The following is a 72,089-nucleotide window of genomic DNA, read 5'->3' on the forward strand; positions in this document are numbered from 1 at the left end:
TGTATCATCTGCATATCACCCAGAATCTCAAGGAGCTCTGGAGAGATTTCATTCTACTCTCAAAAATATGCTGAAGACTTATTGCTTTGAAAACACCAAGGATTGGGACGAAGGTATCCATTTACTTTTGTTTGCCGTTAGAGAATCGATCCAGGAGTCAATCGGATTTAGTCCGTTTGAGCTTGTGTTTGGACATAGGGTGAGAGGACCTTTGGAGTTGTTAAGAGAGCAATGGGTTAATGAGGAAGTTCACTTGAGTCTGTTGGACTATGTCCAAAAATTTAAAACTCGGTTGGAGAGAGTCTGCCAGCTAGCGAGAGAGAATTTGAAAACAAGCCAGATAAGAATGAAGACATATTTTGATAGACGTGCTCGGCCTAGGACATTCGCAGTGGGGCAAAAGGTGTTGGTATTTTTCCCTAGCCAAAATAATCCCTTGCAAGCTCGTTTTTCTGGACCCTATGTTATTGAATCTCGAGTGACTGATCTAACATATATAATCAAAACACCAGATAGACGCAAGAAAACACAACTCTGTCATGTAAACATGCTAAAACCTTATTATGAGAGGGATTCAGTGGTGGCCTTGGTGGATGGTGAAAAGGTTGTTTCTAGAATGCCTGATGTTGATGTTGAGGAAGGCCAATTTAGACCAAATATTGTTCCATCGAAACTGAAAAACCAAAATATCATGGAGAATCTTGAAACGAAGTTGGACCATTTACAAGTTTCACAAAAACAACAGATGAGAGAATTAATTTTAAAATTTAAAAATCTGTTCCCAGATGTTCCAAACAGAACATCGATAATTACCCATGATGTTGATGTTGGGGATGCAAAACCAATCAAACAACACCCATATCGAATGAATGTGGAAAAAAGTAAACTTGTTGATCAGGAAATCAAATACATGTTGGAAAATGATATTATTAGACATTCTACTTCAAATTGGAGTTCGCCCTGTGTTATTGTACCTAAACCTGATGGAACTGTTAGATTTTGCACAGATTACAGGAAAGTGAATGCTGTAACAAAGTCAGATGCTTACCCTATTCCTAGGGTGGATGATTGCATAGATAGAGTGGGAAAGGCAAAATTTCTTACAAAGATTGACCTATTAAAAGGGTACTGGTGTGTTCCATTAACAGATAGAGGAAGGGAGATTTCAGCCTTTGTAACCCCTTCTGGATTGTATGAATACAATGTTTTGCCATTTGGAATGAAAAATGCTCCGGCAACATTTCAAAGAATGATTAATTCAGTGATTCATGGGTTAAAACATACAGATGCCTACATTGACGACTTAGTGACTGGGAATGATACATGGGAGGATCACATCTCTGCGTTAGAAAGGTTGTTTGAAAGACTTTCCAAGGCTAACCTTACAGTTAACTTGGCTAAAAGTGAATTTGGCCATGCCACTGTGACGTATCTTGGTTATGTTGTAGGTCAAGGCAAGCAAGCTCCTGTTCAGGCAAAAGTTCAAGCAATATCTGAGTTCCCTATTCCCACAGGTACGAGGACTGTTAGAAGATTTTTGGGAATGGTTGGATATTATCGAAAATTTTGTAAAAATTTTGCTGATATTGCTCTTCCCCTAACTAATCTTCAGAAGAAGGGAGTAAAGTTTGTTTGGACAGATTCTTGTCAAGAAGCATTTGAGAAGCTGAAAGCCATTTTATGCTACCATCCTGTGCTCAGAACACCTGACTTTGAAAAGCCATTTTCATTAGCAGTAGATACCAGTGATGAAGCTGCAGGAGCTGTGTTGTTGCAGAAGGGTGACTGTGATGATATTGACCATCCTGTAGCTTACTTTTCAAAGAAATTTAATGAGCATCAAAAGAATTATTCCACCATAGAGAAAGAATTACTGTCGCTTGTTTTAGCCTTGCAACATTTCAGTGTATATGTTTGCACCGCTCAGAAACCATTGACTGTGTATACCGATCATAACCCATTGGTGTTTCTGAGCCGAGTCAAAAACAAGAACAGAAGGCTATTAAATTGGAGTTTAATTTTGCAAGAGTTTGATCTCATGATAACTCACATTAAAGGCAAAGATAATGTGATTGCTGATTGTCTTTCCCGATGTTAAATGGGAAACATGTATCTGTACTAATCTGATAGTCTGTAGTTGTGTAGCGTGATAATTATTAACATTACTAACTCTATGCGCGGTTAAAATTTTCTTGGGAAAATTTTTTTTTAGGTGGGAGGTGTTATGGACTCAGTGAAAGTCCCTTTAAGATAGAGAGTGTGTGTGTATGTGTGTGTGGGGCGTGCTTACGTCAATAGAAGATAAAGGACGTAATGACGTTGAAGAAGAAGAAGAAGAAGAAAGAGAGAGAGAGAAGGGAGAGAGACACCAGCCTGCTTGTTTTCTCTATCGATGGATGAGAAACAATAACTGTGTTTGCCACTGAAATCCATGTATGGAAGTTGGAAGTAATCCGGTGGAGTTCACTTTGTTGCTGACCTGTAGAAAGAAACAGGTATTTGTATGTGGACGACCACAGTTCGGATGCTTTTCGGGGTGAGGAAGTCACTACCGAGTAAACACTGAAGTGTCGTTTGGGTTCCATCGTGGAACATTTGGATTTCGTATGTACTCTCTCTATGTTTTTCTACATCTACATCTTATCTTCAGACAACGGTGGTTGTTGAAGAAGCCCTTGCTCATGTTTCACCTTATGGCTTGCGGAACTGAACTTTAAGAACCATTCAGGAACTGGGAGTTTTGGACTTTGTCACACACACACACGAAGAGTTTAGTTTTGGGGTTAACGTTCGAGGTTTAACATTTTTGAATTCTAACATACTAACATTTTTACTTTTATTTTACGTATTATCATAAGTAGTGATTAATAAAATAGTTTTTAACACTGAATCATGCTCAGTGTGTTTCTTTTGTTGCTGGTTTGTGACAGAACCCACAAATGCACGGTTTATAGTAGATGGTAAATGCTGAGAGGTTTCTATGCTGATGTTTGACCTGATGCTAAGAGAATGGAGACTGGAGTCAATGTTGAAGAGTCTTGGGAGTCCTGCCCCAGAACCAAACGCCTGCATCACCACTTCTGGTCCAATGGAGGAATCTCGTATGTTGTCTGTAAGATATGAGTACAACTGTCAGGTAGCTGCTGGACTAGTTTGAGGGACTTTTACCATTTCAGGTACTAGTCCCAGGTCATTCTGAGGAGGACTTTGCAAGGTCGTTGGACTGGAGGAGTCTCTCTGGGTCTGAATAGGTGGCTGAGGTTGATGCAGGGTGGTCATTCCATTTTGTTTGTCCAATGACCTAAGTGTGTTGTGATAAAGAAGGGAGCAATATGGAAGCAAGGGGACAATCCTAAATTAAGATTTGAGAAATTCTCCAAATTAAGGTCAAAATATTAATTCTGCAGTGCTTTCTTTCTGAAAGATACTGTTTGACCAAAAGTAAAGCCTAGGCTACACACAAGAAATAGTGACAAATCTGATTAGTGTTATGGGCTGGAGGATCCTCAACCAAAATATTAATATTAGATGAGGATCCTCATCAGTCCATGGCGGCTGCCTGAGGGTTTCAGCATCATCTGTTCATATTTTATATTTTTAGCCACCGTATTTTCCTCTGCTTTTCATTTGTTGTTCGCTATTGATTGACAGTCACTCTGCCCATTCGTGCTTCGAATTGGCAGAAACGGTTGGGACCAAGCTTTGATCGATGGCTAGATTGACCAATAATGAAAAGGCTTGCGCGCTCTTTGATAGGCTGGAATTTCATGCAGTCTCCACATCAACCAATAGGAATAACATCTTGTAGCAAAGAACCAATAAGAGTAAAATGAAGGTGGGCCTCGGTGTCCTATTGGTTATAAAAGGGGGTAGCTGCGGTGTTTGCTGCAGTTGACAAGATGGTGGTAACAGATGAAAGGAGGGTCATTACCCTTGTGGATTCGCCGAAGAATCAAGGCAGTAACTGTAAACTGTAAGTTCTGGAGAGAAATCAAAGGCTCGGAGTTGTCGATTTAAATTAACTTCTAATCTTTTTTGGAAGTCTCAATTTGTAAGGCAGTTTAATGCGCTGGTGTTGGGTATGACGCAGTATTTTAGTGAAGGCGGACAGGGGGGTGTCAGGCGGTCAAACTCGGTGCTTGGGTGGTTTTCCAATCAAAAATACTGGGAATGGTAAGCCAGAGAGAGCTCGTCAACGTTTCAAGCGTCACTTCATCTGAGGCTAAAATGTTGCCCCCGTCAGCGAATGCCTGACCTGTTGAGTATTTCCAGCAGTTTCTGGTCTTATTTCAATCTTCCAGCACCCGTAGTGTTTTGCTCTCTGGGTTGCGTTGTCAGGCGATAGATTCGAGGGTCAACGTCTATGGGTTGGGTTCACAGGAAGCAGATTGGATTGGGGTTAAAGTCATTGGTTTGACTTGTTGGGAGAGAGATTGGGTCGAACCCAGGTTGTTTGTTGTTGAAATGTTTTATTTTGTGAAGCTGTCTCCAGAATTGGTATTCTAACAGTACCGAATTGTTTTTAACCTCTGTCATTGACTAATAATTTGCATGATTTCGGGAAGTAGAGGTTAGATCTCTACACAGAGTTGATCTGATGACTAATCACTGAGCTTAATTTGATCGTCTTATCACTAATCGGAGAGACTGCCCCACCCTGCAACCATTTTAGTTTTGTGAACTCTCAAGCATTGAAATGTTCTAGAAAAGCTCCTAATTCACCATTGGATGGCAGTGGTGAGTCAATAAAATGTTCACTTACGGCCTTTTATAAGTCCTCTGAGACAGTGTAATTACTTATCAAGACTGTAATTTGATTAAACATCTGCAGTGTAATCACATTTTGTATTTACGTATTCCTTTTAATATGAAAAAGCAGAAGTGTCCTCACGGGTTCTCTAAAAATGTATGTAGCACCTAAAAAAAAGTATGACAGGTGATAAAGAGCAGAGTTAAATAAATAAGGGCAAAAGGATGGAGGTGATTTGGGAGTATTTCCCAATGTGTGAAGCTGAAGTGACAAAAGGTATTAGCTGTCCAGGATGCAAATCAAAGGGCAGAATGCACTGCTAAGTCAGTTGGAACAATGCCCTGGAGTTTGTGGTTGCAGTCATTACATAATGAAACTACTGGCATCTTCTGAGTACACGTGAACAGTTAAATATTGAAATCTGGAAGCTGCTTGTTTGCTGTGAACTTTAATTACAGTAAATGGAACTACAGCTGAGCCCTACATTACAGCAGTTCAGGTTATGAAAATTTGCCTTTATGGAATTCTCAACTTGCTACCAAAAAATCTGAGATACTGAATAAAAATTTGCTCACTTGGAATTGTGCATCAATTTTAGTTTTACTTTCAGCTCGCGTTTCTTGGCATATACACAGGTGGTGTAGCTTTGCATTAGGACAATCGTGATATAGATGGTTTTCTGGGAATACAGGCCTCCTGGAATGTGAGGGTTGCCTTGTACTGTATGTACAATGCTAAGTGCCTTGTGTTTTAATTTAAATTTGTTCTATGTTAACAGGTCAAATTCAGCTGATTTATCCTGGGAATTGATGAAAGAGAAATCCGGCTTTGGTAAGTTTGGGATTGAGGGTTTTTTCTTCAGTGCAAAGAAGGTTAAGGATTCATTTAATAGATACTTAAGATCATAGTGGTATTGATAGAATAAATAGGAAAATTTGTATTGTCAAATGGTCATTGACTAAAGGACATTGATTAAAATTAATTGGCACAAGAACCAAGGGAATAACAAAGATTGTTTTATGCATTGTTACTGTTTAGAATGCATTTCTTGAAAAGAAAATGCAAGCATACAGTCTGTATATAGAGGTTACCTTTAAAGGGGAATAAGATCTACCCATTCCTTGAAAAGGAAATCTGTGCAGGGGACTAGAGAAGGAAAGGGGAAGTTGAACTAATTGAAAGAAGATTTAAAGAACTAGCATAGCCATAATAAATAAGAGACTTGCTTCCTGTGCTTTAAGATTCAAAGATATGAAGGTGTATTTAATTTTTTAACTACTGAATTTGACCTCAAATGCAGTACTGGAAAATTGTAGCAGCTGAAATCTGGCTATGTTGTACCATTTACTTGGTTTAATTCTTGGGTTCAGTGTGGCTAACAAAAGGAGTTCTGTTTGTGTTATTTTATAAATACTGAATTTTTTCCCCCCCAGGTAAAATGAATTTGCATGAAGATCTGGAACCTGAACAAATGCTTGAAATTGGTATTGAAATGAAGTGGGAAACAGACGAATGCAGTACACAGAAGCAGAAGGCTGAAAAAATTGCCGTTGGTGTGGATGAATTAAGAATTGCTTCTCCTGATAAGCCTCAAAAGTGTGAGAGAGCATCACGGTCCCGAACTCCTGGTTTCCAGAAATCTAAAACCTCCAAGTCAGGTTCAGTATCATCTTTGGGAAGCTCTCGTTCATCCTCTGCCAGCTCTAGATCAGATTCGGTTTCATCCTCTGCCAGCTCACGATCTGGTTCGGTGTCATCTTCGAGTAGCTCTCGATCTGGTTCAGTATCGTCGTCCAGTAGCTCTCGATCCAATTCAGTCTCGTCTTCCGGTAGCTCTCAGTCAGGTTCAATATCCTCTTCTGGCAGTTCCAGGTCAAGTTCGGTGTCCTCTTCAGGCAGTTCCTGTTCCGGTTCAGTGTCCTCATTAGAAAGATACAGGTCAAGTTCAAGATACACCACTTTGGCTTCAAGGTCCAGATATGTATCACAAGAGAAGAGATACAGAAGATCAAGGCGAACCCATTCAAGGTCTCGGTCTCGAAGTTGGTCAAGGTCTTGTTACCGAAGATCCAGATATCAAATGTCTTATCGGTCACCGCTCAGGTACAGATCCAGATCAAGGTCCAGCTTGAGGTATGGAAGATCCCGCTCAGGATCAAGGTCAAGATATTCATCCAGATTTCCGAGGAACTATGATAGTTATATGTACAAAACCCATTCATCAGCACACAGAAGAAGTCGAAGCAGATCAAGAGGAAGATCTATTCACTTGACACAAAAAGGTAGAATATATTGAAATTGGGATAAGAACATGAATCATAAATGGGAGTGGGAGTAGCCATTTGGCCCCTTGACTCGTCATGTTTATTCAACTAGATAGTTAATCTTCTGCTTCAACAGCATTTTCCTGAAATATCCCATGATTCTTGTGTGCAAAAATCCATTGATCTGGTTTGAATGAAGTCAGTGACAGAGCCTCCACAGCCTTCTGTAGTGAAATCCAAAGGTTTACCAGAAGAAATTTCTCAATTTAGTCCTACGTGGCCAAGCCATTATTCTGAGATTTCTCAGCTGGGGGAGCATCTTCCAGTATGTACCACTGAGCTCTCTTAAGATTTTTGTCTGCTTCAGTAAGGTCACCTCTCAATTTTCTAAACTAAAGGCCTGGCCTACTTGACACTCCTGCCATTCCAGGAATCAGTCTGTTGAACCTTGGTTGCATTCCCACTGTAGCAAAAATTATACATAATATGCAAGTTGTGGTCTTGTTAAGGCCAAATATAATTGCAGTAAAACATCTTGGCGCTTGGATATACATGTCACTTTCCTATTTATTTGCTGCAGCTACATGTTGACTTTCAATGACTTGCTCAAGACTCCCAGGTCCTTTGAACATGAGCATGTTCCAACTTCTCATTTCTACTGAAGTGATTAATCTTTTATTTTCTACATTGCCATTTGCCTATGTTATTGACCACTGGCTCAGCTTGTGTATATTCTGCTAAAGCCTCTGCATCCTCATCACTACTCACATTTCTACTTGGTTTTGTGTCTTTCACAAGCTTAACCACTTTGATCTCTTCAGCCAAACTGTTGTAGATTGGGAATAGTTGTGGTCCCAGCACTAATCTCTGGTAGCCCACTAGTTTCATCCTGCCAACCTGAAGGCCCTAAATGTTCTTGCTGCTATCTGTTAATCAACTCTCACTCCACACTATTATACTACCCTCCAATCCCACATGCACTTATCTGTGTTCACCAATATCAGTGGCACCTTGTTGAAAGCCTTCTGAAAGTACAAGTACACCACATCCACCTGTCTTCCTTCCTGCAGCTCATCCATTTACTTTATTAGGTAACACCCTCAAAGAACTCCCTATTGCCCATCAACATTTGGCACTTAGTCCATTTTTATCAAAGTTTGAAGAGTAGCAAGCTAACATTTTTATAAATGCTGTTTTCTTTCAGATAAAAAGACATTGCTAGAAATAGCAAAGGCAAATGCTGATAAATTATTTGGAAAGGGCAGCGTCCAGTTGCCACCTAGCTTGAAGCCTACCAGTCCTCTTAAAGATGAGAATTTTAATTTTGAGAAGCACAACAGTGATGCGGCAAAAGAGGTGACCAGAAGGGTGAGTGATAAATTGCTGTAATATAATGAAATGTTCTTTTTGCATGTCTGAATGTAGAGGAAGGTTACTTCTATCCAAATATTTGAACACCAACTCTTGCACTATTGGTTGTGTGATCTTGGCTATTAAGTCGCTGTTATCCATTTAAATACATTTTGACTCTCTTGCAGACTGGTGTTCCTGCGGTGGGGTAGAATAAATTTTGTGAGTTGTACTCCTTTTCTAGCTCAACTGTTATAGCATTGGTTTGTTATCCAAATTACTTTGATCAAGTTCAGTTTTATTCTCTAATTTCTGATGGAGAACAAATGTAAGATACAGCTGTAGTCATCCCTAAATTACCATAGTAGAAATGTTTTGTTCTCTGCTATGCTGTGAGGAATTTCCACACATATATAGTTCTTCGCAAATTTTGGACATTCCCTAAAGTGCTTAACTCTCAATTAAGTACTTTCAAGTTATTTTCTATTCATAAATTGGAGATTGTAATGTACAGTAATGATTCAGCCAGCTTGTAGTTTTAGTCAACATGTCATTCAAACACTTTCCATATAAAAGCTATAAATTTGGTTTGTATGACTTGATTTATTTCTGTTTTATAGAAGCCTTGAAATGGACTGCACTTCTTGGAAGATATGAGGTGGTATCTTTGTATCTGCATGTGTGCAGTTATTAGGGGCAGCTTGGCCAATGTAGTAGTAATATTAAAAAAAAAATGGTTTTCAAAAAGATGTGATATAAATGAACCTATGACATTGTCTATCACTGTAAACAAAAAAATCTTTAAATGGAGGTGCATTTTTACTATTGTGAAAATGTATTAGCTTTCCATATCTGTGCGTGAGGGATGAAGCATTGTCTATTTTGTATTTTTGTTTCTGATCAGGGAGCTTGTGACCTCTATCAAGCCATCTACTTGTAGAAGTAAGGGGAGAATGGAGAAGCTTGGTGTATTTCTTCCCAGTCAAAAGTCAAGGCAGTGCTATATTTGGTACTTCATTATACTGCATTGTCTCCTAATTAGATTTGTCACGATACATCTTAATTCCAGCGCACTGAATGGTATTTAGTTTGCTTGAATCTTGATGGCAATACAGGTGGCACTTAAACCATTTATCCATATCCACTCTGTAAGGCAGTCTACAGAATACTTGATGAAATGTGCTGCCTCAATGATGTCATATATATATGTAGTATACATATATAAGCCTATTTAGCCCAGCTGAAAATTGTATATGAGCCTCTTTCCATTCATCTACCTCATTGTAGCCTTTTTGTGTATTTTCTCTTTTTCTCATTATTTCTTTTGAAAGCTATTTGACATAGCCACTTGAGTGGTGCTAAATTCCACATTTTAACCACTGGATAATGACATTTGTCCTTAGTAGCCAGTGGGTTTTATTTGTAACTGTTTTGAATTTGTGGGCTCTAACTTTTGGATTCTCCTACATGGAGACAATCTCTGCATCTCTGTCCAACTCATCCATAATTTTAAAAGGCATCTATCAGGTTTCCCCTAAGCCTTTCTATGCTGGAAAACACTATCTTCAATCTGTATAATCTTTTCCAGAAGCTATAATCTATTATTCTGGTATCATCTTTGTAAATCATCACAGACAGACAGAGATGCACGCACTTCCCTATCCTTTTTCTAAGATGGAGACCAGTACTATGCACTCAGCCCCAGCTTGTGTCCTGTATAAATCTGATTGTTCTTGAAACAAATCTGTTATTAGCATTTTAATTGCTCTGACTTGATTTTTAATGACTTTCTGTGTATTGAGATTCTTCACTCTTCTACCCATTGTTTCTTATTTTCTGAGGTGTAGGTGATGCTTCTATTCCTATCATTCCCACCAAAGTGAATTGCAGATATGCTAAATTTAATTTGCCATTTACATGTTTAGTTTCCAATATTACATTGTGTTGGATGTCACCTCTAGTATGATGTGTATTTTTTAATACTGATTTAATGTTTCCAGATACAGATCCTTGATATTAATTATGAATGTATTGTAGAACACTGCTTTCTAACATCTTTATTTGATAACTCTGCATTTACCTGCTAATTCGCCTTCCATTGTTACTTGTTTCCTTACTCCATATCGTCTAATCTTTGAGACTCCCAAATCAAACTTACTTTAGTTTACTTTTTGTGGATGGGAAAGAGGCCATTTGTTGTTTTTAAATTACTTTTAATGGAACTTATATGTTGAGGCTACTTTGAACATGGCAAATCAAGAAATGCCAGTATAATGAGAAAAGGTTTTTGCAGTGATTGATTGTACCAGTAATTGAGCAGTGTGTTGTGAGAAAGGTAGCTTCTGTTCACACTAAATATTGCTGACAACAGTTCAACACGTTTGATGGTGGCTTTGAAACATTTTTAGGCAACCCATGTTAATTAAATGGTTCATCCAGATGACCCATTAATAACTAGCTAAGTATAAATTTAAGTACAAACAAACCATTTTGTATAGGCAAGAACCAGCCTTCAATTTGTTGATATTCTGTTTTGAAATGATCTGCAATTGTAAAAAGACCTGTTTGCAAAGGGAACAGCAGCAACCACCATCTCTGTGGGATTGAGCCATGAATAAAACACATTTTGGCAACTTTTTTAAACGTTACCCTTACTTTGGCCTCTGATCTAAGAGACCTATAGTGTTTCAAACACTTTTTTCCCTTTAGCATTTAAAGTGTCTGTTTAAATTATTGGCTTGATGAGTTTAAACAGAGCTCAGACAGCCTATCTTTAATTGGAATGTGTTTGCTTCTATTTTGGCTTTGTTTCGAGCAGGATTCTGCCCACAGTAGGCATTGAATTGACTGACTAATGTTGGTTATGTAATGGTGGTGTGAGTGACATTGTATTACTTGAAGTTGAGGTATGATGCATTATTGGATGCAGTATGGAGGGAGCTTCACTCTGCATGTTAATGGTGCACTTGACCTTGGAGTGCTAGATCTGATGTTGGGTAAGAAGACCCACTTGTTACTCTAAGCAGAGGGAAAACAAAATTACCATTCCATGCTTTGTGCAGCAATGCTATATTTAACGTGGAATAGAATAATTTGCAATCTGGTCTGGAACACAGTTAAAGCATTGAGCAGTTCAAATAATGATTACTGAAGTCAGCATTACTCAAATCAGTTCTTGAAGTTTGCCATCCATGATTTCCCATTGATAAATATCACTTAATTCTTTCAAGTGCACTGAGGCATATGAAGCTGAGGTTTGACTAACTGCTGCTGTTGGATTTGGTATTGTCCATGCATAAACTTTTGTTCTAGGATTTTCTTGTCCTCATAATTTATTCACTGTGTTCCAGGAGGTTTTGAATATCAGATCTTTGCCGAAGAAGAGGCCAACGTTTTTTGAAGATAAGTTCATTGGCTTTTATAGCCTAGAATATACCTTATCAACATGGCTGCATACAGTTATACACTCAAGTATCACTTGACGCATTACAGAAAATGCTCAGAAGCATTTGTGCTCTTAAGTTAGAATTATCATTGAACTAAAATGTTCATGGTAATTCACATTGATGTAAATCGTTACAGATTTCATGAAATAATTTGTGCCCAATAATCTTGATCAGAAATTCTGGAACCTCAGCATTTCAAATCTCAATCTATATCCTTGGTTGAACATGTTAAAATAAGGTTGATGTTTTCTGAATTGTTGGCCATTCAATGCACATTTGCAGAACTAGAACTAGTATAGTGCCAAGCTGCAAGAACCAATAGCAACTTTTCTCAATATTCTACCACAAGTAGAATAATAGTGACGTATATTTCAAAATCCACTGATATAATAATGGGTTTGTCCAGCCAGTGCTAAATGTTTTATTCTGAATTGTCTGAATGTCAATTGTAATTTTCATTGGATTGGCCATTGTTTTTCTAATGCAGAAACACGTAAATGAAGCTGAAGAAGATGAACCAGTTCGGAAGTTAGAAAGTGCCCCTGCAAGATTGGAAACAAACCACTGGATAGCTTTCAGTGTTAAAGTAAGTAGACACATTTAAATACTATTGTATTATTTCCCTTTTGACCAATTAAATCTTGGATCAATATTCATTCATTTTTCCAGTCAAAATTACTAAAAGAATAGGAGCATCTCATTAAACAGTATATTTGTTTCTCCTCATCTAATGCTGTAAGTTTTGTGCTGTACTCTGGCTTTAAGCTGGTATGACAGGTTTCTTGCCCATGAGGCATTATGCTTTTTTGTATTGGGTTATGGTGTATTTGTTGTGGGCGTAAGCTCCTGCAATACTTTCTCCCTGAAGTAATTTTTAAACTTGTGCTATTCTTGCATTTCTGCATGTCACTGCAGTATAACTAGTTCAAATTGATTACATCCTGGAGTAAAATTGACATAGGCTGACAAATGTGTATTTAAATTTTTTATAGTTAATTAAATTAATTAAATTTAACTTTTAAATCCAGTTATGATAGCTTTTGGCATTTACTCACATATAGCCTCTTGTTTTTTTTTTACAGAATACAGTGGCAAAACCGTTGAATCAAAAGTCACCAAATGGCCCTGTAAAAGGGTCTCCTGAGAATAAGCAGAAAAGAAGCCCATATGGACAGTGGATACTAGTGCAGAGTGGTCACAAGAATGGTGATAAAACAAAGGCACGATGAAGTCTTAGAATGGTATATAAAACAAAAATTAAATTGCATTTGTAATCAGTTATTTTAAGCCAGCACCATAGAGCTGGACAGAAATTTGTGATAAGATTTGGCATGATTTGTGAAATGTATATCATAAATTTGAAACTTTGGAGCAGGTTATAGTTTTGTATAAATATTAAGCATTTATTTGGACTAACACTTCAGTACAACATGTTAAACAGATATGCTGAACAATGTTTAGGATGTTATAGATTCATGCCTAATGCCAATCTTCTGAAATAACATGCTATTTTGCAGGTAAGCGACAAGTAATTTACCAAGATTTCAGGTGGGACTTTATGTAACAAAATGCTGTAATTGTTTTTGTAAATGAGCAGATTTTTCAGAATTCAATAAAGATGGTTTGTAAATATGACCTTTTCTATGACTTGTTGTGTTCAAGAAATTTGGGTTAATTATAAGGAATCTACAGTGTAAGATTGCTAAGTTTGTAAGACTTATGTGACAAATATTTAGGCTGCTACCGCTTTGTCTATAATAGCTAATAATTTATCTCAATTTCATGATATAATTTGCAACATCTTAAATACACATTCTGCATTGTCTCCATGAACATTCACATTGGTTCCTGAAGTCTTTTCCTGAATTTCCCAAGGTTGATGAAATTCAGTAAAGTAATTCTGCAGTCACATTTCAAGTCTTTTGATGCTTTTCCCGTGGGTCAATTTCACTTTTGTATATTATGAACTTCCTGAAAGAGAGCAAAAACAGAATGAGCACTGTAAACTCAAATGCAATCTCTAGTTGGCCATCTGGAAACCATTATCACTAACGGTTGTCATTTCCACAGCCTTTGAACAGAGGCATCTTGGGAACATCAGGGTTTTGGGCAGTCGTCAAGGCTGAGAAGGGTGCATCAAGACGTAACCTAAGAGTACTATTTAGTGAATCTGTATGCTGAGGATGGAGTTTGAGATCAAGGTTGTATTGATTTTGTGAAGATGCTAATAGAATGTAAGATATGCACCAAGGAATTAGCCATTGAAATTGGATAGGGTGTAGTACTTGAGATGACATCTTACCTTCCTCCAAGACCATGTTAATTTGTTGGGGTAGTATTGATTAGTTGGTTTGATAGCAAGAATGGTGTAATTACTAAATAAGACTTAGTATACGTGGCATTCTTCATTTACTATGTATAGCAAAGTTGGATATTTTCTCCCAATACCTGAAAGCTTTATCTGCCCAGCAATGCTGAAGGAAGATATGTAACTGCACAGAATAACATTGTACACATATAACCATAAAGCAGCATGTTCTCTCACATCCCCCCCCACCGTCCACCAAAACACCATTCACACTCTCAGGGCATTAACCTGCACTGATCCACTGAACAGTTAACCTTGTACAAATGAATGTGATTTGTATGCATCTGTATAACTGTGCACCGTGGTTTTCAGTTTGCTGGAAGCTTGATGTTTGAAGGGGTTGGCCTGAGGATAGTGCATCACCTGTGAGTTTTGATGTAAATTTTAACACAGAAGTAATAGTCTTATACATAAATTCCATGGTGCATGTGAAGGTAAAGCATATGAATAGCTCAGTTGCCAGCTGGTCTGTGTGGCTTGCTGTGCTTAAGTTCTAGAAATGTACCCTTACAATTTGGGCAACAGTGGCTCAGCTAGTAGAGCTGCTACCTCAGTGCTAGAAACCTGGGTCAACTCTGACTTGTACTTGAACAACATATGCCAGGATTTGGTTTGTCCATTTATTGTCAGTTTTCTTTTGGGCTTCATCAAATATTTTTAACATTGAAACAATGTAAACAATTTTCTCAGTTGAAATACTTTGAATTAAAAGCTGCAACCTTCCTGCACATTCACAAAGCTTGGCATCCAGCTTGGTGCTATCTGATAATTGCCTCTGAAGCATCTGCGTTTCTAAGCAAATTTTGTGCATGTTGAGGAACCACCATCAATATCTCATTACCATTACCCCTGCTGTGTTGTCATCCTAGCTTATCTCCCCACCGCGCACCCCCCCCCCCCCCCAGGTATCGCCACCAAAAAGCCTGGAGCTTTAAAAATATGCTAGTATTTTATGGGAATGTGGCATTGAATCTAATTTGCTGGCCTCACAAGGGCCACAAGGTGGAAAATTTCCTGGCACTGTTCCCATTACCTTGCAACAGAGTTGCTTGGGTATCCTTGTGTATGAAATGGGCAATGTTCAAATCTATTTTCTCCTGTTGAAGTGATTTATGAAGGGTTCTGTACCATGCACTCCATCAGCTTTTCCAGCCTCCATGCAGATGGTTGTTAATGTAGCTGTTTGGGGTAAATGTACTAATACCACAGTGGTGGCTGTTTCACTAACTTAATTAACATGAGCTCAGCAGAGACATTTTGATTAAGATTTGACAATGCTATTTAGTTCATGGATGAACGATTCAGCAGTATTTGTGAAATTATGACTTTGGGAATGATTGCAGCCAGCAGTGCTGTTCTATTTCCCTAAATTATGATCTCTGCTTCTGCATTGGATATTTACAAATTTGAGCATTGCTTTTGGTTGACAGTTTCCTTCCTTTGCGGTTCTCTGAGCAAGAGTACATTGTATTCCAACTAGATGGCAGCAACAGAACATTTCAATATTAGAGACTCATTCACTTGACTTAGTTTTGGTCTGAAACTTAATCTATTCTTTGTAAGTCAGAGTTCTAAAAGTAAATGTGAGATTGCAGTCAACTCATTGAAAGCAATTTAAATAATTTCAGGTTGCTTCATTACATAGTCATGGAGTCGTACAGCACCAAAACAGGCCCTTTGGCCCACCATGTCTGGCGATTATTGACCATTGTAATCCCACTTACCAGCACCTGGTCCGTAGCCTACCATGCCGTGGCAATTCAAGTGTTCATCCAGATGCTGGTTGAATATTGTGAGAGTACTAGTTCTCGCCACCCTCTCAGCCAGTGCATTCCAGATTGCCACTACCCTCGGCATGAAAAAGTTCTTCCTTGTATCCCCTCTAACCCTCTTGCTGCTCACCTTAAACCTATGCCCTCTTAATCACCTCTGCCAGCAGGAAAAGATTCTAACTACCTACCTTAACTGGCTCTCAATTTTGTATATATCAGGTTTTCACCCTTCACCCTTCACCCCCACCCCTCCACTGAGTCTCAGTTGCTCCAAGGAAAATGAGGTTAGCCATCCACTCTCTTCTCAACTGAACCATTCCATCCTGGTGAATCTCCAGCGCGATCACTCCCTTCCTATAGTGTAGTGACCGAGAGTGCGCACAATATTCTAGCTGTGGTCGAGTCAATGCTTTATACAGTGTACCCTGAATTACATGCTCTTTTATTCTATGCTCTGGCCAATGACTTGTTCACCCACATCCCTCTGTCCCTCAATATTCTCCAGGGCTCTACCATTCATGGTATATGTTTTACCCTTATTTGACCCACATCTTAGTTGGCATAGATCAGTTGGGTCGATGGGCCTTTTTCTGTGCTGTATAACTGAGTCTATGACTCTAAAATACATCACCTCTTACTTATTAGGATTGAAATCCATCTGCTGTTGCCCTGCCTAACCTACCAGTTGATCAATATCAGCTAAAGACTAGCCTCATTATCAACAAGACTGCCAATTGCAAACTTAGTAATCATAACTCACATGTTGACATCTAAGTTGTTAATGTAATTAACAAACAGCAAAGGTCCCAGCACTGATCCCTGTGGTACAGCACTGGTCACAGGCTTCCCATCACCCTCTGAACACTTATCAAGCTGTTTTTGGATCCAATTTTCCTTGAATCCCATGGATTTCCTTTTGGACTTGGTTTCCATGTTACCTCTTCAAAAAATTGTATTAAGTTAGTCAGTTAGTGGGACTCTTGACCAATAATTTTGTGCTGACTTTCCCCGATTAAATCCCTGTCTTTCCAAATGTAGATTAATCCCCTCCTGGAATTTTTTTTTCCAAGAATTTCCCTCATACTGTCATTAGGCTTACTGCCCTATAATTACCTAGCTTATTCCTGCTGTCCTTGAATGAAAATATTTTTTTTGTCATCTGACACCTCACTTGTGGTGAGTGAAGATTTAAATATCTCTGTTAGGTGGTCAGCAATCTCCTGTCTTACCTCCTATAGCAGCCTGGGATACACTTATCAGAACCTGGGGATTTATCCTCCTGTATGCCCACTAAAGCATCTAATACCTCCTTTTTTATCTTTAACTTGCTCTAGAATTTCACTGCCCAAACTGAAAACCTCAACAACAATGTTTTTCTCTTTAGTGAGTACAGATGAAGAATATTTATTTAAAACTCGCCCACGTCCTCTGGTTCCTAATGTACCCTTTTCTTTCCCTAGTTACTGTCTTGCTCATAATCTATTTCGCAATGCTACTTTGACCGCTTTGCACTACAATGGACTTTATTTTTGTTCTAATTGTGTTCTTTCTTTTAAAAATTGTGTTTAATTTATGTTTTTCTTGTGAATGATGCTTATATGATGCTTTGTGCCTGTGATGTTGCTGCAAGTAAGTTTTTCATTGCACTTGTGCATATGACAATAAACTCCACTTTGACTTTGATTTTTATTTCTAAAATGTCTTGTGATATTCCTTAATCTTATTTGCCAGCGATATTTCGTGGCAGCTCCTTGCCCCTTTCTTTCTTAAACACCCCCCTACTCTCCTGAAGGACCTCCCTCATTTTCAGTCCAGTACACCTACCATATACCTTCCTTTTTTTCTTTGTTAAGCCCTCCATATCCCTTGACATCCAGAATTTCCTGCACTTGCTGTCCTTACCTTTCATCTCTGTGAACGTGTTGCTCAGAACTCTCACTATTTTACTTTTAAAAGACTCCAACTTCCTGAATGTAGAGTTCTCTGCAAGTAGCTGCTCCAAGTCTACATTTGCATGGCGCTATCTAATGATATACATGTACAGGTTGTCCCCAGGTAGCAGATGGGTTCTGCTTTTACAGATGTCCATAAGTCAATTTCGTCCATAAGTTGGAAAATACACAAAAATCACTCGCTATGGTAACCACACCTACACAGTACTGTAATGAATGGCATCAAAAACACATGAGACTGAAAAGAAAGAATTACTAAAAGCAGAGAGAGAGAGGAAACTAGTTCTGCTGTTCACAGGAATGAATATATGTACGTACATCAGACTTCTGAATTTAATAATATTGTGGGAGCTCATTCTTATGTAGGGGTCTATAAGTTGGGCATTCTTAACCCAGGGATAGCCTGATTAAGCCTATAACATCAGCACTAACAAAAACATTCCAAGTTAAATTTGATCTACTCAGGCAGCATCGGTAGAGAGAGGGGATTCAAATCAAGATAAGCAAGTAAGAAATTGAAACAGGAGTAGGCCTTACAGCTTCTTGAGCCATTTCTGACACATAACAAAATACGATTAAAGGACCCAATTGGCGTCAATGAACATCTAGAAGATCACGATTCACCAATTTAAGTCAGAGGTGAGAAGAAATTTCTTTTCTCAAAGGGTTGTGAATCTTTGAAATTGTCTACTGCAGAAAGCTGTGGAGTCTGAATCAATGCATGTATCCAAGGCTGAGACGGACAGAGTTTTGGTTTATAGGGGAGTTTAGGATTTTACGGAACAGGTAGGAATGTTGAGACCAAGTTCAGAGCGGCTATGATTTTATTAAATGTACAGCAGGTGCAAGGAGTATGATATTCTCATGCTCATATTTCTTTCGTTCATATGTTAATTTCAATCCATAGGTTAAAGAGAATCATTCTGAATTGAGTTAAACCCATTCAGAGATTGAGCACCTGGACTATGTTCTTTCACCAATTAATATGGTGACTTCGAGGGTGGATTTAGCTCCTGCTAGAATGGAGCATCTCTGTCCTTTAAGCAAGTTCTTTCTTGAACCCCTGGTAAAGAAATGTGGTGTGGAACAGCCAATCAGTTTTTATATAAGACCGTTAATCGCCTGTCTCTGAAAAACAGCTAAAGAATTCCTCCAGCATTTTTTGTGTGTTGCTATAGATTTTATGCATTTGGATTTAATCTTTTGCTTAAATGTGAATCCACTTTGCAATTCAGCAACCAAATTCTTATTACTATTTTTTTTGAGTTTTGGTTGTGAGAGGTATATTATTGATAAAAGAGAACAATGACATTCTTTCAATGGCTATAATCACTTTGTTTCTAAGATTTAACAGTATCCCTACAAATCAAACTTATAACTATAGTATTTAAAGGAGACACTGAAACATTTAGGAGTAAAGCTGTAGCGACATCCTTGAAGCATGATATGGGCTACTATTTTACTATCCTCTGCAGCTTAACCTTATCTAAAGATGTTAGCTTTTACTTTTAATGGCTTTGTCTTAATTGCTATGAACATTAAGTTTCATTTCAGATGTGTGATTTGAAAGTGTCGCATTCAATTATTTTGTATTTAGTTTTCCTTCATATTTATTGCTGACACTTTGTTGGCGAGGTTGTAAATGCAAATGCTTATGTTTGTTGCAATTACATCTATGATTGCAGTTAGTTTTCATTCCATGAGTGCAGACCAACAGAGTAATAGGATGTCCATTGAGTAAACTGTTGTTTTCCTGGATGATGTTAAGCTTCTTCAGTGTTGTTGCAGCTGTACCTGATGCTGGCATGTGGGGAAGTACCTCATCATATTTCTGGCTTGGACCTTGTGGACGTTGGAGAGATTTACAAGAAATCAGCAGAAGATCCTGATTAAGCAGTAGAGGAAGCAGACTCTGTCCTGCTTTTCCAGTCACAGTGTTGATTATGGCTAGCCTGTTAATCACTCAATTTCGGTATCACATCTACTTTACTGCAGTCTTACTGTGAACATTGATTCTGGAGGTTGTTATAATTGAGGAAACCATGACATCCAAGCCCAATAGTCTCTTGCGAGTTCTTTTCTCCCCACAGGTGCTGCTCGACCCACTGAGTTCCTCCAGCAGATTGTTTGTTGCTCCAGATTCCTGAATCTGTAGTCTCTTGTGTCTCCAATAGTTTTTAGTTGTCTATGCATCCATACTTCCAGCAGGGGTCAGAAGTTGGTTACTTTTGCTTGATTCAGTTCCACATTTTACAACAGGTCTCCCCACATCATTCATATGAAGCAGAAACAATGGAAAAAAACAAGCATGTGAATGCCAAGATGGCAAGGATTAGCAAATTGCCTAACTGCACAGGCCATTTTAGCCAAGCCCAATCTTAACTTCACCTAAGATTCACAGAAGTAGATTTCTCAGCAAATTATATGATCAGGAACAGTGCCTCTTTGATTCTTCACCTTCCCAGACCAGGGCTGCTGAAGATTCATGCAATATTTTTGTAGCATTTTGACATTTCTATTCACAGTAGTGAGACATTATAGTACATACCCATCATCGTCCAACCAACTCCTAACCCCCAACTTGCCCTCCTCCCTAATTTCTCCATTCTGTGATTCTCTCTCCAACACACTGCTGAGCTTTGACACTTCAACAGTCTACCAGTCTTCCCCAGTCCTTGAAAGCACTCTCCTGGTCCACTGTTCCATTACCCCTCATCCATACTCTACTGTTATCTGAGAACATTCTGCTGGTCCCACCAAACCTCCCTCCCTAATCTTATCTAATCTCCAAGACAGCACACTGCTGGTCTACTTCTCACTTCACTGCACCAATTGTCATCCATACTCCTACTCCAACCCCACTTCTCAAATGTCCACTGCCCTGAAAGCATCCAGTGCCTAGGCCTCAAGTGAATTGGAGGCTTTATGTGACAGGTGCATTAGAAATTCTAGGTAAAATATGCCATGAACCTTTACCATGTGGTTGCAGAGTTGAACTGCAATTCTCCAGGAAAAAACTGACAAACTCTCCTATATTGTCCTTATGCAGAAGCAGAGTGCTGGGTGGTTCTGCATTTTCTTGAGAGCCCAATTTTCAAAGCACAAACCCATAAGCAGATGTTGCCCATGTTATTCAAGGGAAAATTCTTCAAAATGGGCAGATCCCTCATACCAGTGTTGTCATTTCTTGAACCTCTCAACTTTTAGCATTACTCCCAAATTTCTTCAAAGATGGTTGAGGCTGTCCTCGTAATGTTTCTCTTGACCTCTGCAAGTCTTGGCCTTTCTCTAATCTGGGATAGAGAACTTATATGGGGTGGTGCTGATCAACATACCAGTCCCGTGCAAACTGAAATTAATAACCATGATCCCCAATACTTGTGGTGTGGCTTTGGACAGACTGAAGAATTAAAAATTAAGAAGTTTATTTTGACCACTTTTTAATGGCAAGATGTGTAAGTAGCTTATAAACAGGGAACATTTTAATATGAAGCTTATTTTATCTATACAACCTGCACAAGGTATTTACAGGGAATGTTAGAAAATTATCTGCTTTAGCAGGGTGTGGTGTCCTAATAATCATTTACTAACTGATCAAAATCTTCACAGAAACCATACATCAGATTACTAACCTGAAAAATAAATAAGCAAAGAAGATCTTGTATTTGTATATGTTTGTGAATGTTTGAATTAAAAAAAGTTTCATAGTGATAAAAATGTCAACTCTGCTCAGCGAATCTTAAATCTTTGAGAAATAAACACTTGACTGCATGTTAGCATCTAAGGAACTGACATGATATTACTAATGGCTAGTATTTGTTTCTCAAAAAAAAACTCTGCATGGAGCCATCTTAATTCACCTAATTTATAAACCTTATTAGCAATTGAAAAGCATATTACATCCAACTGACGTGACACAGGATTTATGTCAGAGATGGATCCATTATTGCATAAATGATTCTGCAGCACTAGCTGAAAACCAGATTTACACAGTACAAAGGTATAAAAATGGTCCATTTGAAGGTGTCAGGAAAACAAGTTAAACAGCTGTTCCTCTCTCCAAATTCTGCTTGATCTCTGCCGTATATTTTCCATAGAAGCGTTCTGCCTTCTTGTTGAAGTTGGCATTCCTCTCATTAATGTAGTCGATATCAGCATCGTCATTGTAACGGCGTCGTCTGCTATACTTGGCACGCTTCTCAATTCTGAAAAAGGAATTTAAACCTTATACTGCTGCCTACAGCCAAACAATATAAAAGTCTTGCATTTATACAGTGACTGTCATGTCCCCTCCAGAATATCTAAATGCACTTTACAGCCAATGAAGTACTTATTGAAGCTAATCACTGTTGAATATGGAAGAAAATCAATTCAACTCACAACTCCAGCTGCCGCCTGCAAATTTATCCTGAGGTTGCACTTGCCCGCTATGGCACAGCAGGATTGACTGAGCTAGAGGATTCCACTCTGCAGCCCATCTGCAAGGCGGAGTAGGCTGTGATAACGGCCTTCAACAGTTCACTAGTCTCAAGGGGATCGTTCATTATTTTAAATATCCCTGATATTCAGAGACTTTTAAAAGTTTAAATGGATCTTAAAAGATTAAGTTATTTTCAAAATAAGTACGGGAATAAATTTAGTTAAAATGTGTTAGAATTAATTAAAAACAAATGGAAAAATAACAATTAAAACATTTAACTAAACATAACTTTTAATGAAAATCAATGACTCCAGTTATATGCTAACCATAGCTGGTAAAGGACTGCGAGACCAGATACAAAGTGCATCTGGTCCCTCAACTTTACCTTCTGGAGCTAGTACAGGACTCAGTGGAGAAATGTGGAAGTCAAAGATACACTGAACAGCAGATGGCAGAAACATTGAATCTGGTCCAATTTTTTTTGCACTGTTGAATGAGAGATAAACAATGAGCAGAACAAAATAATCATTTTTAAACATCCAAAGAGGCTGTCAGGGTCGTGGTTTAATGTCTAACGCACAAGATGGCATCCCTGATTGTGCAACACTCATACAGTAATGGACTGAAGCATCAGCTGAGATATCATGTTCAAGTCTCTGCAGAGTGACTTCAACCCATAACCTTTTGATTCCAATTTGAGAGTGCTACCAATTTAGCCACAACTCCCAGAGTAATCTGTTCACTTCCTAATTTGAAACACATAATTGGTAATGATAAAGATCTTATTTTGCTTGATGTATTTAGTCACAATAATTACTGATCTCACTTAATACATTAGAGATACATAGGGAAAGTATGTCTGATTGCCTTATATTCTAACAGATTGCTTAGCCCTTGAAGTGTCTGTAATTAGAACTTTAAAAGGGGAAAAATTCATTGCAGCAGGAGTTCTGTCACTCTCAGAAAAAGTCCTGCTCTTATCGAGACTGTAAAAGAACAACCTTATTTGTTCCAGTTCAGTAACAGACTCAAGGAGACCCACTGTGTTGGGTTTCCTGCCCGGAAAAGACTTACTTGGATAATGTATTCAATGGATTTGTTTCCTGACAGCTGTCACCAAGGCAAGAGGGGGAATTACCTCCTTCCAGAGTTTTGGATGCCATTCCTGGCATCAGAAAACAATTCCAACATTCAGAACCAGCCAACAGCCCCATAGGGTCTGTCCAGAAATTTGATGCACATTCCTCAATGGTCACAGACCAGAATAATTTGAAAATTCAGATTCTTCCAGCAAAAGGAGACACAACAGGTATGCTACCTAATTATAACTACAGCTGTAATTAACTGCGAGCAGCATCTTAGAATGCAATTTAAAAATGTGAATTGTTACACTAAACACCTGGAATTATCTAGTAATTGTTCTAGTACAGATCTGTTTAATATCAACAGGAAGACACTGCAAAATGATTGATACAAGGTGGTAGCCGAGTAATTAAAGCAAATTTCATTGTCCGTTTCCAGCAAAGCATTATTGCAATCTTGCATGGTAACTAATAGTTTCTAGCAGTGTATGGTGAAAGGAAGGTTGAGTTCTATCCCTTCTGCACGATGAATTTCTCTGCTCCAGGAAGTACATCTTACAACTATGTAATCGGTAATGTACATTAAAAGTAACACTTACTGTTTATCGACATCTGCCACTAGTCTGTCCACTCCTTCCTTGGTAGGAACATGTGTGCCATGCAATAGACTATTTGCAGTTGCATAGAACTCCTCTCCACTGTCCACAAGAGATAAAGAAAAACCCTTAGCATGGAAGAAAGTTGCTTTATATTCCCAATATTAGTAACAGAAAAGTAAATCAGTAAATGCCCTGTGAAATGAAGGACATTCTCTTTTAAGCCAAGCAATCTAAATACAAGGTGAAAAGCTGTTACTGTTAAAGGAAAAATATATTCGAAATAGAAATTGATCGGATTTATTTGTGTGTGGTTTTTGACATTAGCATCTGCAGCATTAATGTAATGCCATCATAGTTAAATATAATGCATTTACTTTCCAATGGGCATTACGATGGTCCACTGAGAAAACAGAGGGCAACTAGCACCTATGGTCGATGCTCCAATTAAGATGAAACCGTGTAAATTTGAGGCTGAACTGTATTTCTGATACTATACAGTTCTCATCACCAAAATGACATATGTACACGTCTTACCTTTGCCCTTCTGCTGCTGAAACCCTCACTGACCCCCTTGCCGTCCTCTAGACTTGATTATTTAAATAAATGTCTCCCCTTCTTCACCTCAATAAACAAGCTTAATAAAATTAGCTCCTATTTTGCACCAAGCCACCCCTGCATCCAACAATACATTGCAAATTCTCATCCTTGTATTTTACTCACTTGTAGCCTCACCCTTTCCCATCTATGTAACTTCTTTCAGCATGGCTGTTTTGTCCACCCCTCCCATGTCTTTGACCCATTTAGCAGCCACCTAGACCACCCATCTCCAGATTTAGACACCATCTTAATATTTCCTTCTTTGTCAGATATCTATTTTTCTGAGTATGGGTTCAGTGAAGAGTCTGGGACATCTGCTGGATCTGATTCTAGGGAATGAGGTGGGTTAAGTACAACAGGGTCGCATAGAGAAATGTTTAGGAGATAGTCATCGAATAACAAAAGATTAATGTTAGCTACAGAAATGGCGAAGCAGCAAACCAAAGTAAAAATAATTAATTGGGCAAAGGTCAGTTTCAATGGAATAAAGATGGATTACCATGAGTAAATTGGAACGTTTTACCCAGGGTAATCCATCTGGGTAACAATAAGGAAAAAGATGGTTCAGGTACAGTTGACGCACATCCCCACGAGGATTAAGGGAAGAACAAATGAATCCAGAGCTCCGGTACGTTGAATGAGATACAGAGGGTGATAGAGCAAAAAAAAAAGGGCACTTAAGCCATGTCAGCTTGCAAATGCCAGGCTGATCCTGAAAGAATCAGAGGAAACATGAAATTAAATTGAGGCAAGGAGGGCAAATGAGAAAAGATTGGTTGTCAAGATAAGTGTGGATCCAAAGATATTTTATTGGCATGTAAATGGAAGAATGGGATCTATCAAGGACAAAATGGAACTTGCACATGGATTCTTAGGGCAAAGCTAAGGTAATAAATGAGTAGTTTGCATCTGTCTTCACCATCGAAGATGGCGCTTCCAAAGTAACAGTGAAGAAGGAGATAGTTGTGATGCCAAATATATTGGAAATTGATAGCATGGAGACATTAGAAAAGTTGGCTGAACTTAAAATAGGACTGAATGGGATGTATCCTAGGATCCTGAGGGAAGAACGGAAGGAAGTCGAAGGGCACTGACCAATTCTTTGGATTTGGGTGTGAGGCCAGAGGACTCGAAAATGTTTAACATTACTCCCTTGTTCGATATAAGGATAAGCCCAGAAGCTACAAGCCAGTCCGTTTAACCTCAGTGGTTCGAAAGCTTTTAGAAATATTGATCTGGGACAGGATTAAAAGTCACCTGGAGGAAAATTGATTAATTCAGGCAAGCCAGCACTGATTTGTAAAGGACAAATCACGTTTAACCAATTTGATAGAATTCTCTGATGAGTTAATGGACAGTCAATGAAGGTAATGCAGTCAGTGGTCTACATGGAGGCCATTCTTACCCAAATCTAGAACCTTAGCAGTTGTTTGCCTTTTGTCCCCTTTGAACATTATGCTGAACACAATCACGACTGTTATTAGATAAATATTCACAAAACTGTTAACTGCATTTGGCTTCATAATCAATACCAAATCCAACATGGGCAGCTACCTTCAAATGTCTAGAGACATTTTATCCTGATGCAAAGTGGTATATAAAGGCAATGCTGTATTCAAAAGTGCAGCACAGATCCCTGTGCTTGTAGCTATGAAACTTCCTATTATATGCCTGCAGACTAAGTGGTAATATTCACATGCCATTTTCACCCTTACACAGAGAACAGGATGGAGATCTGAAAGTACATTTTTATAAAGCAACTCACGTATCATCCCTCTGCTTCTCATATTGCTCCATATCTGGTTTAATCTGCTTCACCAATCTTTGATACTGCCGGAACTGAGCAGCTGCAAAATCTGAAAAAATATTTAGAAACATTTAGCAAATATCTTAACATCATAATTATAATCCCTAGTTTTGAAATGAACCATGTACCTATTATAATTAAACAAAATATGTTCCTTTTATTCCCCATGAAAATGTTTTGTCTTGGCAAAAATGCTTAAAATTTACAAATTGTAGTATTGGTTAAGGTAATCTCAGACCGTATGATGGCCTTCCAGTACCTATGCTTGGATGGGGTAAGAGGGAAGAAAAAACAGCCAGGGTTTCTACCTCTGATTCTTACCAAAAGCCTCTATTCTGTGAACACAAGTATTAGGTTAGGATGCATTCAAGTTCTGGTAGAATTCACTCCTGAAGCTCTCATTAGAAACAATGCTTCCAAAATGGCAAAACCTTTAGGAAGAAGCAATTAGTGGAATCACTTATTATCTCCTCCCCTCTTAGGTGTATCAATCAATTTTTAGAACAAAGGAACAGCTGGGAACTACTAAACTGCATTCTGGCATATATCAACACATTCCAATCTGACCTTTCTAATTATATTTGATCTTTTGGAACATGTTGTTTAGAAATGGTGGCCAAGAACATGCAGCCACAATTCCCTTACCTCATCCACATTGGTAACCACATAAATGACAGGTTAATTCAGATAAATTGAAGTTTTTTAATATCTTGGCACAACAGCCTGATGCTAAACCATCAATTATTGAATTTCTAACAGTAACTGCACATTAAATAGACTAAAATACCTGAAAATCCAGGATCGGCATTTTTCTTTTTCTTCTTTCGCTCCCACCTCTCTGCGTCATCAGCACTAACTTCTAATAGCTTAACTCGTTCATAATCTTCTCCCTTTTCCAGACACTCCTACAAGGTTAAGCAGAAAGTACAGATGGGAATCACAGCTCCAGAACTGCAATATACAGTTTGATGTTTCCAATAGTGGGAGAGTCTAGGACCAGAGGGGACAGTCTCAGAATAGAAGGACATCTCTTTAGAACAGAGATGAGGAGGAATTTCTTTAGCCAGGGGTTAGTGAATCTGTGGAATTCATTGCCACAGATGGCTGTAGAGGCCAAGTCATTGGGTACTTAAAGCGGAGGTTGATAGGTTCTTAATTAGTAAGGGCGTCAAAGGTTACAGGGAGAAAGCAGGAGAATGAGGTTGAGAGGGAAAAATAAATCAGCCATGATCGGATGGCAGAGCAGACTCAATGGGCCAAATGGCCTAATTCTGCTCCTATGTCTTATACAAAATCTTCACGCTCAGTTACACTGAGCTTCAAATACGTTGCGATAAATTATGAGAAAAATATATTTAGAATTATATATAAATTATAGGCTTGACCGTCTCTACTGAACAATTCAATGATTCTAATTTCATTCCATCTTTTTCACTGAAAGAGATGGTGCAAGGTTGGATTTCTTAAAAGATGGTATTAATCTTTGCAATCTGGCTAATACCAGGAAGGACACTATTCATTACCCATTCTTATTTGTTTGCAAGTGGGTGGATCTGAGCTGCCTTCCTGAATGCTGCAGTCTTTCTGTTGAAGGTGCTCCCACAATGCTGTTGGGAAGGGAATTCCATGACTTGGATCCAGTGACGGTGAAGGGAGGTTCATATATTCCCAATGGTTTGCAACCTGAAGGGGAAGACACAGATTGCGGTTTTCCCATATCTGTGTCCTTCTTGGATGGCAAAGGTCATGGGTTTGGAAGGTGCTGTTGGAGCAGCCGAGGTAAGAGACTGTAGTGCATTTTGCAAATGGTACAAACTGCCGCTAATGTGTGCCAGTGATGGGTGGAATAAATGTTTAGGGTGGTGCATGGGTCACTGATCAAATTAGCTGCTTTGTCTTGAATGGTCTTGAGTGCTGTTAGAGATCTACTCATCCTGGCAAGTGCAGAGTATTCCAGTGCACCAGTTATTGGTGAGTAAGTGTCACTTGACGGCATTGTTAATCACTTTGCTGGTGGCTGGACAGTAATTAAACTGATTGGATTTATCTTGCTTTTTGTGAAAAGGATGTAACTGGGAAATTTTGCATAGTACTGTGATGGAGCTGTACTAAAAGACCTTGACTAGAGACATATCTAGTTCTGGAGCACAGGTCTTCATCACTACAGCTAGAATGTTTCCCTTGACACTCATTAACTTCAGTTTTACCCAAGCTCCTTGCAGCTATACTCCATTAAATGCTGCATTGCTTTCAAGGGCAGTTGCTCTCACTTCTGCTCAGTGGAAGTTCTATTCAGTTCAATGGAAGTACATCAAGCACAATTGTTGCCTATAACCTATATACTGGATCCATTATAAACATCCTGGTGTCTCATGCTACCTGAAATGTTGAACAGAAGCATTGAAATACATATCAAGGTTTCCTATTTCTGCAAATAACAAGACAGGAAAATTCAATGGCAAAATATCCCGTGAGCTCAGAAGACAAATAGGGTATAATTAGTCCAATTCTATTCCCACAAAAGTATGATTTCTACAGGTGGAGAACCTCCAAAACTACTCTGGACCTTTGTGTTTCAAGATCCTTGTTTCCCAGATATTGCACCTGGAGCTTCACATACTATGAATTCCTTTGAACTAAAATCAAAACTAAACAAGCAAATGTAGGAGTCATTTTGTGATTGAAAACTTCACCTGTAAATCGTGGAAACCAAGCCAAACGAAGAACATTGACCAGTGGTCCAATCTTCATGGAAACTTAGTGCTCATCTGAACTGGCCAATGCAGCCTTTGTGTAATATCATATCCAAATTCTGCTAGCTCTGACAGAATAGCACCCCCTTGGTAATGCGATGAACCATCAATCTCTACTTTAATGAGCTCAGAGTGGAAGTGAAATCAAAACTTCCTTATTTAGAGGAGAGAATCCATCAACCAAGCCAAACAGATTTATTGCCGTGTCCTTACCCAGTACTATCATTATCTTGTCAACAAGCATGTTGCTAACAATGGTGATGTGCTAATTTTTTTGAATCTTTAAACTTTTAAGTAACATTTAAGATTAAAACAAGTGATTAATAAGATCTGTTTGACTGATTACTAAAATTGAAAATCTGCATCATTTAAAAATGATATATTTCAGAGATAATCATATAGTTCGATATCAGAGAAGGCAGTGTGTTTTACAGCTCAACATGGAAGGTTACTAACCATTTATGCTATTTAAGAAATCTTATTTCTGCATTTCCTATTTATGAACTACTCCAAAGTGCTTAAGAATTCTGTTTTACAGTGAGTTGTGGAATCAATTTTTATAAAATACTTCAAATACCTTTTTTTTCTCTTCCACCTTTAGCTCCCATTCCAGTCGTGCTTTTTTGGCCTCCCAGTTGGCTGGTAGTTTCAACAGCCTGTCCTCTTCTGCCACCGCCTGGTGATTCAGTTTCCGAGATTCATTCTGCACACAAAGAGTTAGTCATAAATCCAAGAATTCTGAATGAATCTGGCACTGTTTTACAACATATACACCTTTAGAATGTTTGACAGGATAAATATTTTTCACCCTCTTAAGATGGAGATCACGGAATCTCTTCAGTCTTTCTTCCCGTTTCTGTGCAGCTGAGGTCTCACCCTCTGCACTGCTGCAAGGGTCATCTTGCGCCTGTGGGTTGAAAGAAAACTAAATTCTTACATGTTCAAGTTTATTTCTAATAATGAGAATTTCTATGTGTGCTTTGATGCAGAGGAAAATATGGACGTGAACTGAATATTTACTGAAAGAAGGAGCCCATAGAACCTAGGTGCTGAACAATGGAGGAAAGTTGAGGGAACAAGGCTACAGATCAAGAGAAAGAAGATAGAATTACAGAAAGTTAAAAAAGTAGGTTTAGTGGAGACAGGATCTGTCAATAATTAGGGGAACGAACATAGAACAGTACAGCACAGTACGGGCCCTTCGGTCCATGATGTTGTGCTGACCTATGTAAACCTTATCCATATTCAATCTATCCCCCTCTCTACTTCACCTCCTATAACCCTCTATTTTTCTTTCGTCCATGTGTCTATCTAAGAGTCTCTTAAATTACCTTATCATATTGGCCCCTACCATCACCGCCGGCAGTGCATTCCAGGCACCCACCCCTCTCTCTGTAAAAAAACATACCTCTGACATCTCCCCTGAACTTTCCTCCATAGACCTTAAAAGGGAGATCTCTAGTATTGGCCATTGCCACCCCGGGGAAAAGATGCTGGCTGTCCACTCAGTCTATGCCTCTCATAATCTTATATACCTCTATCAAGTCTCCTCTCATCCTCTGTTGCTCCAAAGAGAAAAGCCCTAACTCACTCAACCTCTCCTCATAGGACATGCTCTCCAACCCAGGTAGCATCCTGGTAAATCTCCTCTGCACCCTCTCCAAAGCTTCCACATCCTTCCTATAATGTGGTGACCAGAACTGAACACAATGTTCCAAGTGTGGTCTAACTGGTGTCTTATAGAGCTGCAACATTACCTCTCGGTTCTTGAACTCAATCCCCGGCTAATGAAGGCCAGCACACAATACGACTTCTTAACCACCCTATCTACTTGTGCGGCAACTTTGAGGGATCTATGGACTTGGACCCCAAGATCTCTCTGTTCTTCCACACTGATAAGAATCCTGCCAGTAACCAAGTACTCCGCCTTCAAGTTTGTTCTTCCAAAGTGTATCACTTCACACTTCTCCGGATTGAACTCTATCTGCCACTTCTCTGCCCAGCTCTGCATCATCTAAATCCTGTTGCAACCTATGACAACCTTCTGCACTATCTACTACACCACCAACCCGTCCTTCCACTTCCTCATCCAAATCATTTATAAAAATCACAAACAACATGGGACCCTGAACAGATCCCTGCAGAATACCACTAGTCACCAACCTCCAGGTCAAATACTTCTCTTCTACAACCACCTCTGCCTTCTGTGGGCAAGCCAATTTCAAATCCACACAGACAAATTTGCATGGATCCCATACCTCATGACTTTCTGAATGAGCCTGCCATGGGGAACCTTGTCAAACGCCTTGCTAAGATCCTTATATACCACATCCATTGCACTACCTTCATCAATTTGTCTTGTCACTTCTTCAAAAAACTCTATTAGGCTCGGGAGGCATGACCTGCCCTTCACAAAGCCATGTTGACTATCCCTAGGTTGAAGGTTCATGGAACGCCACAGTTGAGGACTGAAGGCTGTTTAAGGGCCAGAAAAAGTTTCAGAGGTAGGGACGACAAGTTGCTGGGAAGTACACATTTCAAGCATATGTCACACCCAATTACTACCAATCTCTCTGGCACCAAAACATTTACAAGCATGGAGTTGCAATCCTTCAGCAGTGTGACTTTTCAAAAAATGTTTGAAACCATTTTTTCCTCTTAAACCAATCAGGTGCTTTATTTCACTTTTTGAACCTGATTTGATATAATTTAGAATATTAGTCAGATATATTAAGATCAATATATTATACTAATATACTGACACTGACTAATAATCTAACTAATAAGCAGAATCTATTAACAATTCTGCATATTGATTGGTTAAAAGAATATACTTTTTTTTGCTTGTTACAGCTCTCAGCTGCCCGAGTCAGACATTAGCCATTTTGATATTCTACTTGCAGCATTTTATTCGCTTGCCAGCTTGCACAAACTGCATTCTCTTGTCATCAATTCCATCTCCTCCCGGTCCACTCCTCTGTCTGAACAAGAATATTTGCAACCTGCCATCCTAAATGACCCCATTTTCTCTTCTTCACAAAGATTGACCACTGGAACTTTGCCCATCCTTGTCCCTACCTCGGGTTATCCACCACCAAAATCTTCACATGTCTTTTCATTACCTTTATGCAGGCCTATTCCAATATTCTTCTGGCCTCCATAAGCATGATTCTGCAAAAACTATGTAGTCTGTAGGGTAAACCATATTATTTCAATTACTTGTGTATCCACTGACTCAGTATTGAATCTAATCCATTTTCCTCATTGTGTTTAAATTCCTCCATTGTTTCATGACTCCAATTCCTGCCTTATGACCTTCTAAGAACTCTGTTCCTTCAACAGTGTTCTGGGGGGGGGGGGGGGGGGGGGTTCTGGTGCACTGTCTACTCCTTACTAACAGCTACTCCACAACAGCCCCACACTATTCCTCCCTCTATCCTGCTCCATAAACCACACCTTTCACGTTATCATTCACTGTTCCGCTTGCAAACACTGATTCCTAACTTCTGGTATTTCCCCATCCACCAAAACCTGTTTTTGTACTACTTTCTCTTTGGTTAACATTTGATTTTCAGCTAATTTTCATGGCATTTATGCCCTGTTTATGTATGCCTGTCACAATAAACTTGAACTTGACCATTGCCCTAATGTCCTTTTCTTTCGTTTCATGGCAACATTAGACAAATTACTCTACTATCCTGCCATGGGGTGTTTTACAACATTATACATATGGAAGTTGACATCGAGCAGTTACAAAGTGTGATAAGAATCACAGAAAGACCATTATAGTTTGTCAATCACCTATGATCATAACTCTACAGGCCTAGTGTTGTAAAGGTACGATTCAGCTGAGGAGTTGTTTTTCAACCAGCGCTGATACGATGAGATAACTGATCATCGTCTGTGTCAGAATTCCTTCTCTGATTTCCCATTTACGTTTAAGACCACCCACCCCCTGAACGACGCCTATTTTTATTGCAAAATGGAGCATGGCTGTAATTGGTAAATTGGTTTATTACTGTCACATGTACCGAGGTACATTCAGGCAGATTTTCTTCAGGACCTTGGCTCGGTTTACAGACCACAACAGTGTCTTTCCTCCATCACACATACACACAGGCGACCCGCACTTCCCCACTGTCCACACGTCGCCGGCCCGACAGCTGAGGGCTCATATTAATGCGACGTTAAATGTCTCCGAGCTCTGCCGGCTGAATGTGTCCGTCCCGCCGCTCACTCGACAACAAACGCCCACGAACACCATCCGCTCGGCAGTCCCCGAGAGATTCCGGGTCGCCTGCCACAACACTCACCCCACAAGCCGCCGCCATCTTCACCCCCACCTCAGCGAGCTTCCGAGTAACGCAATAGTCGGGCGTCACCGACCAGCTGCTGCCGTCTTTGGCGCAGTAGATTGACATCACTGCGCCGTTGCCATGGCACCCGGGGTAAGGTGGGTCGGCCCTCATTCTGTCCCGTCCTTGAGCAGTGGGAGGAGGGCAGTGCTGCAGCCTCGGCCCAGCCTCCGTCCGGGGCGGCTGAAAGACAAAACTCCAAATGATAAGCTGTCTGAAAAAAAAGTGCTGGAAATACGCAGCAGGTCGGGCAGCAGCTGTGGGGGAGGGAGTCAGAGTTAACGTTTTAGAACTGAAATAGTGAGCAAAGAGCCACCATAAGTTGCAGAGAAGTTGAGGAGAACGGAGGGAATGTGTGTGACGGTGGAGACCAAGGTTATCCAGGTGACATGGTGCAGTCTGGCTATTGATGAATGAGGGCAGTTAGAGAAAGAAAACAGAAGGTGAAAGGGACAGATAGTAATTCTACTGGAAAGAGGAGCAAAGCTTCTCAACCCCCTGATTATCTTAGCAGTTCCCTAGTGCACTGTTTCACCTCCACCCTTCTCACAACACTTTCTCCTTCCATGGCAGGAGATGCCACCCCTGTCTTTTCACATCTTCCCTTCCCACTACCTAGGGATCTAAACAGTCCACCCTAAGTAGCGATTCACGAGTGCAGATGAAGGGTCTGTACCTGAAACATCAACTGTTCACTTTCCTCACCAGATGCTGCTTGATCCTCTTGAGTACCTCCAGCATTTTTTTTGTTGCTAGTGATTCATTGGACTTCTTCCAATTTAATATACTGTATTTGGTAATCACAATGTGATCTCTTCGGCAGTGGAGAAACCAAATGCAGACTGGATGACTGTTTTGTAGAACGTCTCAGTTTTAAGTCCAGAAGGGCTGGTTGCTTTAATTCTCCATCTCACCCCCACTCCAACAGCTATGTCTTGGTCTCCTATGTTGTTTCAATGAAGCCCAATGTAAGCTTAAGGAAATGTTTCTCATTTTCTGTAAAAGGCACATTGCAGCCCTCAGAACTCAATATTTGATTCAACAATTTCAGATAAAGAGCCATTCCTATTTGTGTCATAACTGGCCAGTTTTTATGTAATATTAAATTAGTTTTCCTCTCTTGATGCTGCCTGATATGCTGCAAATTTCCAGATTTGCTTCTGACTTCTGGCAATTGCTGTGTTTGGCATCTCACGGTTATATCATGCTCTTTTGATTTCTTCTCCTGATCCTCACACATCTATTACTATACAGCACCAACAGCATTGTGTTAACCCAGGCAAACTTTGTCTCTACCCAATCACAGACCTTCCATTTGTTCTCTTTACCCCTCCCCTCTCTGCGACTTAAAACACACTCATTTCTTCACTTTTCCAGTATTGATGAGAACTTGACTTGAAGCATTTACAGTTTCTTTTTCCACCGATGTTGCCTGACCTGCTGGATATTTCCAGCACTTTCAGTTTTTATTTAAGCATTTAGATTAGCAGCCTCCTCAGCCATGATGTGAAAGGCTCAGTTTTTCTGCAGCCCTGTGTAATGGTTTTAAAAGCCGCATACGGAATTTCCACTTGACAGCCTGGAGAAGCCTCTATCACTTAGATGAAAATGAAAAGTAATGCAGATACTAGAAAACTTAAATAAAATCAGTAAATGCTGAAAACAATCAGCAAATCAAGCAGTATCTGTGGAAAGAGAAACAGAGTTAATGTTTTAGATCTGAGAACCTTTGTCAGAAAACTTGGAGGTTTTTCATTTTATTGTCTTTGTGGAGACCTGCATTTTTTTGCAGTTTACGGTCGGAGATGAATATCTGAACAGGACATATGATGAAGTATAGATATGAGATGGATCTCTGGTTTTTTCTCTAGACTTCAACCTAGGAAGATGCTTGGCTTTAATTTAGATAATCTGACTAGCCATTGAATAAAATAATTATTTTTTATGGATCATATTTTGGTTATACCTCACTATAAAAGTGAATCTTGTTTGATATCTTTGATTGTTAACGCTATCTGCACTCTGGATTGATGAATTCATCATTGGCCCCAGTATTAAAAGAAAGCATGGAATAAGATTCTAGTTGTTGGATAGCTTCCTACCAGAATATTCTAATTTATATCCAGATTGAGAGATGTGAATTTATATTGTTAAGTTCTGCCCTGATATTTGGAGGTATAAGCTTCTTTATAAAACATCATATCAAAGATAGCTTTGTACCAAGTCCACAGTTTTGTAAAACAATCCATTAGAAGTGATGATCTCTTTTTGAAGATAAGTTACCAGGAGAGTCTTAAAAGAACTGAAATTAGGTAGAATGAACTGTATACCATCTTCCTCTATGTGGAAGAACAATATAATAAAAAATCAAAATGATCAGATTACAAAATATGGACACCTTGGTCAGCATGGATGAGTTGGGCTGAAGGGCTTGTTTCCGAGCTGTATTACTCTCCGACTCTAATATGAAAAATGGGTAGTTATTATTAAATAACTAGTTACAGAAAAACAATTTACAAGATTGTAGGAAAGAATGAACCTGGTACTAATAGGGTAGGTCTTTTAAATGACAGACACCAAATGGCTTCTTTCTGTGCTGTATCATTCTTTCCTTCATGTTTCAACTTCCTTTCCTGGTGCATGTTAAACCATTACTGGTAGGTGGTGCTTAATTACCTAGAAAGTAATTGAAGAAATCTATGTTACCCATTAGTGTCTCTTCATACTCACCTTCCTGATATTCAACTGCGTGTTTTTGATTCTAGAAGACCAAGTAATTTCCCAGAAACAAGCTCTAATTTTCATTGTCTAAGTGGAAGCAAATCCCACTAAGGGAACAAAATTAATCCCATTAAACCAATCTTCTGCAGAATTCCCTAGTGGCAACTTTGGCTACTTTCACATACATCTCACAGACAATAAGGCCCTGATAAAGTAGTGTCCTGGGTAGGAGTTGCTGATGGATTCTCTGACAGCTTTTAAAGCTATCACTCACATACTTAAAACCTATTCAAGAGATCAGGTTGACAAATATTGATAAATGATTTCCCGGCATTATATTGAATGGCATACTAGTGTATTGCTACAGCTGACTTATCTATTTAATGCATACATTTCTCTTTGTTTAAAATTCAGAGTTCAAGGGCATAATGTCTTTCTATATAATCAAACATTTGTGCTGGTTCTGTAATTCTCATATGACCTTTCCAATTTCCCATGGAAAACTGCACCGAGTAATGATTCACAAAACAGATATTGCACAAGCATAATTGGAAGGTAGAGGAAACAGAATTGTTTTTTTTGGATACTTTGTTTTAACCATTTATTGTGTCTCACTTAATCTGTCAATGCTTATTAGTAAATAATAACACTAAGACCTTTATGATTATTTGAATCTTTAAATTGATTAATATGATCTGACATAGACTGATGAAAATGAAATGAAAGGGAAAATGAAATAATAGATAATCAGTAAAGGATGAATATAAAATAATTCATTATTAACAATTTGGATGTGAATGTAGAAGGTAAGTAGGCAGATAATACGAAAATTGATGGTGATAGTGAGGAGGGTAGTCTGAGGCAAGAGTACAAAATTGATAAATTGATAAGATGGTCAGTGCAATGGCAGATGGAGTTTCATCCTGATAAGTGCGAAGTGATATATTTCGGAAGGATAATTAAGAATAGGGTTACACAATGAATGGTAGAGTCCTAGAGAGTTTTGCAAAACAGAGGCACCTTGATAAGTTAATAAGTTGGTTTAGAAGACATACAGGATACTTGCCTTCAATAGCCAGGGCCTCTAATATGAGAGAGGGAAGGTTATGGTACAACTTTATAAAACATTGATTAAGCCTGAGCTGAATATTGTGTGCATTTCTGGTTGCCACACTAGGGAAGAATGTGATTACACTTGAGAACGTGCAGAGGAGATTCACCAAGAGATTGCCTTGGATGGAGTGTTTCAGTTATGAGGAGAGACTGGATGGGCTGGGTTTTTATTTTCCTTGGAGCGAAGGAGGCGGGGGAGGGGGAAAGACACCTGAATGAAGTCTACAGAATTATATGGGGCATAGATGGGGAAGACAGCAAGAAACTTTTTCACAAGGCAAAGGTGTATCAAACTAGAGGACATGGGTTTAAGCTAAAAGGTAGGAGGTTTAGAGGAGATCTGAAATCTAGAATGTACTGCCTGAAGGACTATTGAAATCAGAGACTCTTACCACATTTAAGAAGTATCTAGATGACCATTTGAATCACTGAGGTATGGAAGATTATAGGCCATGTACTGGAAAACTGGGATTGGTATAGATGGGTACTCGATGGTCAGCATAGACACAGTGGGCAAGAAGGCCGGTTTCTGTGCTGAATGATTGTTTTACTCTTTGGAGCTGTAAATAATGACGTTCCGAACTGGTCTTTAAGTAACTGATATAAATTTGTTGTGCTATAAAGATAGGTTGTATTGAGAATGATTTAGAAAGGTTAAACACATTTTTATGTCTGCTTGATACTAACCATAAGTTACATAAGGAGAAGTGTAAGTTTGAAAGAACTAGGGCATGGAAGGAGAAATGCAGTCATTGAATATGTGATTGGAAATGATGTGCTGTGATGTTTTCCTCCAGAGGTCTAGATTGTAGGGGAATAATGTGGATGGGCTGAAGGGGATTTGTTTTATGGAATTTCTTATTTTCTTAGCTATTTCTTGTGGAATTAGGCCTGGACAAATGGATGAAGAAAATAATTTTGCATTGGTGTTGAATGATCAAAATAAACCGAAAAATTACCAGTAAAAAATAGTTTTGTTAGTATATTTGACACAACATTTTGCTTTAGTTGTGAAGCAAGTGTTCTTATTGTTCTGTGAGGAAAGCTAATAGAAATTGATAATAAACAACAAAAAGGAAAGTTATGTGCATATTCCAAACTAGGATTCAATCCCAACAGATTTAATTTTATAATAGATGCACCAAAAAAGTTATCCAAAAAAAGATGGCATAGCCTCAAATAGTTGACACCTCCAAAGCAACCCAGAAACTATAGTGGGATACGGATGTATCATATCTTAAACTTTAGAGGTACCAAATATTCTATCACCTATTTTGAAGTAGTGAATGAGTAGGATACTTACATAAGACCACATAAGAGCATCGTTTGAAGCAGTAATAAATGTAGAAATTATTTGTGGATATGTGTACTGAAGGCATGGGATAAATTCTTTTAGTGAGGTTTGGCCATGTGGGTGTCCATTACAACAAAATGATTTTTCACCCATTACTACTTTAATTCTGAGTTCAAGTCTAAACAAAGAATCATGATTAGATATTTTAAATACAGACATAATAGTTGCAAGGTGTACTAATTATGTTAGTTTTGTGAACTTAACTGGCAGTTCATTTGGGGATGATTTTCAAAGTAGTAATTTAAGTTTTTTTTGTATATCACACTTTTGGGGACAAACATAATTAACATGCACCAGCTCAAACTCTCAGAACTCATTTACTTCGACCTTTTCTGTCTAATTTCAGAGAGAGCTAGAGGCACATTGTCCTGGCGAACTCCAATCCCATCCTCCAATGGTTCTGATTGACTTCTGCCATACCTTACAACTGATCTGATTGGTTACTGCTGAAAATTCCTGATCATAAGTGAGTGACACTGAATTTATGAAGTACTAATATTCTGTACTGTGGGGTAGTAATAATGGAGTGTTAAATGCACAACATATTGAAGTACTTGGAAGCATTTTTTGTCAGAAATACAACATATTTACACCATCATATTGTATGTTTAATGGATGACACCAATAATGAACTTTATTCCAAGTAAGGTTAAAACCTGATCCATTCGCATTTACTGAACATTGAGAGGTGTTCCACAGGCACTGTTCATTCTTCAACTCTCATTTTATTTGAATGGATTGTGATTTCATATTTTACTTGGCTGATGTTCTGTTGATCAAATCACACTTTGTTGCCACAGGACAGTATAATACTCAAGTTTCTTAACACTGATATCATTCTTTAAAATGATCAGACACATACATAATCAGGTTAAAAAGGCAGATTAAGTAACTGTAATTGAATTCTACACCAATAATGATACTTAGCTGTGAATTTATCTTATTACATTTCTGCTTTAAGCAGCCCAGTGGAAATAAATTATTTTCCTAGCTTATGCTTGAGTTGATTAAATAATCCTGATGAATTTTTTCAGTTTTTTTTCTATATATATTGAATTTACCTGCCTTCAGTGGATTGGAGCCATGAAGTTTTGCACCCAATTCTTGAAATTATTCTTATCCAGCTTTTTTTCCCATATGTCTTCTTTTTGCACATTTGTTTTTGGTTAAGTCTTTGCTTAAAAACTTTGGTCTTGATATGTGAAATTGAAAGTTAAGTAATATTGGTAGGAGTTTCAAAGGGGTATCCAGGCTTATTCAGGACATACTTGCCCTTCGTCCACATTCTACTTTTCACTGTTGCATCCAAGAGATAACATGGAATTGAAAGTATTTTAGTTCCTATGACTGGTGGTGAATTATGGAGTGGCATGAGATAGTTTATTGGCTGTTTGTTCTTCAAGATTATAACATGATTTGAAGAACAAACATCCAATAAAACAAGTCATTAACAATTTAGAATAAATTGCTACTGTGTATTCATGAAATTGTCTGTGGTTATTAAATGCATTACCAGGTAGCCTACGTGAAGCATACAGGAGGGCAAAGATAATTGTTACTTATATAGTGGTTGATGCTGCTCCCTGTATTTTTCTTGGTGTTGTTGCACAATGAACATCACTATTGTGATTGTAGGTAGACTGATTCCACGCTGCAATTGGGGAAAAGTTCTTTAGTCACTGGGAGGTGACAGTTGAGGAGGATACTTTCAATGTTTTTCGCTGTGCAGAATCTGAGAGTTCTCTCAGTTGTTATTGCAACCAGATTTGTCACCTTCCTTGAAGATAGTCACAATAAGAATATCTCTGATAACAGCCTATTACTCTCACAAATACTGATTGAACACCTTTTGGTTTTCCATCTTTATATTTTTTGTTTCAGTTTAATGATATTTGAAGTATTTTGTTTATTTGAGTAGTTTTGATATTCTATCAACTATTTTAGTGAATTATGGAATGGCATGAGATAGTTTATTGACTGTTCTTCTTTACCATGATTAATACTTAAGACAAGTCATTAACAATATGCAATAAATTGCTACTGTGTATTTGTGGAATTATCTGTGGTTACTAAATTAATAATCCAATCATTATTGGCATGGTGAGCTTTATTAGGACTAGGACTAGAAAATTTCTAGGTATTGGACAGTTTAACAGGTAATCTTTTGTTAACACCATGCAAACATGCTCCACCGTTGATTTTAATTTTACTTATCAATCAAGTCTTCGTGTAAATGGGATCAATGGAAGTCTTAGAATGAGGAAAATGTGCTAAGTGAAAGTGAAATATTATTGAAAATAATCACATGAAGCAGTTCATTTTGGTGGCAGCAATTTCTTGAAAAGCAATAGGATATCAGTTACAAAAAGAATCATGTGTTTTCCAGTATTTTTCTATAGGTGGTGATGGTAGCCAGTGGAAACTGAGAACCATTAACTTACATCAGTAAGATTCTCCATTTCGGAACCTGATAAGCACTGCAGCCTGCAAACACTCATTTACTTTAAAGATTATTCAGGCTAATGACCTCTTTGGAAGCTCAGGTAACCTCCTGAGAGCTCTGTTTACAAATCCACCCACTCTTCAATATTTTTATAGCATCACTGATTTTTGTCAAACAGTCAGTTCAGTGGGAAACCTGATTCCTGGATTTAGATCTTAAAATGAACCTGAAAGCACTTGTTTTCAAATATTGAATGGCTTGATGGGTGACAGTAAAGTTACTTTTTGGAGGATGATTCCAATTTTTAAGGATGATTCCAATTTAGATAAAACCATTGTATTAGAATAGAACTGTGTCTTGTTAATAAATTTGTTGCAGATTTTTTGTGTAACTTCTCCAGTTTACAGAGAAACCCAAACTTCACCTATCTCTTTGTTGATTGTCATAAGGATGTAGGAAATTACATAACCAGAAGGTAACACTGAGCAGCATTATCTCATGCTTTTTCTTTATCACTATTTGAACGGAGGTGTTAAGCTGTTTATTTTTAACAAGTTGAAACATCTCTAAAATACTTTATGAAGGAATTTGACAGTAACAGATTAAATAAATTCAGGATTATTATATTATTTCAAAATGCAAATCGTAATTTTTGTTAGTACCAATGTTGAGACTTTACAGAGTTTGATTTGGTGTTTAGGACCTAATCCTAGTTCATTATATATTGGCTTTGTATCTGTGCTATATTTTCCTTGCTTGAGGAATATTTGATGCCTTTGGTGACTACAAACAAAGGAAAATATCCTCCCTTTTATTCTGTACCATGGAGGAGATTGCAGGACCTAGTGTAAGGATGCAGCCAAGAAGCGGATTTGCCTTTCTTTAAAATTATTTTGTTTTGGTTCAATATTTTAAACTATTTATGTCTGTTTAGATATTCCAGTTAATTTGATTTTTCTATTTATTTTTATTTATTTTGCTTCACTCTTAGAGTTTTTAATGTCCCTGGGATTGAGTGAGTGAGACCTGGTATGTAGGCAACAGAAGGATTTCAAGGTTTCAGAAACACTCATTCAAATGAGCTTGGATTGACGTGAGTGAGTTATCCCACTGGTGCCTCTGCCGTAGCTGCTGCCTTCTCTCTCTGCTATTGTCTCCACCGCACCCGCTACTGTCTCTGCTTCACCCACTGCCACTGCTATTGCTGCCAACCCTATTTTTGTTTTACTGTGGCTGAATCACAAATAGATGGGGCTTTTTGCTTTATTAATGCTTATCAATTAGAGTGATGTGTTGCTGATTGACTTTGAGAGGGATGGTGGGGCTATAATGGGGAGAGTACGAGGTGAGGGTCATCTTCATGGAGTCAACTCGAAGTGCCAAGCTTCTGGGGAGCTGGATTTGGTGAGGAGCAGATGACTTTTTTAATATATCCATTCAAAGGATATGCCAGCATTTGATTGCCTTTCCCCAATTGCCCTTGAGAAGGTGGTGGTGAGCTGTCTTCTTGAACTGAGGCCTTCCTGACTTGAGCTGCATTAGATGGCTTGGTCCGGCTTGTTGCTGGAGGGAAATGCCTGCCAGTACTCAGGACTTCAGGCAAGACTTACCGGAGTCATTCAGTATCTTACTTGGACTGGATCTTCCTGCCCAAGTAGGGAGAGGTGTAACCTTTACCACAACTGAAAGCAGCTGCATAGGACATTTGCTTTTACTTAAAGCAGGCAACAGAGGTCAGTTTTATAGTCCTCTTTCTACTTGGTGACTTAAAGAATGTTTATGTGGGTTTCCCTCCAGCTGGAAAAGGCAGATCCAAAATCAGGGGATAGAGGGCGCAGAGTTTGTTAAGAGTGTCCAGGAAGGATTCCTGATACAATATGTGGACAGGCCTACTAAAGGAGAGGCTGTACTAGACCAGGTACTAGGCAATGAGCCTGATCAGGTTTCAGATCTCTCAGTGGAAGAGCATTTTGAAGACAGTGACCATAACTCCTTGACATTTACTATAGCCTTGGAGAGGGATAGGAGCAGACGATATGGGAAAGTATTTAATTGGGGGAGGGGGCATTATGATTCTATTAGGCCAGAACTTGGAAGTGTAAATTGGGAAGAACAGATATTCTTGGGGAAGTGTACAACGGAAATATGGAGGTTGTTTGGGGAGTACTTACATGGTGTTCTGGATAGGTTTGTCCCATTGAGGCAGGGTAAGGATGGTAGAATGAAGGAACCATGGTTGGCAAGAGATGTAGAATATCTTGTCAAGAGAAAGAAAGAAGCTTACCTAAGGTTTAGAAAGCAAGGATCAGACAGTCACAAGGTAGCCAGGAGGGAGCTTAAGAATGGACTTAGGAGAGCTGGAAGTGGGTATGAGAAGACCTTGGCGAGTAGGATTAAGGAAAACCCCAAGGCGTTCTACATGTATGTGAAGAATAGGAGGATGACTGGAGTGAGGGTAGGACTGATCAGGGATAAAAAGGAAACACGTGCCTGGAGTCGGAAGAGGTAGGGGAGGTCCTTAATGAATACTTGGCTTCAGTATTCACCAGTGAGAGAGACCTTGAAGTTTGTGAGGATGGTGTACGACAGGCTGATACGCTAGGGCATGTCAACGTGAGGAAAGAGGATGTACTGGAACTTTTGAAAAACATTAGGATAGATAAGTCACCAGGGCCAGTCGGGATATATCCAATGTTATTATGGGAAGTGAGGGAAGAGTGCTGTGCCTTTGGCGATGACCTTTGTGTCCTCACTGGCCACAGGAGTAGTGCCAGATGATTGGAGGGTGGCAAATGTTGTTCCTTTGTTCAAAAAAGGGAGTAGGGATAACCCTGGGAATTACAGGCCAGTGAATCTTACTTAAGTGGTGGGCAAATTACTGGTGAAGATTCTTAGAGACAGGATTTATGGGCATTTGGAGAAGCATAGGCTGATTAGGAACAGTCAGCATAGTTTTGTGAGGAACAGGTCGTACTTCACAAGCCTGATTGAATTCTTTGAGGATGTGACAAAGCACATTGATGAAGGTAGAGCAGTAGATATAGTGTACGTGGATTTTAATAAGGTGTTTGATAAAGTTCCTCATGGAAGGCTCATTCAGAAAGTCAAAAGGCATGGGATCCAGAGAAGCTTGGCTGTGTGGATTCAGGATTGGCTTGCCCATAGAAGACAGAGGGTGGTTGTAGATGGAGCATATTCTGCCTGGAGGTCGGTGACCAATGGTGTTCCACGAGGATCTGTTCTGGGACCCTTGCTATTAGTGATTTTTATAAATGACTTGGATGAGGATGTGGAAGGGTGGGTTAGTAAGCTTGCTGATGACACAAAGGTTGGCGGGGCTGTGGATAGTGTAGAAGGTTGCTGTAGGTTACAACAGGACATTGATAGGATGCAGAGCAGGGCTGAAAAGTGGCGGATGGATTTGTGTGAAGTGAATCACTTTGGAAGATCGAATTTGAAGGCAGAATACAAGGTTAATGGCAGGACTCTTAGCAGTGTGGAGGAACAGAGGGATCTTGGGGTCCACGTCCATAGATCCTTCAAGGTTGGCATGCAGGTTGATCGGGTCGTTAAGAGGGCATATGTGTTGGCCTTCATTAGTCGGGATATTGAGTTCAAGAGCCACGAGGTAATGTTGCACCTCTGGTTAGACCACACTTGGAGTATTGTGTTCAGTTCTGGTCACCTCATTATAGGAAGGATGTGGAAGCTTTAGAGAGGGTGCAGAGGAGATTTACCAGGATGCTGCCTGGATTGGACAGCATGTCTAATGAGGACAGGTTGAGCGAGCTGGGACTTTTCTCTTTGGAGCAAAGGAGGATGAGAGGTGACTTGATAGAGATGTACAAGATGATAAGAGGCATAGATTGATTGGACACTCAGACTTTTTCCTGGGCAAATGAGGGGGCATAATTTTAAGGTGATGGGGGGTTGTCAGAGGTAAGTTTTTTACACAGAGAGTGGTGGGTGCGTGGAATGCACTGCTGGCAGAGGTGATGGAGGCAGATACATTAGGGACATTTAAGAGACTCTTAGGTAGGCACATGAATGATAGAAAAATGGAGGGCTATGTGGGAGGGAAGGGTTAGATAGATCTTAGAGCAGGATAACATGTCAGCGCAACATCTTGGGCCAAAGGGCCTGTACTGTGCTGTAATTTCTATATCCTCCAGAAGTAACATTGGTTGGACAGTGAATGTAGCTTCCTCAACATTCCACTTAAAGGTATTGATGTAGGAAGTATCAAAATTCACTCTCTGCCCTGCCATGCTCAGCACATAGATAGCTTTAAGGTAGAGGACATGCCACATTCACTAGCTTTTTCAGCTGAGGTAGTTTATTTGAAACACTAGAGGGGCAGAAAATAAATGAGTTGAGAAAAAGAGTTATCAAAAAGTGATTGAACTGATCATGGTGTAGCCATTCTTCTGAAAATGGAAAAAAATAACATGAGCTTCAGTACAGCTGCTTCACATCTGGTGCTGTCACCTAAACAGTGAGGTTTATAAATCCGTTCTGTGCTCTTAATTACCATTCCTGTAATTTCCACTCTGAGTGCACAGTTATTCATGGCCTTCCAAAGTAAATACACTTTGCTAAAAGCTAAGAGTCTTTAGGAACAAACTCTCCTCTTTCCTCTACCTGTTTTTGATCTGCAGAAATTCTAAATGTCATTTGAAACATGCAGACCTGTTTTTTAAAATAGCAAAGTCCATCTGTGTGGGCTTTTCAGTGGAATGCTTTGGCACATTCGGAATTAATTTTAATGCCCATTTCTTTCTCCTTATCCTTGCACAATTAAAACACACAAAGAGAAATTGATGAATTGAAAGTTAGTGTCTAAGCTCTCTTTACTGTCTTTATTTTCTCCTCTAATTTTCATGAAGACGTAGTTCAAATTGTTATTAATGCATATGCAGTAATGATAACATTGGTGCCACTTCACGTATGGAACTGGTGAGATGAAATAAACTCTTGCAACTTGATACACAGATGCACAGCATTCCTGTACCATGAGACTTTCCATTTTGTTCTTTTGCCTCTTGGTACCAGCTAAGTATGTTTTTCTGAAGTTCATCAGAAAATGTTGAAAAATGTTAAAGTTAAATTGGTGCCATAATCTACCATAGTAGATGTTTTACTTGGTATAACACAGACCTGTATCATTAAAGTGTGTTGTAGTTAAGAAAAAAAGTAGCATTATTGGATTATACCCTTTCATTGCTAATGCAGGCACAATCCCCCAAGTATTATTCCAGTATCCACCCAGTATTGGTTCCACTTTGTCAATAATTAAAATCTTTTAATGCTTGTCAAAAAACTGTGATAAAGGCATGGTTGCCTTATCAAATAGTCCGGAAGATGAAGGAAGCATTTTAAAGCTGTCATGTCAATTTTCTGAATTAACTCGTACAAGCAAAGGATGGCACTCAGGCAGGTCGTAAAATCCATTCCTGGTTTTGTGCTGAATTAGCTACCCTTTTGCCAGACTGGTGGTCAAGGTGCCATTTAAAGGTTCAGTGCATTGGCAGAAAATCAGCCTGGCATTTTTTCCTGGTTGTTATCCAAAGCCCATTTCACAAAGTTTGCATATGGAGACATCAGGTGAGGCAGCATCAGACTTGGCTGTGGTCCATCCCCACCCATACATTCCAAAGTCCCAAAATCTCAGGATCCTGTACTTGCACTTTCTCTGAATATCTTTCTTACTAACTATAAAATTTACTAAACTATTAAACAAAATTAAAGAATAGATCAATACAAACCAAAGCTCAAGTTTACAAGATAGAAAATTTTAGATAACAAATGTAATTAGGAGCTCCTTGTTTTTGATTGATTGGGCGGAGCATTTCCTTGCTGACAGCTCTGGAATGGGGAGTACCTGTAATTCAAAGCATACTCTTTGTTATTTCAGCTGGGCTTCACCTGGACACAAGTGTGTTAGAAGCTAACCCGGCATTTGCTTTTAGGTTTTGACCACACTGTAGTGCTTCTAAATTCCGAGTGAGGATTATACTAGCATTCCTGGCAATGTATAAAAATCCACAGTGACCACATTCTGCCTTGTTTGTTATTTCACTGAACAAAATAGTGTATTGGGTTCAAGCATGTTCTGGAATATCTTTCTGTTTCAAAAGATCCTGTTGGTAAAGCAGGGAAAAGAAACAGCAATGAGTTTTTAAAGTATTTCATGTTGTATCCACTTAAGGAATACTTAAACAGTGTCTTTAATATGACAACACCCATTACCAGCTAATTGCAGCTAAACCAAGAATTCTGCATTTGCTGAAATTGACAATATAGACACAAATTGTGTTAATTCCTGTAAGTGAAAATTTTGCCTATTGGAGAATATACAAAGCATAGAGCCAGCATAATAGGGCAATTAAAAAAAAATCAAAATTAGCCTTAGAAATATTCCTTGCGATATTTAGAGAGAGGCTTGGTGGGTCAAATCATGTCAGCTGCTTGTATTCAACCATTGCCACGTAAATCATGAATTTACGTGGACCTACTGTGAGTCTGTGACATGCTAATTGACAGCCGTGAGTGCATTACTTTGGGAATCCACCTGACTATTCCAACATTGGTCAGGCTTGGGAATGGAGTCCTTATTTATTTCAATAGGGATTCCTGGCCTAGAGGTTAGAGAGAAAAAGTAAGTCATTTGCTTTTTACATTTATTTAATGTTTTTAAATAGCTTATTGGTGTTTTAATGCTTTTTTTAACATTTAATTTTAATCTTTTACATTATGTACTGTAATTTTAATTTTTTTTTAGAATATCTGAATGTCAGAGACATTTAAAAGCTGTAAGCCAAGCTTTACAGATTTTGATAGCAAACAATGCTCTGCGCCAGGCTTTGCTTCCTGTTAAAGTCTGCCTTTCCAGGGATGAGCCTCAGCACTAAGCGAGTTGAGGCCTGCTCACTGCTAAACTCTTGCCATGCTTCACCTGGGCACAGAAGAACCAGTAAGACCCGGCCTCTGTATCTAACCAAGGTAAGTTGTGAGCAGGTGGGACAGTGGGCAGCATATCCAGTCAACTGGCTGAATCTAGCAAGATTTGGTCTATTAATACACCTCAAAAGCCAAATTCATCATAAAAATATGCATTGTATATCACTTGAATTAAGTAACTGAAAATTACTGTATAACCACGTATAAGTGGGACACAATAATCAATTTCTCAGTAAACAGAAAGCAAATAATTTGTAAAATATTTAAACCAAAGTAAAAGATTGTGGAAACTTGATTTGCACTGAGCATGACTAGAACTAAAGTTCTGCGCTTTTTGTGCTGATTTGTTTGATTTTGGATCTTTGTAGTGGAAAAATAAACACTCAATGTAATAAAGTCATGAAATCATCAATCACAGAAACTGGCCCTTCAGCTCAGCAAATCCACACTGACCATCAAGCACCCATTTACACTAATCCTATACTAATCCTATTTTACTATTCTTCCCACATTCTCATCAACTCCCCCAGATTCTATCACTCACCTACACACTAGGGGCAATTTACAGTGGCCTGTTAATCTACTAATGTAAATTCCTGCCCAATTTTGCTTTAGATACTGATGACCGATCTCTGGAGACTGGCTAATTGCTTTTAAAATGTCTTACTTTGAATGAAATGGTATCTTTTGGAGAGGCAATGGCCTAGAAATTTCACTGTCCACCACTATGTAATTGAATTTTATCAAAAATCTGACTGCTGGATGCAATAAAATTTTGACTTTTCACTTTAAAAAGCAATCCATTAATTATGAAAATTTCAGGACATTTGAGGGGCATAACGAAGTGATAAGTGACTCCAAGTTCTGCCTTTCTCAGTGTTTGCTGGACTCCAGTGCTTCTGCTCAAAAGATCCTTGGGATAATGTGCTGTGTGGAAGCAGCTGCCCAAAATGTTATTCATAATATGGAAAATCCATAGAAAATCATTCCATGCCTTATGGCTATCATTGACGATATAATGTGCAAAGTATATCTTCTTCTTAGCCAATCCCTTGGCATGGAGGATGGCTTTGTTCCATTCTAGTTCTGTGGATTCTGAGGTAGCTGATAAGACCAATGTAGGGCAGGTGGTGGAGGATGTGTATGATGGGGTAATGGCTGGGTACGTTGGGAGATGGTGCTTTCCTTTTTCTGTGTGCTCCTGATGAACGAAGTTGAGGTTCTTAATGCCATCCTGAATGCTTCTTCTCCAGTGGATTTGGAGGATTTTGCAGACAGTGCTGGTAGTCTCGCTCCAGTGTTTGGGTACATGTTGCAGATGGTATATGACTCAGATGGCAGTGGTATCACTGCTGCCTGGAAGATCATGAACTTATGTGTTGTGTTGACATCTTGATCTTCAGACACCAGATTTCATCATTATTAGTACCTGTGAAGAGACTCTTTGCTTTTCTACCAGAAGGTACCAAGACTGGATTGATAGAATGATTTGGATATTAAGAAAATACACTAGGTATTCTTGGATTGGCCACACCACCATGCCTCAAGGGAAATAAAACTGCATTACAGGCAGTGGAAGGCTGAAGTTCAAGAGAAAACTAGATGATGGGTGAAATAATGTAGGAGGTCCAGCAACTTGTAAATAACCCCGATTCTTCAGTGCTTTCGAGAGCACCTTCAACCTAAACACCCAAGGTCCAATCTCTCTATTGCACAGCAAGCTATCTGGTTCAGCTCTGCAATCACTTCTGACCAACAAGAAAAAAAGTCACTTGCCAGCTGAAAAACAAGAAGACCAAGGGAGCAGGTGATATCCTCACTGAATTTCTAAAATGTGGCAGAAAGCAAATTCAATTACTAATTCAGAATCTCATTTCCCATGTCTGGGAAAAGGACAACATGCCAAGGAAGCTCAGGGATGCTGTCATTGTGACCAACTTCAATAAAGGAGAGAAATCTGATTTGCATTAACCACGGAGGGGTCTCCCAGTTGTCTGCCACAGGAACAGTCATTGTCAGTGTCCTTCTCAACTGCCTCCTCCAAGTCACTGATGAGCTGCCTCCCAAATTACAAAATGGTTTACATCCATTTAGTGGCACCATGGACATTATTTTCTTTCTGCGTCAACTGCAAGAGAAATGCAGGAAGTAGCAACAGCCGCTATGCTTGGCCTTTTTTGACAACACAAAAGCCTTTGACCCCATCATTCTCAAATTTGGTTCCCTGCAGAAACTTGACTCCATCTTACGTCTGCTACATGATGGCATGCAAGCTGTGATCTTAACTGGTGGGATACAGAATGTTCCTGAAGTTTAGGCTCCGCTTTCTGGCCCTCCCTTTTCTGGTTCATCTGGCAGGTCAAACTTGCCTTCAGCCCCCTCCCCTTGCTCCTTGTGCTGGAGGACCAGATCAGCATCCATAATAAGCAGCAATAAAGTGTTACTGCATCATCAGCCTTTCCAAGGTCACAGCATGTCATCAACCTGTAATCTCCAGGCTTGTTGAATGCAATCAATCTTCCTCCAGGTCAGTCCCCAACAAACCTGCTGTTAACTGATGACTCCTTTAAAAGTGCAGGTGCACATGCTTGTTCCTGCTATTAAGGTATTCTTTCATGTGTGTGTTAACTGAGAGTTAATTACATATAGATTCAGGATTACATATCCTTTATTCAGTTTTGCAAGGGAACCACTGATTGGCTATGCCATGTGAATTGAGGTCACCTATGGCAACTACAGGTGTTCTTTGTGATCCGGTATCCACACGCGTAAAAGCAGCCGGTTAAAAGTATGAGTGCTATGAGGCTGTGATCGTGATTCATGATTAATTTTACACAGGAAGTCAATTGTGTTGTGCATAAGAAAAATGTGCTGCACATTTAAATTTCTCTGCCTAGGTGTTAGCAGTTCAGTACTTAATCTTATTTGGGAATTGCAATAGCAGAAATTAAATGTCTTGCAACCTTTGCAGAAGCTAGTTAATTGTCATTTAACATTTAGGTTAACATTTAACACGTTAATGTAGTATAAAATTCTCTGACTTGAAAAGAAAAATTGAATTGAAAGCAAGAATTGCTGAGAGTGCACAATAGGCCCAATGACATCTGACAGAAAAGGTATAATAGTCAGCCAAAGATGATGCTTCATCAGTTTTGGTGAACTATATTGACCCAAACCATAATATGATTTTTCTCTTTTCAGTTGTTGAAAGATCTGCTGAGACTTCCAGCGTGTTCTAAAGATATACAAAATACTTTTTGGAAAAATTGTCACTTTTCCTCTTCAGTTTTGCTCTCAATTTCCTTAATAAAGCATTGCATGTAGAGCAGTTATTCATGCTTTTCAATGCTTAGCATATGTCAGTGACCACAGTCTTCCCTTTGAATCTGAAGATTATGCTATTAAGTCATACTCCAAAATATGAATATAGAATCTTTGCTGACACTTTGTGTATTAATAAGTAGCTACTGCATTGCATCTGTGCTGTTTTTTAGAGGAAATGCCAGCTGGGCATTTAAGAACTCATAGACCTATTTGAAGAAAACAGAGGAATTTCCCTTTTTTCTGGGAAATATTAATCACAAATCCAAAAATTCCATCTCGTTCTTGAGGGCAAATTACCACCCTGCTTGCTTATAGTGACATCAACATTTACAGGTAATTAATTTGGAAGAAAGTGCTTTATGGTATTCTGAGGACAGGAGGGGCATTACGTAAATAGAATATAAATTCAGAATATGAAGATTCTTCCTGACTGATCTACATGATCCTTCTGAAAACAAAAACAATTTCCCAAATGGATTAAAGTTAAAAAAATGGACAATCTAAATAGCAAGCTATAGGAAAATATGTTATTCTTAACTGGGCCAGTGACAGGAGGTGGGAGTGGGAGGATGGACATGGCCTAGAAGTGGAAGTGGCTGGCCAGACATTAAGGGCCTGATTGGTGTGTAATGACAGTGGGGCAGTGTTGTCAGTGGCTATCAGGATATCAAGGGCCTGTGTGGGCCAGGGTGGTAGTGGCTGACTGGAGACTGGAGCCTTGGTAGGTCACTTGAACCAGGGATTTGAGGAGTTGGGGTGATGAAGGACTTGAGGATATTGGGGTGATCAGGGGTTGGGAGATTAGGGAGTTGAGACCTGGGCCAATCTGCAGTGATAAAGCCATTGAATTGTCTGTATCCTTCTTAGTCCAGTTGATACACTAGTTATCTTTCCAGAATATCAATCTCCAGTGATCACGTTCAATGGGCATGTTAGGACAAAGTCATTGTATTGTACAGTGACTTAACTGTAGGTTTCAATTCCAGTAAAGAACATTGAGGAAGACATTCTTTCATGTTTCTTTGGACTCAAAGGAAGAGATTCATACATTTTAATGAAACTTGATCATAAATTTTGAAAGCGGAAGGGAAGTCACTAAAGAGATCACTAACTGAAGAAAGTTCTTATATTTTTATACATCATTCACCATTCCCTATTGAATCTCTCCAACTTTATGAAATGCAGCAACAAACAATTTGCTGGAGGAACTCAGCAGGTCGAGCAGCATCTGTGGAAGGAAAAGAATTGTTGACATTTTGGGTCTGAACCCTGCATCAGGACTGTATGAAATGTATACACATTCAATGACCATGCAACAGTTCTTGTCCAGGTTACTCTGACAGCACCTTCCAAATCTGTGATCTCTATGACCTAAGAAAGACAAGGACAGCAGATGCATGGGAACACCACCATCTACAGGCTCCCATCCTAGTTGCACATCATTATGACTTAGAAATATATCACCATTCCTTCATCTTCACTGGATCTAAATTCTGGAACTCCCTCCCCAACAGCATATGGCAATATCTATGGTTCAAGAAAGCAGCCCATTGCTACCTTCCAAAGAGCAATTAGGAGTGGGTAATAAATGTTGACCATGTCAACAGTGTCCAGATCCCAAAATGTGGATGTCAATAGCAGTAGATCGTACCACAATATTCAGGTATGGGTCAATAAGTGGTAACTAACAGTCATGCCACACTAGTGCGAGTCATTGACCATCTCCAATGAAAAAGAGTCTAGCCATCTATCCTTGAGGTACAATGGCATTGCAATTGCTATGTTCCCTATCATTAGCATTTTAGTGGTCATCGTTGACCAGAAACTCAATTGGACCATGCACCTATATACTGTGGGTACTACAACTGATCAGAGCCTACATATTCTGTGGCAAGTAACTTACCTACAGACAACTCAAAACTTTTTCACAATCTATAAGGCAGAAATTATGAAATATTCTCCACTTGCCTGGATAAATTCAGCTCCAACCTCTCTCAAGAAGCTCAACACCATCAAGAACAAAGCAACCTGTTTGATTGGCAACCCATCCATCACCCTAAATGTTTATTCCCTCCAGCACCAATGCATTGTTGACTTTGTGTTTACTATCTACATAAAGTACAACTGTTGTTCAACTTGCTATTCAAATAGCACCTCCCACACTCCATGACTTTCATCACATGAAGAGCAAAAGCATCAGATGCATGGGAATACCACCACCTGCAAGTTACCCTCCGAGTCACACCCCACCCTGACTTAGAAATATAGTATTGGTCCTTCAAAGCCACTGGACCTAAATTCGAGCACTCCCTATCCAAAAGTATGGGAGTACCTTCACCAGAATCAATGCAGCAGTTCAAAAAGAGGGATCACCATCACCTTCTCAGAGGCAATTAGGGATGGGAAATAAATGCTGGCTTTGCCAGTTATGCCTACATCCTGAAAGATGAATAAATATGGAAAACAATCACATACTCATTTCCTGATTATATTTGTGTTGAAGAGCACGGCCACTGAATATGAAAACGTTACTTTTCTCCAGAAGGAGTGGTAAAATTACCAGATTTGATGCTAGACCTTGTACTTTCAGATTCTAGAGCTGAAGGTTAAGTGTGGAGTAATGCACAGGTTGAAGGGGGGATCCAAAGAAAACAAATTAGTGTAATCGCTCAGGTCTGGCATCAAATGAAAATGGGATCCAGTTTAATGTGGTTAGTTGGATCCAAAACTGACTTGGTGATGGGAGGCAGAAGGTGATGGTAGAGAGTTGTTTTGTGATTGGAAACCTGTGTCCAGCAGTTCACTGCAGGGATTGAGGCTGAGACATTTGTTGTTTGTTATGTAGATTAACAATCTGGTTGTAAATGTTGGAGGTATGATTGTAAATTCGCAGATAAAATGGAAATTGGTGATAGTGAAGAGGATAATCTTGAGCCACAGAATGATATCAATGAGTTGGTAAAATGAGCAGAGGAATGGCAGATTTAATCCTGAAAATTGTGAGGTGCTTTTTGGGAGGACTAATAAGACCAGGACATACACAATGAATAGCAGAACCCTAGGAAGTACTGAGGAACAGAGGGAACTTGGTGCACATGTCCAACGACTCCTGAAGGCAGCAGCAGAAGTATATAAGGCGGTTAAGAAGGCAAGTAGGATTCTTATTTTCATTAGTCACTGCATAGAATATAAGAGCAGGGAGTTTATGGTACAACTTTATAAATCATTGGAGACAGCAGATTTCTGGAGCACACTGCCTGAGGGGGTGGAAGAGGCAGGTACTTACACAAAACTTAAGAGGCATTGCCATAGCAGAGAATAATACAGGCCGAGTGCTGGAGAATGCGATTAGTATAGAGAGGTCAGCACATACAATGTGGACCAAGGGGCCTGTTTCGGTGCTGTAGACTCTAAGTGCATTCTGCAACTAGTCAAGGAAAAGAAACAGTTATAAACAAAGCCCACATCTGTAAATAACATCACTTAGTTGGAATAAATAATTCAAATTGTGTTTACTTCCACCGCACTTTAACTATTTCTTGGCCCTGTCTATCTGTGATATCCTCACATGGTGATTTGGGCAATTAAGTCAAATTCCAGATCAGATGAATGTGGTCAAGTTTTCTCTTCTGTAAAGCTACTATGTGGTTTAACAGTTTCAGTCCATTTCCTTCTGGGCATGAAGTTAAAAAATAAAACTTTTAACAATTGGCAGGACAAAGGATGGTTAGTAGTGTGAGGAATGAAACAAGTTTTACTCTGCTTTAGTATCAGACTGAGGCTGGGATTGGTGCATTAGGTAAAGGAAGATTTCCTCTTTTTCACTAACACTGGCATCAGAAATGTGAAGTACTCCATTCCCCGGCATTAACTTCCATCATCTTGATAAGAAAATAAAAACATGCTGTAAAAGTTTCTTTTAAGACAAATGACCTCAGGTACTTTTAATAGATTTCATTATAATTGTTTCCTGTTTTGACTTAAGTTTTGGCGGCAGTTTGAAGAGGCTGCAGGATTTATTGCTGAGCAGCAGAGGGCATCACCATCTCAGTTTTTAAGTACAATCTTTGCAGTGGAACATTTACATCAGCTGCTGATTCCAAATATATTAAATCACTTCAAGATCACTCAGGACATATGGAATTTCTGAACAACATGCATAATATTGACCCTAGAATAAAATAATTCCAGATGATAAATTTGTTTCAATTGTTAATTTTTAATGTTCTTTTATTTGCAAAATATTTTAATGATAACAAATCATTTATGCTTTAATTTATTTCTTCTGGGGGAAGGAGTTTTTGCAGTAGCTGTACAGGGCTATATTAATTAACACTATCTTTTATGTTATTTGTATATTTCATAACCAAGCAATATGACATGTTAATCTTCAAATGTCACAGCAGGACACTATAGAATGCCAGCAATGAATATATCTTAAAAGATCTTACTGTAAGTAAAATGTCTTTAAATGCTGTGGAATTTACTTGGTACAGCATCTGGAACCATAGAGTAAATCCACTGCTACAGTACTCCATGCAGGAACTATGCAGGAGGAAACTGGGACTGAATTAGGGTATATCACTGCAGCACTAATTGTGTGACCTACATTATCCTTGAGACTGGGCTGATGACTTTAGCTTAGGTGTAACAAAATAGTTTGATGGAGCTATTGGCTCAGTGCAAAATATCATTTATTAGAAAAACACAGAAGCATTTCCTTTAAGTCTAATATTTTGGTACCTCTTTGCTTGGGAATGTTTCCCAGTGCAACTGATTAAATTAGATGTGATTGGAAGAGGACTGATACAACTTTCTTGTAAACTTAAAAAGATCTTTTGATAAAAAAATTGCTACATTTCAACACGTATGAAGAGATATGATCTCCACTTGTGAACAGGAATTATTTTTTGTATATAATCTGTATGCCATTGCTATTGTGGCTGATGTTAACCATTGACCTACTTCCATTTCTTGGGACATCTTTCTGTATCATTAACTTCTGTCTTGGAAGCTTACCGTTAGCAGGGAGTATGGACAAAGAGATATCCTACTGTTTCAAACATAGATTTTTCTAATGGCAATTGAAGTGTAGAAATTTACAAGGACAGTTGTTGCAGCCCCAAGAAGCTCTGATTTTCTGAAAAAACAATTAAGATCCTATTTGAATCAAATATCCAAAAGAAACAAATTTCTTTTTGGTTACTGTACAGAAGTTCTGCAAAGAATGTGAGGCCAGAGTTTGCCGCTATTTTGAATTGCCACACTATTTGGTAGTGATTATCTTCCAGCTAAATTTCTAAATTCAACTGAAATTTCTCCCCTTTTCTGATCTGTTTGTTGAGCTGGGCCTTCCATACGTTTACCCTCTTAGAACAGAAGGGCCGGAGGATCCTTAAAGGAGCAGGACATTTGAAAGTAGGAGGTCTGGCTCAAGATGAGGGTTTGAGTCGTCTGCCTCACTTTATGTACTCCTCTGGTACTGAGGTCATGAATCAGAGCACCATTCTGCATTGCTTGGAAGGTGCACTAAGATGGCATCTTATTAACAACCTCTCTCAGAAAGCTCCCATTGTGAATTTGAATCCTTGCCACCTCACTGCTTTTGATACTTTTGTTGGTGGATAGTTGAATTGTTGGAACTGTTGTCACTGGTCCTTAAATTTCATAGCATTACTTTCATTTGAAGATTGTGACATTTATCATCTCTTTTGCTGCTGCCGCCTCCATTGGTCTTAGACTGTGTGTGCTTGCTGTTTGTCAGTGCCTTGCTTTTTTTCCCCTCAAGTTTGGAGAAATTTAACATCTGGCAGATTCTCATCTGCTAACTGATTGAATTAGGCAATTGGACATTGTTATTATTTCGGTGTTATTTCCCCTATGGCTGAATTTCTGAATCTTTTACTGATCTGGTCACTCGCACTCCTTCCTTCTCAAGGTGAGCTGTTCCACTCCAGCAGCCTTCTTGTGTTATCCCTTGTTCCACCAAGGAACAGTATACATAAGTAGAGAGAGGAAGACAGTGGGAGGAATATAGTTAAAAACAGTTAAACAGAAGTGAAAACTTACTTTAAAAAAGCTAGTGAGAATTACTTTGTGTACTTTTCCAATGCCTGGTTGAATCTAAATGCCAATTTTAACAAATATCTACACATCCATATTAGCTACCAATATTTCACCTTCATCAGAAGGATCCAGTTCAGTGCGCCCTGCTGTGATTTTAATTCTGTCTCTGTGATTTTGATCTTCTTCAGCATTCTGAGTGTCTTCCACAACAATTCCTGTGCCACCCAGTTACCCATTAATATTTATTATTAAAGTTGAAATACAAGTTTGGAGCTGGTTTATGTAGATTTATTATAAACATTTATAAAAATTCTGGTTTTGAACTGATGGGATGAACAATTCCGAAATATGATTTAATTGATATGTTCAAAAATGATTTATGTGGAATTCAAAATAAATTACAACAATCCCAAAATTCGAGCATTGAATACAAGAATGAAATCACGACTGAAAAGATAGCAGAAATATAGTTTCTTTCCAGATGTTGTGAATTCTGGGTCCATGTAAATTTATAAAACAGGTATGTTCAGTAAGTTAGCAAGGACCATCTATCAAGGTAGGTAAATAGAATTGGGATACAAGATAAGATATCTTTATTAATCACATGTACATCGAAACACACTGTGAAATACCTTTTTGCATAGTGTTCTGGGGGCAGCCAGCAAGTGTTGCCATGCTTCCAGCGCCAACATAGCATGCCCACAACTTCCTAACCTGTATGTCTTTGGAATGTGGGAGGAAACTGGAGCACCCAGAGGAAATCCACGCAGGCACAGAGAGAACGTACGAACTCCTTACAGACAGTGGCCGGATTTGAACCTGGGTCGCTGGCACTGTAATAGCATTACGCTAACCGCTACACTACCATGCCTGCCACCCATGATTTAATTGCCGGCTGTAAGAATTGACCCGAGACAGATTGGACTCTCTTATTTGTTTTTTCAGGATTTGGATGTCGCCGGGAAGACCAGCATTTAATACCCATTCCTAATTGTCCTTAGAAGGTAGTTATGAGCTGTTTCTTTGAACCACTGCAGTCCTTCTGGTGAAGGTATTCCCACAGTGCTGCTGAGCAAGGAATTCCTGATTGAAACAGATTAATGATGGAAGACCAGTGATAAATTTCCAAGTCAGGATGGTATGCAATTTGCAGGAGAACCTAGAGGTGGTGGCATGCCCATGTCTCTGCTGTCCTTCTTGGTCATAGTGGTCATGGGTTTGGGAGGTGCTAGCAGAGTAACCTGGATGAGCAGCTGCAGTGCATTTTGCAGATGGTCATCATTTGGCACTTATACATTTATCAACACAGAGGTAGGTCACATCAGCCCATGCCTAAATGATATATGTGTCTTGCTGCATACTGACAAGGACCACTTCATTTGCTAGGGAGTTGTGAATGGAACACTGTGTAATCATCAGCGAACATCCCACTTATGGTGGAAGGAAGGTCATTGATGAAGCAGCTGAAGATTGCTGGGCCTAGGACACTGCCCTGAGAACTGCCTGGAGTGATGCTCTCTAGCTGGGATGATTGATCTCCAGCAACCACAACCATCTTGCTTTGTGGAAAGGAAAACACTCCAGTGACTCCAATCACTGGATTATTTTCCCTTTGACCTCCATTGACCTTGGATTTACCAGGATGCCTTGATGTCACACTCAGTCAAATGTAGTCTTGTTCTAAAGAGCAGTCACTCTAATCTCACTTTTGGATTTTGGTACTTTGGTCCATGTTTGTTCCATTTTGGCATGTAAATACTTTCACTACAAGAACGGATTAAAGATCACATCTCCCAGTGGCAAGCAATTCACCTCCTTGCTTCCAAAGTCTTTCCAACATCCAGAAAGGACAAATCAGGAGTGCGATTGAATTTCTGCAGATATGTACAGCTCCAATAACTCCAAAGAGGTTTGACACCATCCAGGACTAAACCACCTATTTGATTGGCAGCACATCTACTACCCTGAATATCGACATACCCACCAGTGGCACACCGTTGGTGCATTGTGTACCACCTACAAAATTGCTTGCAACAGCTTGGCAAGGCTTCTTCGACAACACCTCACAAACCCATGATGTCTACAGCTGAGAAGGACAGGGGCAGCAGGTGCAAGGGAACACCAGCACTTGCAGTTTTTTCTTTGTGATGTGCTATCCTAACTTGGTAATATATTGCTAATCCTTCTTTGCTGCTGGGTTAAAATTGTGAAACTCTTTACCTAGCACACTGTGGGAGTACATTCACCAGACTGGCTGTTGTGGTTCAAAAAAAAGTTTATACCATCACATTGTTAGGGACAATGAAGGATGGGTATTAAATTCTGACCTTCCTAGTGAATATATAAAGAAGAGCATGAATGGCTCAACAGCTCACTCTTGTTCGAATGTTCCTAAATTAATTTTTGCAAAATAAGGTTGAGTTAATTAATGTGATTTTAAAATGTGGAATACATCATAGGATTATGAAACTATACATTTGAATGAAAAGAATCCTCATTGAAACAAATTGGGGAATGTTTAAAGTGTGTGTAAATAAATTGGGTGAAACAAATAAATAAATGTGTGAAACAAACAAATAAAGTGTGTGAAACAAATAAATATAGTGTGTGAAACAAATTGGGGAATGTTTAAAGTGTGTGTAAATAAATTAAACACTTGGGGATATTTCTGACTTCACAATTAGTTTTTGATGGTTTTGTTCTTCCACTGTAAATTAGATGATGAAAAGGGCAAATGTATATTTGTGCAATGTTTTAAGTCTTACCAAGAGGGAGAAGATTAAATAAAAACTCTTCAAAAAATCTACTGGATTCGTACTGCAATGACTTCTGAAAGACCGCAGCCTCAAAGCAACTAACACCTTCAATAAATTGCTTCTTTTATCACACCCTTCATAATAGCACTCTGACAGAGCAGGTGTTGCTTATGGCATTTTTAGTCTCTGAGAAACAGGTGAAACAACATTCACTCCACTCTAGTGCAGAAACATCACCCTGTACAGCCACAGCACAACCTTAGGCATAATTTCCTTTATGGTTCTCATATCAGCGGCAAAATCACTAAATAAACAAGATTTTATCAGTACAACTCAAACCAGTGCTAATGATACTGTTGAGAATACATGATGGCATTACAAGTAAATTCTATTAAATGTAGATTTAACCTGACTAATTCATGCGTATATACAGTATGTTGTTATACCACTTAATATTGCAGTAGGTGCAAATCGCTCTTGATCCCCAGAGATAGCAGGACTCAACATGACACCAATCCGAAGTATAAAAGATATCACTTTTTAAATTTTTGTCCAGATACTCTCAAGGTTGGAATTTATTATTGTTAGTTTAAAACAAGTAAAAGCAAAATCTATATGCAGCTTTCATTTGTACCAATTAAATATCTTGGGGTGAGGTTACTGTTGTAATGCAGAAAGTGTAGACATTTTGTGCACTGTTAACTCTCATAATCAACAGAATCATAATAACAGATAATTTGTTTTGTTTTAGTGATGATAGCACAAGGGAAAACGTCCCTGTTTTTCTTTGAAAAGATGCCCCAGGATCTTGTTTGTCCATCTGAGAAGGCAAACATGGTCTTGATATAAAGCCTTATTTGGAAGAAGGCACCCCTGACACTGCAGTAGCAGCAGTCCCTTGGTACTGCAGTCCCTGTGGACTGCCATCGTGATGTGGTGAAATGACTGTATCAATGATTCTTAGAGCTACATTGCTGTGAGTCATATATTCCTCGTGGGGTCAGCTAGGCAGCAAGGTTGCAGATGAGGTAGCAGATTCTGAACAGACCCACACAAGAATTGGCTACAATGGTATTGTCCTTTTGGGCTTGGAATTCATTGAGATGGGGGTATAAAGGGATGAAGCTAAGGCCTTGCTGAGGACTGATTGTTTGGGGTCAGAGAAGGGAAGGCCAGAAATGATATTGAAAACAGAGGGAGACTGGACCGAGAAATGAGGTCAGAGAAACGTGAAGGGGAAGAAAGATCCAAAAGAATGTTTGAGTTAAAGAGTTTGGAATCCTTGACGTCTGAAAGGAAGAAAAATAGGCATTTATTAAAAGACTGGATGTGGCAAAGGATAAAGTGGAACCATGGTTCAGAACAACTTTGAGAAAGAACAAATCAATGTAGCTGAAGAGAAGCCTAGAGCACGCTTGTGCCGGTGCGTGACATTAAATATAGTTCTCAAGGTGCAATGAGAACAGTATTTCAAGAAATGCTGAATATCTTAGTGACATCAGTACCCATGGGTGGATCTGAAATGTGAAGGTTGGAATTTAATCCTTAGAGAATAAGTCAGAACTGGAGATATTTGTAAATGAAGGACCAGAAAAGACACAAGACCCAGCACTTGTGGTCTGAACCGCCCATTCACCACTGTTGGTGGCACCTGCCAGAAAATTTGTGTCTTGAAGATTTATCTGTTCATCTATCACAAGAGCATTCTCTGCTAGTTCTAGACTTGGTTTCCATCGTACACTTTCCGTGAGCATGAGCTCATCAAATCTCTCGTTCCCAAATTTTAACTCCTGTACTTGCTGATCCAGTAATTACATGATTTCAAAGATATCGTCCTCATTTTCAGGTCCCTTTATGGCTTTGCCTTGATTGTTGCACATCTCCATCTCCCTCACGGAACTCTGTGCTCCTCCAATTCTGCCCTCTTCCACATGCTCAATTATAATTCACCATTGGCAGCCATGTCATCAACTGAACAGATGCTAAACTCTGGTGTTCCATTTTCAAAACTCTCTGCCTCTCTATCCCTTCTCTTCTTAATGACATAACTAGATATTTATCTTCATGACCAAGCTCTGGTCATCTGGCTCAAGTGATGTAATGTTTTGACAGGGGTAAAAGAAAACGGGATAGAAGAGGTTGTGGGACTAGTGAAGAGGCCCCCAGCTAGTAGCCACATTGTAACAAAAAGTGTAAATCAAGAAATAGTGGAAGCATGAACAAAGAGTAATGCATTAATCATGGATGACTAATTTTCTTATAGATTGGGTTAGTCAAATTGGACATGGTAGCCACTAGAATGAATTCAGAGAAGGTTCTTTGTGACATTTTCCTAGAACAATACGTTATGGAGCCAACTAGGGAACAGGCTATTTTTGATCAGGTAATATATAATCAGACAAGTTTAATAAATGATCTCAGAGTAAAAGATCCCCTAGGAAGTAATAATCATAGCATGATAGAATTCAGCATTCAGCTTGAGGGTGAAAAACTGCAATGTGAAACAACAGTGTTTAACTTAATAAGGGGAATTACAGAGGAATGAGGAGAGAGTTGGCTAAAGTGGAAGGGGCAAATGGATTGGCAGGTAAGACAATAGACAAGCAGTGGAAAACATTTAAGGAGACAATTCATGACTCCCAGTAAATATATATCCCAATGAGGAGAGAAGATTCTAATGGAGGGATAAATCAACGATGTCTACCCAAGGAAATTAAGGAGAATACTAGGCTGAAAGAAAAAAATAAGAAGTGGCAAAAGTCAATGGTAGGCCTGAAGAATGAGATAAATTCAGAATCCAATAAACAAGGGCTAAACAAAAATCAAGAAGTAGAAAATAAAATATGAGGGCAAACTAATATAGAAACAGACAGTAAAGATTATTTAAGTATATAAAAAGGAAGAGAGACTCAGAGTGAACTTAAGCCCTTCAGAAAATGAGGCTGGGGAAATAGTTAAAGGGTAACAAGGCAGAGGAAGTAAACATATTTTAAATCCATCTCTATGTTAGAAAATACTACAAGCATCCCATAAATACTAAAGTATATGGGGAAGGAATTAAGTACCATAATCATCACTAGAAAATTAGTATTAGGCAAATTAATGAAGCCAAAGGCCAATGTCCCTATGAGCTGATGGTTTGCATCCTAGGATCCTAAAAGAAGTGGTTACAGTGACAGTGGATGCAGTGGTTGTAATCTTCTAAAAATCCTTAGATTCTGGAGAAGCACTGGAAAATTGGAAAACTACCAAAGTGATACCTTTAATGAAAAAGGGTGGGAGTAAAAATGGTTATAACTATAGTCCTGTTAGCCTAACATTGGAAAAATGTTGATAACAATTATTAAGGAGGTTAGAGCAGAACACTGGAAAGTCATCGTCTGATTGAGCAAACTCTGCAATTCTTTGTGAAGCAGAAATTTTTAGGACAAATCTATAAAAGTTTTTGTGAAGTATCAGATTTATTCAAGGGGAACCAGTATATGTAATATATTTGGGTTTTCAAAAGGCATTTGACAAGGTGCCACACAAAAAGTTACAGTACAAGTTAAAAGTTTATAGCGTTGGAGGTAAAAGGTAGCCAGGAATCAGCAAGTAGGGACAAGGGTGTCATTTTCATGTTGGCAACCTCTAACCAGTGGGCTACCACAGGGATCAGTGATGGGACTGCAGATGTTTACAATATATATAAATTATTTCAGAATAAATGATACAGAAAATGCTTTTACTTCTGTGGCCATCCAAAACTAAGGGTTTATCAATCCAGGATAATTCCTAGTAAATTCACTAACAAATTCCGGAGAAACTTACTCGGAGAGATGTCAAAATGTGGAACTTATTGCCCCAAATTGTGGAAATTGATAGCACAGGTGCATTTATGGTGAAACTGAACTAATACATGATGGGCTAAAGGAATATCAGGATGTGCTGAATGTGTGTGATGTAGAATAGGAGGAAGGTCAAGTGAAGTATAAACCAAATTGACTGAATGGCCTTTTACTGTGCTGCCAGTTCATAATCTGCACAAGAGGAGCACCCCCAGATTTCTAGGCCACTATGTACAAATTCAGTTTGAGTGGAAACTGGATGAAAATATGCTCACTCATTTCAAATAATATTTTTCTTTTGATTTTTTTACATTGACTTTTGGTCTTCTGCCATTACTCTTGAGAGCAACACTTTTGGCATTTGATCCATTTTACAGAAGTAAAATATTCTTAAAGCTGACGATGTCTGCTCTGCCCATAGTGCAGTGATGTTGAATAGGATGCTCTGGGTGCAGATCAATACCAGGATAACTCTGCAGATCTTATCTGCACAACACCTGCACAGCTGTTGTCTTGTTGGACAACTTTGAACTTCAAAACTGTCTGTTTCAAATATGGTTTGATCACTGGGACCAGCCCCATTCACCAAAAGTCCCGAGCATCCCACAGATTAGACACTACACAAATATAAGTGTCATATCAAATTATAATAAAGCTTATTATTTTTTTTCTCAAAGTATTGTCAGAACCAATGACTAAGAAATAAATAACTGTGTATATATTTGTAAAGAAGGAATTTATAATGTTACAGGAGTAAAGAGCAGGGATCTGGGATTGGAAAAGTACCAATTAAAATATCAGTGGATAGATACAATTGCCGAGTGGGCTTCTTACGTGTAACCATTTATATCATTAAAAATGTTTACAGGCAAAGTACAAATTCTTGTAACAATTTGTGATAAGTATCTTCCGTGCAAAAAATTTCTTCCCCAAAGTGTTTGTAGATTAAGTATTATTTAAACTTTTAATTCAGATTATCTAAGACACTGAGGTAGCTTTTAAACTGTGTATTTGTTATAGTGCTGGCAGGTGGTCAAGTCCTTTTAGATGACTGCATCTTTTTTTGAGCACTAAACTGGCATATTACATCCACTTGCTGCTTCTGGGCTAGTGATCTTGTGATTTGTTGCTCTTTGTGTATGTGTGATAACCTAAGGAGTTAGATGCAAGTGAGACACACTTTAGGGGGCAGGTACAATGGTATATAGCATGCAGAGAGATGATATTATTTGGACACAACATTGGAAGAATTGTGGCTGAAGTGAATGACTATCAGAATAGGAGTTAAGAATCTGGTGATTGTAGATACCTACAATTTAGCTTCTATCCTGAAGTAAGGAGTTATATGTTAATGTATGAATGCATTTGTAATTGTGATCCAGTCGCAAGACAGTTTGCACGAGACGTGTCCTATGGTGCTGGGATAAGGGACACCATGGCGGGACTGCAGGCGATTCTATAGGGTATGGGGAAGGACAAGTAGTCACCACTTGACTGACCTTCTGAAGGTAAGATTTCAGGAATATGTCAACCCCTGTGGTCTACTTGCACACCAGAGCACTTGGAGGAAATGCGTGCAGTCACAGGGAGAATATATAAATTCCACACAGACAACACTGGAGATCTGGATCGAACCCTGGGTCACTAGAACTGTGAAGCATTATCTCTGCCTTGTGGTTGGGCATTGAAGGATTTAGATGCAGCAATGGTGAAGGACCAGCAATATATTTCTTAGTCATGATCATTGTGACCTGAACAGGGACCTGAAGATGAAGGTAAATTAGTGCAACAGACTGAGGAAATTTGGGAAAGCTTTGCAGCAGCATAAGTCACTTACATGTGAACTCCTCTGAATGTTTGCACTGAAAGTTAGAATTACATTTTGACTTTGTTTTGGCACATGTATGAATAATTCTTTTGGCCAACAGACTTATTCAAATATATCCAAGCAAGTTTAAGTGAACAGTTTTAAACTTGTTTGAATCCATATGCCTAGAGATGGAACCCTGGTCGGCAGTGTTGGAACTGATTTTAAAAGTGGTTTAAAATACTATATGGCACGTTTTGCCAAAGCAACTGAGGATAAATTTCTAGATGATAATCTTTTTCCTTTGGGCATAATAATTGTAGTTTGGAGGTTTTTGAATTCAGTTCATTTTATAATTCTGTTCACTCTATAAAGAGCAACATTTTTAAATAATAGAGGTAATGTGAAGAGATTTCTTCTGATTTGCAACAAATTGCAGATATGAGTTTTAAGAAGTTGTTCATGATTTCAATACAGATTGCAAAAAAGCAAATCATCATGAATCCAGAAAAGTAACTATTTTTCACATTTTGCGGGAAGTCGAGATTTAAATTCTTGTTTTAGAGCTTGAAAAGACAATTTTCCTGTTGACCATGGCTATGGACATTTGCTTATATAAAGTATAGTTGAGATTAGACACAACCAAATGAAGCTGAGCCATTGAGCTATGGCAAAAGGAAGTGCAAGGAATGGAACTAGATTTGTTCTAAATCCTTAAACAGGGGATGCAGACCAGAAAGGCCACTAATTGAATTTCTGGTTGAAATTGAATTCACAGATTGCAGCCGAAGTAATATAATACCCTGGATATAAAATAAATCCAATATCCAGGGATTCCACTGAGTTAAATCTAGAAAAAACAGAACATTGCAAATGGCCTCTTCTGGGTATAATGAGTAAAATGTGGTTCAGCAGTAACTTTTGTTCTTGAAAGAAAGCTCCATCTAGTCAGTGGCTTGGGTGTTGGGAGAATTTGTAGAACCTAGGCAAGGAATGCCAATTCAGAACTGCGAGAGGAAGCTTCTTTTTTAGAAACCCTAACAAATATTACTTTTATCATTTTTGTTTGGTCTTAGAGTTTACTTTTCACATTACAGTTTTCTCACTTCTGTTTACTTAAATAACCATAAGGTAGTGGAAACTGGACCAGATCTCATTCTTTCTTCGGTTTAAATTATTCCCAATGATTATTATTTAAATCAAGGCTTTTTCTTAATATGATGTCTTGGCACAGTAAAAACATAGAGAAAAATATGTGCAGTGTTTGATAATTTGTTAGTCACCATTGAAATTGGTTAATACTTTGTTTCTGCCTCCTTTTCTGCCATAGGTTAAGTTCACTTGAAGAATGTCATTCTACTGTCTCTACATTAAGATTAAGGAGGAAGTAGTGCTGGGTCTTCTGAAAAGCATTAAGGTAGTTAAGTTCCCAGGGCCTGATGTCATATATCCCAGAATATTGAAGAAAGCAAGTGAGGAGATTGCTGGGGCTTTGACAAGGATCTTTGTGTCCTCACTAGTAACAGGTGAGGTCCCGGAGGACTGAAGAGTAGCAAATGTTATGCCTTTGTTCAAGAAGGGAAATAGGGATAATCCAGGTAATCATAGGCCAGTAAATCTCACTTCAGTGGTAGGGAAGCTATTGGAGAGGATACTGAGGGATAGGATTTATGCACATTTGGAAAGGCATGGCCTGCTTAGAGACAGTCAGCATGGCTTTGTGTGGGGCAGGTCATGTCTTGCAAACTTGACTGAGTTTTTTGAGGAGGTGAAAAAGCTGATTGATGAGGGTAATTCAGTAGACGTTATCTACATGGACTTCAGTAAGACATTTGACAAGGTCCCTCATGGTAGGTTGATTCAGAAGAAAGATGCATGGGATCCAGGGTGAATTGCAAGTTTGGATTTGGAACTGGCTTGCCCGTAGAAGACAGAGAGTAGGGCTGGAAGGCTGTTGTTCTGGCTGGAGGTCCGTGACCAGTGGTGTTCCGCAAGGATCGGTGCTGGGACCTCTGTTGCTTGTGATATATATCGATGATTTGGATAAAAATGTAGACGGGTGGATTAGCAAGTTTGCGGATGACACCAGGATTGGTGGAGTTATGGACAATGTAAAGGACTATCAAAGAATACAGTGGGATATAGCCCAGTTACAGATATGGACAGAGAAGTGGCGGATGGAGTTTAATCTGGGCAAATGTGAGGTATGGATGGATCTTGGGGTCCAGGTCCATAGTTCACTGAGAGTGGCTATGCAAGTGGATAAGGTGGTAAAGAAGGTGTATGGAATGCTTGCCTTCATTAGTAGAGGTGTTGAGTATAAGAGTAAGGAAGTCATGCTGCAGCTATTATAAAACTTCAGTCAGACCACACTTGGAGTATTGTGGTGCAGTTCTGGTCACCCATAATAGGAAGGATGAGGAGATTGTGGAAAAGGCGCAGAAAAGGTTTACCAGGATGCTGCCTGGATTAGAGGGTATGAGCTATAAGGATAGGTTGGACAAACTTGGATTGTTCTCCTTAGAGCATTGGAGGCTGAGAGGAGACCTGATAGAGGTTTTTAACATTATGAGAGGCATAGATAGGAACAGAATCTGTTCCTTAGGGTAGAAATGTCAAGCACCAGAGGGCGTGCTTTTAAAATTAGAAGGGGGAAGTTTAAATGTGAAGTCAGGGGCAGGTTTTTTATGCAGAGAGTGGTGTGTGCCTGGAACAGGTCACCAGGGGTAGTCGTGGAGTAAGGCAGTTTAGTGGAGTTTAAGAGACTTTTAGATAGACACATGAATATGCAAGGAATAGAGGGATATGGATAATAAACAGGAGGAGGACATTTAGTATAAATTGGCTTCAAGATCGGCACAACATTGTGGGCCGAATGGCCTGTCCACTGCTGTACTGTTCAATGTTCTATGATATTCTGTGTTGGCATACAATTATCCTTTATGGATAATACTGCACATGTAAACAACAGAGTTATGCAACTAAGCAACAATGCACATGCTTTGTTTGTAAAACTGTCCCCACGTAGCACAGAATTTTTCTGTTTCTTGGCTCTGTCGTCCTTGTGCACCTGGATGAACAGATGTGCAAAACAAGTGAAATGAAAGGGAATCTATTTCTATGAAGTATTAGACAGTATTGTTGAAGTCCCAGCCCAAATGCTGATGAAAGTCGGGATTTTATTTCTGACGTTCAAGTGGGTACATTTGAAGTTGTTGGCCAAGGGCCAATTGCCAAGCAGGATTCAACATTGCTTCAGTCCTAGACTGTTTCTTCTTTTGCCAATTTCTGCCACACTCTGTGGGAATAAACAAGATCCAACACAACTCAGATTATCAGTGTTAATGATCTGAGCTAAGTGGTACACAGTACATACACAATACTGCACCCTCTGGTTATTTTAATTTTATTTTATTTTGCTTTCTATTATTGTGGGAATTCCCTTTTTCTGGCTCTTTCATATTTATGGTGTTCTATGTATTATTTTACTTAAATAAGGACTGGGGAGGTTGCCTTGGAACACAACTGTACAGATTGTCTCACTAGAGTTTCTTAAAACACACAGATGCCATTAAGATCTTAATGATTTTCCGATGTTAGCACATGTGCTAGGGAAGATTAGAGCTCAGAATTCAGAGTATCGTGACAAAGATTAAACAGTAACATTTTCATTATGACATATAAACAACTTAATAGAGGTTTGCTGTTTGCACATTGAAAAACCAACTACATAAGGGAGCAGCACCTGATTTAGAATCATTGATGGTAGGGGTTGCTTCTACCCACATTTTGCCTCTGTGTCTGGAGGTCAGAAGTAATAACTTACATGTGAGTAATGTGAATCTCCCCATGCTTCTTCTCTGTACAAAGTAATAGCACCAGTGAAGAACATCTATTCATATAGCAACTTTTACCTTTCAAGATGTCCTAAAGCACTTTACAGCCAGTTAAATGCTTCTAAAGAGTAAGCCCAGTGTTAGTGTAGGAAATGCAGGATGAAACTTGTGAACAACAAGGTGCCACAAACAACAATGAAGCAATGACCTGATAAACCGTGTCTTTATTTAAATAAAGGTTGAGGAAGGTAGCCAGGCTGTGGAGGCAGTGAGCTCTTCTTTAAAAAGTATAGTGAGATCTTTTACCTCATCTGACTAACAAGCGACAAACTGGGCAATAATGGAATGAAAGGCAGATATCTAACAGAGATTGAAAAGTTGAAGGGATGTGCATTAAAGGAATATAATAAAATGAAAGTCAATACCTCTGCATATGCGATCACTTTTAAATGTGCGAATGATTTGATGCAGAGGAAATCTGACAAACAATGGAAGTTATTTTCAGTCATTTGCAACTTAAATTTGTACTTAAGAGGATGATGTGTTCAGAAAGAAAATAGCTAAGTAATTGAGAATGACTGAGATTAGGTAGATGGAATGGGAAAAGAGACATGTGGAGTATAAACCAGCACAGATTAGTTGGACCAAATGTTCTGTTTCTGTGCTGCATATTTTATGTAATATATGACTGTAGGGACTCCAAACCTAATATTGACTTTACTAAATTCAGGAGAGATCTCTATAGCCAGAGAGTGGCTACAGTTTGGAACTTGCTACAACTTGGAGACTTGTGATTGCACTGGAATGGATGCAGAGGAGATTCATCAGGATGTTGCCTAGAATTAAGTGCTGCCTTTATGAGGGGAGTCTAGCTAGGCCGGTTTGTCTTCCTTGGAGTAGAGGAGGATGAGGAGGGACCTGATAGAGGTGTACAAAATTATTAGGGGCATAGATAGGGTAGAGTGTAGGAAATATTTCCCCATAGTGGGTGTGTCCAAAGCTAGAGGGCATTGGTTTAGGGTAAGTGGTATTGGTGTTGGTTTATTATTGTCACTTGTACCGAGGTACAGTGAAAAACTTGTCTTGCATACTGATCGTACAGGTCAATTCATTACACAGTGCAGTTGCATTGGGTTAGTACAGAGTGCATAGACGTAGTACAGGTAAAAGCAATAACAGTACAGAGTAAAGTGTCACAACTACAGAGAAAGTGCAGTGCCATAAAGTGCAAGGTCACAACAAGGTAGATCGTGAGGTCATAGTCAATCTCATCGTATAAGAGAACCATTCAATAGTCTTATCACAGTGGGGAGAAGCTGTCCTTAAGTCTGGTGGTACATGCCCTCAGACTCCTGTATCTTCTACCTGATGGAAGAGGAGAGAAGAGAGAATGTCCCGGGTGGGTGGGGTCTTTGATTATGCTGGCTGCTTCACCAAGACACTGAGAGGTAAAGACAGAGTTCAAGGAGGGGAGGCTGGTGTCCGTGATGTGCTGGGCTGTGTCCACAACTCTCTGCAGTTTCTTGTGGTCTTGGGCAGAGCAGTTGCCATACCAAGCCATGATGCATCCAGATAGGATGCTTTCTATGGTGCATCAATAAAATTTGGTGAGATTCAAAGAGGACAAACCAAATTTCTTCAGCCTCCTGAGGAAGTAGAAGCACTGGTGAGCTTTCTTGGCCATGGCATCTATGTGATTTGACCAGGACAGGCTGTTGGTGATGTTCACTCCCAGGAACTTGAAGCTCTCAACCCTCTTGACCTCAGCACCGTTGATGTAGACAGGTGTATGTACACCGCCCCCTTTCCTGAAGTCAATGACCAGCTCTTTAGTTTTGTTGACATTGAGGGAAAGGTTGTTGTCATGACACCATTCCACTAAGCTCTCTATCTCCTTCCTGTACTCTGACTCATCGTTGTTTGAGATATGGCCTACCACTGTGGTATCATCTGCAAACTTGTAGATGGAGTGAGAACAGAGTCTGGCCACACAATTATGAGTGTATAGGGAGTAGAGTAGAGGGCTGAGGACACAGCCTTGTGGAGCACCAGTGTTGAGAATAATTGTGCCGGAGGTATTGCTGCCTATCCTCACTGATTGCGGTCTGCTAGTTAGAAGGTCAAGGATCCAGTTACAGAAGGAGGTGTTGAATCCTAGGTCTTGGAGTTTGGTGACAAGTTTGGTTTAGAGGAGCGCTAAGGAAGAATTTTTTCACCCAGAGGATGGTTTAATCAGGAATGCACTGACTGAGGGGATGGTGGACGCAGATACTCTCACAAAATTTAAGAAATATGAAGATGAGCACTTGAATTGCCAAGGGATGGAGGGGTAAGAACCATTTGCTGGTAAATGGAGTTAGTATAGAT

The 72,089-nt window shown here is 39.1% G+C and overlaps 2 protein-coding genes across 8 annotated transcripts; one reads left to right on the forward strand and one right to left on the reverse strand.

Annotated features, from left to right (window-relative positions):
• The first annotated feature begins 3,886 nt into the window (after positions 1-3,886).
• rsrp1 (arginine/serine-rich protein 1) lies at positions 3,887-13,445 on the forward strand. Of its 7 annotated transcripts, none has more exons than XR_007957994.1 (8): positions 3,895-3,973; positions 5,529-5,581; positions 6,184-7,032; positions 8,219-8,382; positions 8,553-8,586; positions 8,985-9,022; positions 11,715-12,396; positions 12,893-12,942. XR_007957994.1 is itself a non-coding variant. In XM_052036333.1 (6 exons), the coding sequence occupies exons 1-6, from the start codon at positions 3,900-3,902 to the stop codon at positions 13,037-13,039; spliced, it is 1,386 nt and encodes a 461-aa protein (XP_051892293.1). In that variant the 5' UTR covers positions 3,887-3,899; the 3' UTR covers positions 13,040-13,445. The 7 variants fall into 7 exon arrangements, 3 of the variants coding, with proteins under 3 accessions (XP_051892293.1, XP_051892294.1, XP_051892295.1); XR_007957995.1 differs by lacking the exon at positions 8,985-9,022 and adding an exon at positions 9,269-9,373; XR_007957993.1 differs by lacking the exons at positions 8,553-8,586; positions 8,985-9,022 and adding an exon at positions 9,269-9,373.
• Positions 13,446-21,316: 7,871 nt separating this feature from the next.
• Positions 21,317-33,601, reverse strand: syf2 (SYF2 pre-mRNA-splicing factor). The gene is made up of 7 exons (XM_052036150.1): positions 33,474-33,601; positions 29,969-30,067; positions 29,738-29,863; positions 27,195-27,312; positions 26,366-26,456; positions 24,004-24,102; positions 21,317-22,107 (listed from the first exon to the last, which is right to left on the reverse strand). Exons 1-7 carry the CDS (start codon positions 33,579-33,581, stop codon positions 21,942-21,944), a joined length of 807 nt encoding a protein of 268 aa, XP_051892110.1. The 5' UTR covers positions 33,582-33,601; the 3' UTR covers positions 21,317-21,941.
• Positions 33,602-72,089: the final 38,488 nt, after the last annotated feature.

This window comes from Pristis pectinata, chromosome 22 (genome assembly GCF_009764475.1).
Source record: "Pristis pectinata isolate sPriPec2 chromosome 22, sPriPec2.1.pri, whole genome shotgun sequence".
Taxonomy (NCBI): Eukaryota; Metazoa; Chordata; class Chondrichthyes; order Rhinopristiformes; family Pristidae; genus Pristis; species Pristis pectinata.

Bases quoted from the DNA above. Each gene is read 5' to 3' on its own strand.
- rsrp1 (XM_052036333.1), top strand. From the start codon at position 3,900: ATGGTGGTAACAGATGAAAGGAGGGTCATTACCCTTGTGGATTCGCCG. The intron at 5,582-6,183 runs GTAAGTTTGGGA...TTTCCCCCCCAG, and splicing joins GAAAGAGAAATCCGGCTTTG to GTAAAATGAATTTGCATGAA. The intron at 7,033-8,218 runs GTAGAATATATT...GTTTTCTTTCAG, and splicing joins TATTCACTTGACACAAAAAG to ATAAAAAGACATTGCTAGAA.
- syf2 (XM_052036150.1), bottom strand. From the start codon at position 33,581: ATGTCAATCTACTGCGCCAAAGACGGCAGCAGCTGGTCGGTGACGCCC. The intron at 27,313-29,737 runs GTATTTGAAGTA...TTAACCTTGTAG, and splicing joins AGGTGGAAGAGAAAAAAAAG to GAGTGTCTGGAAAAGGGAGA. The intron at 22,108-24,003 runs GTAAGTGTTACT...TTCCTTTTTCAG, and splicing joins GTGGCAGATGTCGATAAACA to AATTGAGAAGCGTGCCAAGT.